Raw genomic sequence first — 62,856 nt, forward strand, 5'->3', positions numbered from 1 at the left:
AAGACCTCACCTCGGACCCCTTCATCTACCTCTCCGGCCCGAGGAGAGGCGTCTACTTGCAGTGCCGAGTGCTGATCGAGTACGACATCAGGATGAAGCAGAGCGGGGACACAATGCAAGACGACGATCTGCCGCTCATCGATGGGGCTGCCACATTCATCGATGGAGCAATCACCAACGGTACAAGTTTGGATGGAACAGATACATCCAGGGAGGCATCATCATCATCATCGTCCCAGCGGTCTGGACCTGTGGTTTCGTTGCTCGGATACCGCACGAAATCAAGATCTTCGATCCGTGGCGATATCGGGGACCTATGTGAGCTGAAGAGATTTGTGGTCGCGGTGAGATTGAATTCTCCCTTGTTTCTGTATTTCAAGGCTCCGGCTCTTGGAGCAGATCCTATCTGCAAGTTTGCCTTCAGGGCTGTTAGCCATGAACTCGATTCCTCTTCAACTATAGAGGTCAAAGTGACTTGTCAAATCTGTACTAGTAGCCGGCTGATGTGATGTCAACTCTGAATCCACAGTGCAAGCTAGTTTAACATCGGAAGAATATCCATGTAATCTTCTTTTTTGTTCATGATCTAGTACAAGTTTTCTTATCCAAAATGTATTGAAGTGCAATTTATCTTGTGCACATAGATGACTTGCCTGTGTTCCCAAACAACTATAATTATACCATGCACTGCACTGGGATCCCTCTCCAACAAGAAACAGTGTTATGCGCTTTGCATCAAATCCCCGCCCAAATGAGCTCAACAAGAAACACTGGGACGTCCTTAAATGAGAGGTTTGTCTTCGTTGAATGAGCTTGGAGAAGATGCTAAATGCTTGGACACCCAAATGAGCTCCCAAGTCCCAAGCTACGCAGTAGTAGAGCCCATCCATCAACTGTGCCACCAGTAATGCGTGTCCTTTTTGTCCTGGTTATCAATGTAAAATGGACGGAGGCGATGCCAGCTCTAAAAACAGATGTTCAACATGTCATGGCAAGATTTTGCCAATCATTGAAATAGGTGGAAACATGACTTCTGAACAAAAAATGTCTTTCATATGACAGAAAGAAGGATCTTTCTTTCCAGGACCTACATACCAAGCGCTGTTTGGTTGATAATTTAAACACTTCCATAAATTTTGAATTTCATGATCAAGCCGGAGCCTTTTATTTTCAAGAGAAAAGTCGCCACCAAAAGATAAGGCAAAAGCTTATGTGGGGTAGAATGGTAGATATACGATACGATTATAGAGAACGTCATTCAGGTCAGAATGGCCTACAAGGTCGCACCAAAATCATCATACAGTACAGTGCCACTACCAAAAACGATATAAGAAAATCATCCGCAGAGAACCCTCTGCATATTTTACAGGTATGATCTATTGCTAGAGCTTGAAGGATCAAAAGGCAAAGGAAAAAACAAAACAGTAATGAAAAATAGCACTCGTGATTATTTCCTGCTGCATTCTGATCAATCCCTCTCCAGACAAAAGGATAAGCGAGTGTTTTCCACAGCAGTGACTCCAGCCTTGTCACCAACAGAGCCTCAGAGGGATCAAACAACGGGTCAAGAATGGCCTATCTCTATTATGACCCTCAAATGTCCATACTAATCATCAGGATAACCATATTAAGGGTAGATGTTATTACTTTTGCCCAAGTCCATCTTCAGACTAAGACGAGTTGCCAAATCAACCCGACTTCCTGTCACCAAAGCCACCACCAAAACCACCTGAGCTACTACCAAAACCGCCACCAAACCGACCTGAGCCAGAATCCCCAAATCCACCGGAACGACCAAAACCAGATCCACCACCACTTGAGCGACCAAACCCTGAGTCACCGTATCCACCACTTGAGCGACCAAACCCAGAGTCACCAAAACCTCCTCCGCCACCTGAACGGCCAAATCCAGAGCCACCAAATCCACCGTCTGAGCGGCCAAATCCTGAATCTCCGAATCCACCACCACTACCTCCTGATCGGCCAAATCCACCACCCCTGCCTGATGAGTTGCCAAAACCACCACCACGTCCACCGGAGCCCCGTGAGCGCCCAAAGTTTGATCCACCATACCCTCCACCACCACCACCACCACCGAAGGAATCGAAGTCACCACCAAGCAAGACAGATCCCTCGACATTTACCTTTGGAAGCTGCAAGGCAATATAAAACTACATGAGCATAACGCAACCAAAAAAGCACGATAAAACAGCATTGCACAATGCCAACAAACCTCTTTGAACTTGGATCCAATATCACGTTCAATGGACTGGACGTCCCTATTTTGTCGATAGTTGTACATCGCAATTGCAGTACCCTTCTTTCCAGCACGGCCAGTTCGGCCAGATCTGTGGACGAATATCTCAGACGAGTTTGGCAGTTCAAAATGTATCACCTGAAGGAGAACCAGTCAATGGATGTTGAAATTAGTCGGTAGAGAAGGAAAGAACTCAATAGAAGGGGAGAAGCACGAACCAGATCAACATTTGGTATATCCAATCCACGGGCAGCAACATCAGTGGCAATCAAAATATTAAACCGTCCATCACGAAATCCTGCCAGTGTTCTCTCTCTTTGGGCTTGTGAGATATCCCCATGAAGAGCTTCACACTGGAAACTTCGACTCATGCTGCATGACAATCTATCAGCGTCCCTTTTTGTTTGCGTGAACACAATGCACTTTCCACCTTTAGCGTGCTCCTGCATGAATAAATAAATTACCAATGAATTCCAGCAATTAGAATTAGAAGTAAATTAATACCACTGGGAATGGATTTGAGTTGCAGTGGCACAAAGATAATACAAATCTGATTCATATTCACCTTAATAAGTTCTCCAAGGACAGCAGGTTTTTCGCGGTTCTCCGTAGCGATAGAAAACAGACTAATTCCTTCAGCCAGCTTTTGATCATCCTCACCAACCTACAAATGGGGAAAAAAAAGTGAAAATCAATTCCATGTATTAGCAAATGATTTCTTAAGAGGCATATAAGAACATTTTTGCTTATAATGGAATAGATCACACATAGGAAACCACATGCAGCAATCAACTCTATATTTGTTTTCTTTAGAAGTGTCCTCCATCACAGTTAGCAAACCAGATTGCCAGCAGCCATCACATTTTAGGGTAAGTTACAAAGAATTTAGACCAGATGTAGCAATAAACAAGATAGATTCAACATAAGTTGTGGCACTTCAAAACAATGGAATCCATCAAACAAAACATAGTCATTTTGACTGATTTAGTTCCCATTTCAACCAGAGCATGCAGATTAATGTCTTATTCAGTGAATCAACACCAAATACGGTTACATGGCTTATTCAGTGAATTTTAGTAACGAAGTCTAGCAATAAATGCACGTAAAATAAAAGTAGCGTTGGAAGTTGAACTCACTAGGTCAACTGTAACAGGATTGTTGAGGTACTTTTGTGTGAGCTTCCGTATCCAGGTTGGCATTGTTGCAGAGAACATCAATGTTTGACGCTGCTGAGGCACTTGCTGCAAAATTGTCTCAACATCTTGATCAAAACCCACCGACAACATCTGGTCTGCTTCATCAAGAACAACGAACCGAATCTCTGCCAAACTCAGAGAGCCTCTTTTTAGCAGATCAATCACTCGTCCAGGTGTCCCAATGACCACATCAACACCATAACCAAGCTTCCTTATTTGCTGGCTAATTGGAGTTCCTCCATAAACACATAGTGTTTCCAAGGGGGAAGACTCAATGAACTCCCTCTCAACCTGTTTTGCAAGTTCTCTTGTCGGTGCCAAAACAATAGCCAAGGGAAACTTTCCAGGCCTGTACCCAACAAAGAATAAATACAGGATTAGTGGGGACCAAAAGGAAGAAATGAAAAAAATAGTGGCAGATATATATTGTTAGCTTACTTGTACTTGTCATTGTGGCGGATAATAGCATCCATGATGGGGATTCCAAACGCCAAAGTTTTACCTGTCCCAGTTTTGGCACGACCAACCATGTCCTTTCCTTGCATTGCTGGCTCAAGAACAGCTCTCTAAACAAGTTGCAAAATTGAAGATAAGGTTTAGTATCAACTCAGTGCTGATTTAAAGCAAACATTTTTTCCTCATGTACAAGATCCACAAAACATGGAGCAATTAATTCATCTTTGGTAAATTAGCACCTAACCCCTAACAAACACAAGTAATTCTAAAGTTTCCTCCAATCACCATGCCAGGGTAGCCACCCAAACTGAAATATGAACAGAAGTATGTGATCTCTGGTCGTAACAAATTTGGGGCGTTACAACTAAAACAAAAGGAAGACTTAATTGAACAGTTTTGCAGTTGGTGATAGCTAATTAAGCATCGAATCATCTTAATGTATGTCTACAGAGAATAGGGCTAGTAGGTTGGTACCCGGTTGCTACGATCTGATCAAACCTCAAGCGTGAAAGAAAAAAAATCTACTTTGCACAGCAAATAGATGATAGTACTGGCATATTATTCGTCTTCGACCGAAATAGTGGTGAAGATCCACAGCTCCTCGTTACCTGGATGGGGAAGAGCTTGGTGATGCCCTTGGTAGCGAGCCTATCGACGATCTTGGACGAGATCCCCAGCTTGGCAATCTCCAGCCCCTCCTCCGCCGCGGCTCCACCGCCCGCCCTCTTCTCCTCCTCGTAGAACGACCCCTCCTCCGCGAACTGCGCCCGCGCCGACGCGCCGGCGGGCCCCGTCTCCCGGAACCCCAGCCACGCCGGCGACGAGTGGAACCACGCCGCCGTGGCCGCCGGGAGCTGCGCCGGCAGCCGCGGGGCCACCGCCCCCATCGCCGCCGCCGGCTGCTGCTGGAGCACCGCGGCCGCCAGCGCGGACACGGCGCGCCCCCGGAGTGGCGCCGCGCGGCGGAGGGCGGCGTACATGGCTGCTGCTGGGCTTGCTTCTGCTGCCGCGACGGCTGCGGCGGCGGCGGCGGCGGCTAGGGTTTAGGGTTTTGGAAGGAGGGGAGGAGACGGGAGGTGGGGGAGGCGGACGAAGCGAGAAGGCGAGAAGGGGAATGGGTTAAAAGGCGCAGGGCACAGAGATATTTCCCCCCCGCTCACGTGCACAGCACGTGCGGGAAATCTAGGCCCGTTGCTGGAGACGCTTACTGGTGGGCCCTGTGTGCACCGGAATTTGGGGCCCATATGTCAGTTAAAGAAGAGATGGTGAGTAGGATCACCGTCGGTGTGAACTGTGGCGAGCGGAGTGCCTAGTGATGTTGCGAAGGGCTGGGAGGAGATGAGGATGACAGGTGGGGAAGGGCAAAGTGGGGCCGGAGTGTCAGCTGGGTTAGGGTAGAGATGGTTTGGGGAGAGAGGGTATTGCTTGGAGCAAAAGTAAGGCGGTTCGGATTTGTGGCGGTGGGCTTTTATTGCTTGTTTTGGCAAGTTATAAATCAAAGGAGGGAGAGGTTGTGTGAGACGAATGGGCCTCCACAGGCCCGTTGGGTCTTATAGAGAGAGTGAGTGGCGTGTGTGGGGAGGAAATGGCCCGATCATTGGGCCATTTCATGTCGCCGGAGGAATTGCTTGCTGGACTCAAAGTCCACTTCACGTGGTTGTAGCCCAACTGAAAATCTTAGCAAGGGCTTAAAGCAGAGTCCGGACTCACAGAATGAAAAGCCGGTGATAAACCATTTTTCAATATAATAATTATTTTATCATGATTTCAGTGGAAAATATGCAAATTTTCTATCATATAATAACATCTACCTAAACATATCGTATAAGACATAATAGATGAGAAATATAGCAATACATTGATAGTCTTTTGTCCAAGGTACTGAAGTTTTTCCAATGGGCAAATGGTAATAGTACTGAATTGTTTTTCAAAGGTGGAGCTGCATGTAACCAACGGGGTCGATAGCCTGTTGCTAATTCCAGACAACTTTTCTTGAAATTAGCCATTTGCACCACGTAATAGTGAGATCGAACCCATTTGTTCTCCTCTACCATGATTGTTTTTACAAGCGTATAACATTTGCGAGTGAAGAAACACTTCACGTGCAACGGTGGACGCCATTGGCTTTGGTGGCACACCAGAGGTGGTAATGGATCATGACCCTCATGCCTTGTTCACAGTTCAATTCAGTTCTATCTATTTTTAAGTTCAAAATCATATAATATTATGGTCCGGTCCTTATTGAGCTCAATCTTTAAATTTGCTAGACCAAATTAGAGGACCCTTTACCACCCCTAGGCACACCCTTTTGCGGAAAAAAAAATGAACACACCCACTTGTTCATCTTGATCGAATACCTAGCAATGGTTCTACTATTTTCATTGGAAAAAAAAATCTCTTCTTGCATAAAGGTTGGACCTTTAGACTTCATTACCCTCGTAGAAAAATGAGCAGGAGCAACCTCATCGCTAGACGACGGAGCTGTCCAATCCCTAAAAAAAGCCAAGCCCTGCTTTGGACTTTACCCCCACCCATTGCCCTTTCTGAAATAGCGAAATGTCCAATCCTGCCAATCATTTGCGCCAGCCGTACGTAGGTCCCCCTGCCTGCATGGACGAGCTTTAATTCAAACGACAAGGAGCAAAAGCCAGGCAGACAGTCCCCAATCCAGACGCGTCGCTTTGGTCGCGGATGGTTCCAAAGAGCAAAAGGCGGCCATGGAAGGAAAGATCTTGCTCGACCGCCGCGCTGGCTCGCCTTTCCTTGCCACCCTGTCCTTCACCTCCACCAACTGCTGCTGCTAGCGTAGCGACGAGCAGCGCTCCGATTTCAGACATGGAGACTGGAATCGCTGAACTGAAGCGGAGAGCTCCATTTCCATTCCAGGAATCTCCCGAGTGCTCCGGTCTCGAATTCTTGCCGGCTGCATCGACTGCACCGGCGGCTTTCGACCTGAAAAGCAGGGCCTGATACTGGAGCTATCACGGCAGAGTTCGTTGAGAAGATCGAGCAGGGCTGCAGGAGCATTGGAGCCTGAAGAATTTACAGAACCACGGCAGAGTTCCAATGCATGATTGATGGCCCTCATCATCAATTCATCATCATCATCATCTCGAGGCTGACCTTTACGCTTTTTCTCCCTTTCATGGGGACAAGTGCAACTGCCCTTACTACCTTTGTTAGTTGCTTCGTTCATCGCTTTGTCCAGCTGAGCCAAGGGGGCAGACACAGGTTAGTGAAAGTTCTTGAGCATTTTGAACCGCCCAAGGCTCCATTCCTTTCCTCCGTTTCTGACATCTCCAAGAGTACGTACACTACACCAAGTGAGCGGTACGCGTCCGTACGTCCGTTCACGATCGGACGGCGGTGGGTGCAGTGGGTCGACGTCCGTAGCTGCTGGCTGCACCGGCCTCCGGCCGGGACCCGGACAAAGCAGTGGCATCACAAGTACTGTACAGTGTACACCTACCCTGCATGCTGGGTAGCACCTCCTTGCATACGACGTGGCGCTGCCACTGCACAAGCGGATCGATCGATCGCCATGTCCTAACGACCCCTCCTGCGTGCGTGCCCACTGCATGCCCCATGGATTCATACGTGTACGGTCGCCTAGGGCCATGCATGTCGTCGTCTTGGTGTCTCTGTGTTTTTTTTTTCCTTTGCATTTCGTCCTTTTCTGCATTACATTGCATGCGCTACGTTCTCGCGCGCTTTTCCCTTCCCGAGCCCACTCACTCAGCTTGCAACTTTAATTTCCCTTTCTCTCCCCCCCTTTTTTTTCCACGCATGGATCGGATTCGGAACAAGTGCAGCAAACCTAGATCACTTTGTTCAGCAGCATGGTAAAATTGTTCGGATTTAAACCGATCGAATTTAAACCAGTAGAACCTTTCGTAGCTTTCGTGCATGCGTGTTTGCACGTTTGACTTGGCATGGCGGGATTTCACTCAAACGTGAGGGTAGTAGGAGCGAGCCTAAAGTAGTTTGGTACTCTCTCTCCTGACGAGTATTCTTTGATAGAGAAGAGACTAGCTGACTGCCAATAGTGCCTACTTTTAATCTACGCTTTATTTAGTTTGGGAACAAAAAATCAATGTGTAGGTTTTTCATGAAAATTACTTTTTTATTTGGCATGACACCGCACATCGATGGATGCATGGGCAGCAGCATTGCTAGTGCCCATCAAATTAAGAACATGTATCTTGCTGCTAGTGCATTATTTGGCATTGTAGGTGCTTATAAATCTTTTGGTGAATTTGTCCAAAGTAAAAAAAAACTTTAGATAAAATTAAAACGATCTACTACCTCTTGTCCTAAAATATAGCAACGTTTATATTTGTCCTAAGTCAAATGTTTTAACTTTGTTCAATAATACCAGTAAAAATAATTTATTTCAAATAAAAAAAAGTTAGAGATCACGACAGTTGGCTTCGTTCGGAATGTACCATCATTTTTGTGTTGTCGATGTTTAGGATTTCTTTTTGTTGTCTATAGCTAGTCAAAGTTTAAAATATTTGACTCAGGATAAATTTAAACATAGCTATATTATGATACGGAGGGAATTTTTTTTTAACCGAGGGGAGTAACGTATCACTCTAACACATGTGTATGTAGAGTACTCCTACATGTACACTCTGGTCATACTATACACTAGCTAGTAGCTAGGTGGGTATCTTGTTGGCAATCAATCGGCATCTCGACCGTGCCGTCGTACGTCGACGTACGTGGCTAGCTACTGGTCCACAGTCCAGACCCGTGTAGTACCCATGGCGGCCGACGACGGCAGCTACCTGCATGCATGCTAGCTGCTGCGCCGTGGATACATCGTTTTCGTACATACATACACGGCCAGATCGGCCGCCGGTACGCCGTCGTTGGCAGTCGCCGGCAGCTGGTGCGACGACGACGACCGCGCTCTTGGCTGCTGGTCGTGTGTCGATCGCACCGCGACAACATAATGCTCACCGGCCGGCCGGACACACCTGCTGGTACGCGTATACGTACGTGTAGCGCCGGTCAATATCATCGACCGACCAGCAAGCAGCTAGCCAGTAGGACGTACGTACGGGTAGCAGCCAGTATGCATCTTATACGTCTTTTGTGTGTTTTGTTTCTTCTACAAAGTCGTTGCTATACGAACTGTGGAATGGAGGGAGTAGCTCATACACAGACACTCTACGAGATCGATCTCTGACGCACAAAAGTATACGTTTCCTTTGAGCGGTTGCTTCTGGCCTTATTCACTCGGCCAAACCAACGAGTAAGTTAACAAGCATATGCATCCATGATCCATGCATGCTACGCACAAAAGTCACAGGACGCGGCGGATTGTAGCTAGTACTCCTCCGTACCAAATTATAAATTATTTAAATTTACCAAATTATAAGTTATTTAATTTTTTTTAAGAAGTTGGACCAAATTTATACAATAAGTACTAATATTCACAATATCAAGTACTATTAGTTCCTTCATTAAATATATTTTCATAGTTTAACTATTCGGTGCCATAAATTTTCATGATCATCTCTGTAAATTTGATCAAACATAAAATAGTTCAACTTTCTAAAAAAAATTAGAATAATTTATAATTTGGAATGGAAGAAAGTAGCCAGTGCGTGGAGTGTGCACGGACGTTAACACGAGGCATGGCAGCTTCGTAGCTTCATTGATACCACGCGCGGCTCACGTAGTCACGTGCTCAGTCGCAGGTCTCCATGAACAGCGGTCACCTTCCGTCCCGCCAGATCTGGCGCGTGTGCGTGCAGGCGTTTACTCCTCCGCCTACGACGACGTGCGTGCATGCCGCCAATTAATGGACGGGCAAACGAGGCCGTAATTCAGTCAACGCGGGGGTAAATAAATTCAACCGAGCAATCCTATACCATTGGACCATTATCAATGCAAAGTTTCATATTTATGTTTCCAAGAATGCCATATACTCCCTCCGTCCAGGTTTGATCAGTGTATAAAAAAATAATAAGTGTTCAGAAATGATCTGTGTATTCCCGGTTGGAACCGATCGCGGGAGCTACGCGCACGCGCCGTCCGCCTCTTCAATGCAACGCCCAGCTCGGTTTGCTTCGCTTCTCATCCGCGCTCGCGTCGAGGCCATGTCACATCATAAAATTAGCTAGGTGGCAGCTCATTTATTGTCTATGAAACTCTCATTTAGGCCAATCTCAGTGTGAGTTTATCAACATTAATTTCTATGCTACATTAACAATTTTGCTGATTTGGCAAGGGTTTTACGAGGAAAGAGGGGACAAAGTTTCATGAAATGAGAAAGAAGTTTCATTCCTATAAAAAACCAACAATCATAATTACCAAGTCAGTGCAATGAAATTATATATTGAGACTGACCTTACTGACCTCGAGTGCTTTGCTGGTTTTACCACCACCACTATATGCCGCGCCACATGGAAGAAGATGTGGAATGATAATTAATTAGTTATTCCGAAATTTCCTGCACGGACCAGCTAGCGGAGGCAATTAAGGGTGTGTTTGGTTCCGAGACAAAGTGGGACGGGATGGTCTGACCTAATTTTGTGGGATGGAACGATCCTATCTAATGTTTGGTTGAGGTGGGATAGATCCGTCCCTATTTTTTGTTTGGTCGAGGGTTGGGATGGACGATACTTTAACACAGTTAGCAATAGGGTTTAGTAGACCCCATCTATCATTTTAGGATCCACACGTCATCCTCTTCTGTTTTCTTTCAGTATCTTTTTCTCCCCGCTTTCTCCTCAGGGGCCGCCTCCTTCCTATCGCCGCCTTCTCTCTCCCACCTGCCTCCTTCCCGTCGGGCTTCCTCCACCCCGTCGCCTTCTCTCCCCACCCGAGCATCTAAGCCGGCTGGTCGATGCCCCATTGGAGCTGGCCCGCCGACCCACTAGAGCTGGCCGCCGCCTCGGCACCAGGTCGCCTCGCCAAAGCTGGCTGCCGCCTCCCACCAGGCCACCCGGAGGACCTCGCGCCGCCTCACCGGAGCCTGCGCCATCGCCCATCGCTCCACTGCCTCCTGTGGCTCCTCTATCCGCACCGCCACCTGTGCCTCGCTGGAGCTCGCACCGTCGCCTGTCCGCTTGTTTCGGTGGGATGGAGTCATCCCGCATCTGGAGAAAATATTTTCCTTGAGGAATAGTTTCATCCCACCTATCCTCGAACCAAACATCGCGAAAAAAAGGAACAACCCATATGCAAACACACAGGAAGTAAGAGACTGCCTCTCGATCGCAGCAGCTTCGTTCCGTCGCGCGGTGACAGCTGCGTGCTCGGGGACGGTGAAAAAAACAAAAGAAAAAAACGCCAGTCGCAAGTACGATTGGTAATTAAGTTGGTTAATTAACCACAGGGGCAGGGGGGACATGCAAGATTCGGGCCTCGGTAAATCCAAGTGCTAGGCGCCGTGACATCTCTGGCGAGGCATACTAGTTTACTGGCTCCGTTAAATAATTAACCTTTCCTTCTTCTTCGATTCTCTGACCAAGTCGCCGCGGCCGTTGACTTGCCCAGGCGGCCAGCACGGCCAGCACGCCCCTCTCTGCTCTGCTGCTTCCTTCTCTGCAGAGGGTGCAGGTTCACCTGTACCGGGGCGGTAAAAAGCAAACACGTACGTGTGGAGCGGGAGCTCGCATCGGCAATGGAGCGCCGTGAGATCCATGGAGTCTCGTCTCTCGTCAGATCAGCGTTAGTTTAATCGCGAGCGGTCGTGGATCCAGGAGCATGATCCTTTCCTGCTAGGATCATGCAGAGTGGACAGTGTGTGCAAGAATAGCTGCCGCGCTATGCTCTCATTCCCGTACTTTCCTTTCTAGCTTTCTAGTAGCTATTATTCTGTTTCGGACAGCAAAAGTTTTGCACGACAACCTTTCACACAAGTTTTCAGGAAACTTAAGTTGAATGTAGGATGAATTTAGTATATAAAAAAGAATGAGGGTGTGCATTTTCTACCGCATTTTCTTTGCAAAAGTCACCCGCAGATTGTAACAGTTAATGATAGACGTTGTCACTGAAGCGTCCGAGTGTTCCCCTCTCCGCTCCTTCATTCTGTACCATCTGTACGGGTGACTGCAGCCAGGCACATTGACACGACACAGTTCGGTTGAGCACGAAACGGGAACGGCAGGTTCTGAGGGGAGAAGCGCAGACTTGTTCCCCTGACAAGACTGTTTGGAGTTCATCTCGGCGTCCGTGGATTTTGTGCTCTGCTAGTGCTGGCCAAAATTCAGCCGAAAAAATGACCAACGGCATTTGCCGGCAGCCCGGCACTCTGCACTCGTTTAGGATGTATTAGTTTGCTTGTATTATTTGATTCATGTATGGAATGGTTCAGAATAATAATGATTCTTCAGTTAGGTGAATTATATCACCTTATCCAGGATGATGTCATCCCACTTAATACATTATTCTACTAATAAGACTGAACCATCCATGCATACATCATGTGATTCATGCAACCAAATACACCTATAGATTCATGTGATTCATGCAATCAAATGCACCCGTCCTGTCTACCTCTCTCTGGTCCATTTTTCATGCCAGAATTTTTGACTTAAAATTCTGTCGGAGCTCCATCAGTCCAGCTTCAAGAACCTTTGAATTCTTTTTCAAACAAGAGTCATGATAGGATTAATGGTATTTAGTTGGCCTGTTTTGTTCTTGTGCAGGATTAAACAGAGGTGTAGAGTTGAAACCACTTCAATTCATCGTACAACATGACAACCTCCGAATTCAGCACACATATATCCTTGAGTTTGAGAGCTCTTCTGAATGTGTCCCAAATTAATCCCCAACCAAGATCAGATTAAGCACAGATATTTCAGTGACCACCATGAGGAGCTGGCTTGCGCTTGTAGGCACTTGGCACACACAAGTAAAGGTCGAAAGGAAGCTGCAGCCTGCAGGTATTTCGCGCCACCATGCTCGTATTCGAAGCTACTCGCAGCAGCTTTATGCAGCCTTCAAGTCTCATACTTGCCCTCTCTCTTTTCCGGCCCTCTCTTGAAAGCAAGCCACAGCAGCCCACGCAGACAAAATAAAGAGCATCCATGAATCCATCGGTCCCGTACCTGAGCCGAGAGAGAGAGAGAGAGTGCTGTAGGGAGAAAGAAAGGAGCGAGAGATCAAGTCCTACGGCCAGGTCCAGTAAATGAAAGCTTGCACATACCAATCGATCCCTGCAAGTACTCCATTAACATCCCATCTAATGCACCATTAAGCCTAGTATGATGAGTGACGTCTGTTTCAATCTACTTGGGGAAGATTAAGGTGTGCTGTTTGAAGAGCATTCTAATCTCCCTTTTTATGCTAACTTTAGTGCTACCTGGTTCAAATGTCGTGCTGGTTGATGCATGGAACTCAATAGGATTCGCTCGAGCCGATTCTTCGCCAATTTTCACATATATAAGTTACTTCCCCCGTGACATAACTTAGTTTAAGCTCAGTTGCCGGCCTAGCTCACGTGTCAGTGACCCGTGAACATGGAAGAGAGAAAAAAAAAAAGGAAGAAGAGAATAGCGCCCCTTTCCTCTGTGTCGTCCACGGCATGTACAAAACTTAGAACGGGCGGCGCGGCGGCGACCCGCTAGTGGCTGTACGAGCCCTGCGACGCCGGCGACGGCATGGTGGAGGCGGTTCGGCCGGTGGCGGTGGCCGAGGAGGCGGTGGTGGCCGACGACGGCCGCGGCGTCGCCGCCCCCGCCGCCGTGGGCGCCTGCTTGATCACCACGTTGGGCAGGCCGTGGCTGCGCGCCCGCCGCTCGTGCTCCTTCACCAGCTCCGCCGCGAACGCGTCCAGCTTCTCCCGGTTCGACTTCTCCGACAGCCGCCGCCCACGGAACAGCTCCGCCTCCACGTTCCGCTGCGTCAGCATGCCGTCGGCGACCGCCACCGCCTTCTTCGGGTCCACCGACTTCTTCCCGGAGCACGCCGGCGACGCCGCCTGGTTGAGTGAAGTTGTTAATAACACTTTGTTACGGTCTACGAAGATGAATGAATTCGACGCTTCGATGGATGCCAGTAAAAAAAGTGAAAAATCGTGAAGAGCAGTAATTCGGTAACTCTTTCTCGTGCGCTGACCCACCTGGATGCGAACGTAGTTGCGCCCGCACGTGTGCCCGAACGCCATGGCCACTGCTTGGTCGACCTGCGGAGAGAGAGGGCGCGGTAAATTAAGATTCTTTTTAAACCACGGTAAATGTTTGAAGGCAGCCGTCTGATGCAGGATGGAGGGATGAGATTGCTAACAAGTGGAGTAAGAAATCTTTTTTTTTTTGAAATAAAGTGGAGTAAGAAATCAGGGAGTTGGTTTGATTGCTAGGACTTACCATGTCGGCGACGCCCTCGGCGGTGAGGCGGACCATCTCGGCGGGCGACGGCGAGCGCGGGGGCATGGGCGTTCGCCAGCCGGCGGACGGGGTGGCGCTTGCGGCGGCGCCGGCGCCGGCAGAGGATCCGGAGCCGATGGACACGACGAGGAGGTCGTCGACGCCGGCAGCGAGCGGGAACTCCTGCTTGTTGTGGAGCACGTGCGTGATGGCGGCCGCGGCGGGGTTGCCCATGGCCGCCACTCCTCCCGACGCGGCGGCGATGGACGTGCGCCCGTCCACGGACCGGACGGCGGCGGCGGCGGCCCCGCCGGCGCAGGTGGCGGCGCAGACGTCGCGGAGGTGGAAGTCGAAGCTGTCGCTCTCGACGGCGTCGGCGCGGGAGAAGAGGAAGGGCGCCGCCGTGGCGAGGTCGTAGCAGGGCACCAGCAGCGGCGCGACGGTGTCCCGGAGCGTGGCGTCCCCGAACACCCGCCGCAGCGGGGACGACCGCTCCCCGCGCCGGAACAGCAGGGCCGCCCACCTGCTCCGCCGCCCGCCGCCGCCGTCGCCGCCCCACCCTCCCTGCTTCCTACCGAGGCTCGCCGCCACGAACGCCAATGCGTCCGCCGCCGTGTACCGCGCCCGCCCGTCCTCCCCCTTGAGGAACAGCATCGCCGCCAGCACGCCCCCGGCGCCGGCCCCCGCGGCCGCGTCGAAGAAGTCCGCGACGCGGGCGTCGGGGTCCCCCGCGCGCTCCCGGAGCGCGGCCTCCAGCCTCGCGAGCGCGACCGCCGCCAGCAGCGCGTCGCCGGGGCCCGGCCCGCACCCGTCGATCGCCAGCACGCGGACCCGGCCTCTGTCCTCCCCGGCGGCTGCGGCCGCCCGCGCCGGCGTGCCCGGCACGGAGCCGGCTCCGCCGAAGAGGAACTTGCTCTCGAGCAGGGAGAAGATCTCGTAGCTGAGCTTACCCAGGTCCACGTCGGCCGGAGGCGACGCCATAGCTGCTGCGGCAGCTGGGCTAGCTCGTGATGGATGGATGGAGGGGTGGGGGAGGGGGGAGTAGGAGAGTGGCGAGCTTTCGGTGGGGTGGAGGTGGTGATGTCTCGACTGCCCAGCGCGCTCGCGGCCCCGCCGGGAGGCCTTCCTTATAGCTGGCCGCGCTGCAGCCACGAGTGAGCAGGCGCCTCGGCTCAGCTGCGAGAGGGAGGAAGAGGAGGCGGGTTTCAGGAAATGCGTTTCCTGAGTAGGGTGGCGTAGAGACACGTGGAGGCGGCGGGGCGAAGAGACCGCGCGCCGACGGGCCGCACAGCGGCGTGTCGTGTTCGCCGCTAGCTGGCAGCCTGGCACGTGGGGCTGGGCGCTTGGTTCGCCGACTGACATGTGGGTCGTGTTTGTGGGCCCGTTATGTCAGTGAGGGTAGGGGTGGAGCGCACGTGCGGGCGGCGTGGGGCACGCGTGACCGACGGGATCGGGGCGTGTCGGGGCCGTTTGGGCGTTTGGCTGCCTCGCGGGATCGGTGGGGCCGGGCAGCTCTGCACGTGGGACCGGTGTGTCAGAGTCCCATTGGGTGGATGACGGGGATGGTTTCGTTGCTGGGCAGCACAGTGGTCAGCAAGTCAGCATGCCTTCGTACTGTCACTGTGCAGTACTCCATTCCCAGCACCGACAAAAATCAAAATATGACAAAAATGTGGGGTTTTCCCCGCCTTCAAAAGGAATTCGGCCAGTGAGAATCACCTACTCAGTAATACTGTTGCATAAAATTGACGCAGCATTCATCGCAGGACAATAATCCCACGAACGAGAGGTGTGATGTCACAAATTTGATATGCTTGCCTTCTAACTGCACCGATCAAGGGATGCAAATTCATAGTTGTTGTACGGACTAATTCTGAGTTGGGATGTTGGCGGCATTATGTTAGGATATTGGTACCTGTTCTTACAAACACAAACAGTTGAACAAGCATATTTCGTTTACGAGCCTACAGTAATCAAGATGTTGAAAATTTCATGTAAACTTTTATATAAGAAAGTTTTAGAAAATTTATCGTGCTCCAAACCAAGCAATAAGTACTCCACACAACCATCAAAGCCATTGTTGCACCCATCTTCGGCACTATCATAGCTGATGAAAATCTCGTTCTCTATCTCTCTCGAATTTTTTTTCGCGAGGACTATCTCACTCAAACTTAATCTAGTCGCTCAAATGTTATATAGAAAAATAATGAATTTACGTACTAAGCATTCATTGTCACAAAAATTGATAATTTGCGACATTTGTCGAAGGACAATAATCTCACATACAAGGTATAACGTCATGCATCCCACAACTAACCAAAATATGGACCACATGTGGATATATATTGCTGATAACATTAATTCATGCCTTACTATTTATGCATAAATATTTCATATAGAGACTTTCTTCGCAAAAAAATTACACATAAAGACTTTCTTCGCACTTGTGGTACAACACGAATGAGCTCCAAGTTGGGATGCTGGCACCACTATGTTAGACTTTTGGTAACTGTACTCGAACCGCAAAACAGTTGGAATGCACATCGCATGCCAGTATGCCACTATGGGCATTAAATATTTGGCAAATGGTTGGACTTTCACAAAGAGACAGTACACTAATCCAAAATTATAAGATTTTGACGTAAGCTTATATGATGCAAAATTTAGAGAAGATTCTCACACCTTAATCGGAGAAAATTACCTGAGCAAAATTAAGCCATATAAGCTGCTCTTTGAAATTAATTTATGGAGCAATTTTAACTTTTAATCGTGCTGATACAACCTGAATTGTATATAAAATCTGATGGAAAAAATCCATTTTACTCCCCCCACCTATCCACTTTATTCACTTAACCCCTAAATAAAATGTAGGCTCACTTTACTCCTCAGAACTATTTCATTTGGTCCAATCTATCTCTAATTATATTTTTTTTGTTTCTTAGCGTACAAGTTGAGTTTTAATTTCAGATTTTGCCAGTTGACTTATAACACGATACTCTATGTTAGAAAAATGCATTAGCAATTTTTCATGATTACTTTTCATACAGTTTTGTATATCTAAGATTAATTTCATATTAAATATTCCTAACCTATGAAAATAAACTTGAAAAAAATCTTAGTATAATTTTTTAACATAAAGCATCATGTTTTGTATCTAGTTATAAAATTTGAACTCAAAATTCAACTCGTACACGGAGAAAAAAAAAGAGAAATTTAATTAGGGGTAGATTAGACCAAATGAAATAGTCCAGGGAGTAGAGTGAGTCTATATTTTGTTTAGGGGGTTAAGTGGACGAAGTGGAAAGGTGAGGTGAGTAAAATTGACTTTTTCCAAATCTAATTAATGACATCAAGTTTACATAAAGAATAAAATAAAAATATTAGCGAAATAACTATCGGTCAAAGACTTATCCAACAAAACCAAATACTAGGTCATATGAATAAAAATGGAGGGAGTACCACACTTCTGATTGATGGATGTTGGGAGGACCGGAGCTCTACTGAATTAGCTGGTGAGCTTTCTGTTGATGCAAATTTAGGGTCAACACACGAAAGCACTCGAACGTGCAGCCCGTAAAGACGCTCCTTGCTGTGTTGATGTGGAGGCCAGTCAAACCGGTATGGCAGGCCGGTTAGACCGGTCTCGCTAGGGAACCCGGCGAGAGACCAACGAACGCCTGCCCGGGAGGGACCCCGTTAAGGCAGACGAACCTTGGGTTGCGCTAGGCTCCATAGGCCCCGTTAGGGCAGACGCACCTTGGGTTGCGCTAGGCTCCATAGGCCAGCTAGGACGCCTCCTCATGCCATGAAGACAGAAGAAGAATAGCACATGAGGTTGTAAAAGTAGGGTAACGAGGAAGAAAGGTAAAACGATAAAAGATAAATTAGTTTTTGATCGATTGGATGCCCTCAATCGGCCGTGGCTCTTTATATTTATATTTATAGGTGAGGAAGTCTTGCCCCATTAGGAGTCACAACCCTAAAAAATCCCGTGTCAAAATACAACTCCTAACTCAGACTAAACAGACCAAATCGGTCTGACTGGTTTTCCTTGGTGCATATCTTTCCTCTCATCCGAATTCCAAATCGGACGTTCTACATATGCATTTTGATCTACTCGACAAGAGCTACACAATGGTAAAGTGCAATTTGCATTTTGAGGATTTTGTCCAAACGATCTGAGACAGAGACCCTCCGCCAAATTTGACCTCGAACACTTTCCATGTACGTGCAGCATTTAAAATTAGCACGGCATTCAGCCATTTAAGCTGCTCTTTTGAATTCAATTTGCGGAACAGTTTTAACCGTGCAGTCCAACAGGTTGGGCCGTGTTAGTTGTGGGATTGGTGCGTGAAGACAAGCACGACCTTTCCGCCGCCGTCTGATGACTGCGGGCTTTTGCCTGCAGCCGATCGATCAAAGTCGTTGCAGAGGCAGTCAGGCAGGTGAATTCAAATCGAGCGCCTGCACGCTGATCACTGACGACGACCGTCGCCACTGGCCGGGATGCTTTGCTTCCGATGCTGCCGTGCCGGTGATCGAGGCAGCAGCAGCAGCATTGGAGCAGCAGTAATTACCGGCGTCTGGATCGGCTCGTACAGCAATAATTACTTGAGATTTTGGAACAGTGACTGTTAATAAATTTACAAAGTTTGATCGATTCCCAAACATAGAATTGGCATCTATACATTTTTTTTCTCAAAGATCAATTTTGCAAGTACTCCGTACAAATTATTTTTGAGTTTGACCAGGTGGCGGAGTAGTTAACTTATAAAAGCTCATGCCGAAATTGGTGAAAACAAGAGTTTGTTTGCAGTAAAGCTCTGTGGCGTCTCTACTATGTTTTGAGAAAAAAAAAATTCTTATCCCAAATTCTTACCATCATGATAATGCAATTAATGGGTGTGTTTTCCAGAGATCGAGTTGATCTTTCGACGAGAAAGGAAGAAACAGAAACACAACGTTAACAAATTGCCCGCGCACACGTGCACAGGAATGTAAGCCAAGCTAAGCAAGCGACCTCGCCGGCCACGGCCAGCTCGTCTCCACCCGGCCTTACCGTCGGCGTAAAGTGCCGGCGGCCGGCCACCGGCTCTACGAAAGCTCAAAAAGCACCTTCTTCATGCATCAATCGATCTTATATCCCCAACAAAATCCTGATCTGAATTAGTCTCACAAATCTCTCAATCAATCACTACACATAAACTAGCAAAGACCTTGCATATCTGAAAAGTGGTAACCACTCTTGCACATTCAGATAAGCCTTCCGGATGACGACGACTACACGGTGGTTGACGCGTACAACAAGAGCTTCGATCATGCCTCCTATTCCAAGCTACATTGCCCACCCATACCCATGATTGGCCCAACTAAGCTTGATAATTATACATGTATATATAACTAATCCCACATCTCGCAGGTAGCTTCCTCCACTCATACAATGCTGCCCTGCCTCCATACACGATTTCATTAGTCAATTCGTCCGTCGCATTCCCCGAAGATATGTGTAACACCAAGCTCGCATACAGATATGCACACTACTATCTACCACCTCGGGAAACCTCTCTCCAGGTATACATCTTTTGGTCGCGACTCGCGAGAACATTTCGACCAGTTTTATTACACGGTGGAAAAACGTGGCGTGCCAAATATAAAAGATCGTTCGCCACCAAGTGTGGCGGGAATTGGTGAGAAATTATGACCAACAAATTAAAATTAAACGCGTGGCTAACCAAGAAAAGTGTGAAGGAAAAATCAGACACGACGCAGCGTCATAAAAATCAGGGCACGTACATGTGCCGATGGACAAAACAGCATGCCAAACAAAGCCGTGACTGAGGAGAATGTCGTTTCAGGCGTGGACACGGCGGTTAACCCGGAGGGGTTTTGGACGCTAACCATGTGCGCTAAAGCCTAATCTACAGCGCGACGGCGGATTAGTTAGCGTGATTAATGAATTGATGAGCTGCATCATCAGCTGATCAGGTTTTGTTTTCACTCTTGGAGATGGACATGAGCCATGAGTGTGGGAGTAGGTTTCTTGGTGCGTACCGTGTACAGAAAAGGGGTGTGCTTGGTACAGGTCTGTCCTGCACTGCAAACACACATGTTGGCAGGCAACGCAACAACAACCACCTTTGATGGTGGACACCTTTAATTGTCGTGCAAATTGTATTGTTCTTCGCCGTGTCTAATCTCAGGTCATTAAAATCAATTTAATCTGCGTGTTCTGATGAACCTTGGCTTATGCCGAGCAGTTGGAGAGCGAAGGAACACGAGACAGCGACACTTGGCGGTGTTGTTATTATACAATAATTACAATAATGCACGCATTTTCCTCCTCGTCGCAGGAAAATGTGTTATGATTTCATTAATATTGTGCGGTTCATGAATTGATACCAGGTCTTATTCATACACACGCGCTTTATTTTATTTTTGAACTGACGTGTGATTAATTTGTAGTATCTGTACGCGTCCACGTCAGTAATTTTGAGTATTTTTTTTATCATTTGAGTTTATTATTGTTGCGTACAATTCGCCACGAGTTGTATAATGGCAGCCACAACTTGGGTACGATTTGATGCTACTACTTCCTAGACCATTCCCTCCTGGATGCGAACTCACAAGCTGCAAACGTGCAAGCATAAAAAGTGGTTGGGGTGGTGACACTTGGGATTATGTTATCTCCAAATAAACATTTGGAATTAATATACTAATGCTTTTGGTGATTATGTCCTCCAATGATTATTGAGAATTGAGATCTTTGCATATTGCTACTACACAACTTCACCATATCTTTTTAGGCAGTTGGTCCCTTTTCAAGAGATTTATTACATGTTGTCAGGAATTAATATTTAATTTTCCTGATGGAATACAGATTATTGAATGTTATAGAAACCGTCATAGTGGCAGACGAATCTGTTTGTTTATAAATGTATATGCCGCTCAATTATTTCGATGCTTTGGATCCAATCCTTGTACAGTAGAGAGTAGTATAATCTTGTCTACAATCCTATAAAGTACGACAAGCAGAGTTGCTTTCTGTGATTTTCTTAATGCAACATGCTGATATGGCATCATTTTATCATTTTTCTGTCCACACCATGCCTGTGCCATCCCCATCACACTATTCATTCTCTGACGGCATTTTTCTTCGCATTTTCAGTGGGGAGTGATCCTGACATGCATCTCCATGATGTGTGTATACACAAACACAGAGAAGACTCCAGTTCTCCTCATGACTAGTCATGGTTCACAAAACCTCCTCTAATTCCTGTCACCATCCTCATCATTTTGTCACCAATTCGTGTACTTTGTAAACAATTTTGGTGGTCTTTTAGTAGTGACATGATATTTTTGCTGATTTTACGTGTCACCATCTCTTTTTTCTTTTTGTGCAATTCGACGACGAGTGACGTTCTCCATATCCTTCCCGCCAATCGAGGAGGAAGAGGGTATCTGCATGCCCTTGTTTGGTAGGATGTCTCTAGGCTCCCAATCATCGTGAACCTCCAAGCCTGATACCAAGTTTCTTTTTATATATAAAAAAAAGAACAAAGAGCTAAAGATATGTGAATGGACACTGAGGTGCGAGGCACCACAAGTAGGACTCATGGAACCAATGGAGACACCATTTTAGAATCTAGCATCTGGTTGCTGCCTCTCCATCTGAAACGGTGGCCATGTTGTGCATAGTCCATATGATTAATTGCTACCTGAGTAGCTGATCCCCCCCTGTTGTGTTTTATGCTCTGACGACCTCGATCTTTTTCTGGTGGTTAGGGTGTCATGGAGCGAGAGAGAAAGGATGCCATGGATGCATGTCGATGCAAGCTCCTGTCTGGGAAATGAGGTGACAGGGACACCTGAGCAGACACAGGGGAGGATAAATACGTGTATCCACCTGGCTTGAATGGCATTGCCATGGGACTGGGAGCATGCTGAGCTGAACTACTGCATCTGCATATGCTGGTGGTTGTTGCTCACAGGTTTTCAACTATTTGATTTCACTGAATTTGAAGAAAGATCGTTTACTTGACTCATTCTTGCCCCATGTATTCATGCCTGCGACCATCTGATCCTGCCTGTGATTGCTGTTCATGAGGTTGGCTTGTATTTTTTTTAATTCAGTTAGACATAGCCGGTCACCGGTGCACTGATGGTCCAGGTCATCCTTCAGTGAGCGGCTAAGCACGGTGGTGCTGCAGGATGATGTCCCTGACAAGTAAACTGCAAAACGAAGGCCCAGTATTATTTTTAAGGGAAAACCAGGCCCAGTATATGCAGCGGTGAAGGCCCAGTATTGACCAAAGCCCATAAATGAGTCAAAACGGGCTGATAAGGCATAGTATCTACTGAGTGGGCTGGCTACGATTTTAATGTGTGTCTCTTTTTTTTTTCCTTCAAATTGTTAAAGAGCAAATTCTGCGTCCTGCCTAAGTTCATCGATAATCCTAAGTATCTTCCGCAAGTTTAAGAAAATGCTAAAGCATGTAAAAATTCACAAAATCGTAATAACCCGCCAAACATTGTTAGATATTGAATTTGGAATAAAAAAATAACATCAATAAAAACAAATAGAAAAAAAGCCAAACTATGCGTTATAGTCTATAATTGATGGGTGTAATAATTAGAGCCATGAGCTATTAGCTTCTGTGATATGTAAGAAAAAATATTTTCCACGAGATGGATTTGAGTCCCTTAATTCATTGAATAATCATTTGTAACTGCACAAGTAGTTTATTAGCTTTACTTGGTAATGATTTTTTTACCACACCTTTTCCATGAGGTAGATGTCCTAGTAGGGGTTTATATTTCCCCCCTCCTTAGCCCCCCTATATTCTTTCTTCCTATTCCTTCCCGCTCTCTAATCTCCATGGAGCTCTACATTGTAGCAAGGGGACTTGAGCCCCCACCACCACCTCCACGTTGAATTCGCCCCTTCTAAGAGGTGATGCGACATGATGCAACGCGAGACGGTGCTAGCAAGTGGTTTATCTCATATATATAGGAACTTCCAATATATAATCATCGAAGATTTGAGTTGAATTCTTATTCTAAGGTTAGCACTTAGCAGTTTAACATAGATATATCAACTTTAAATTTGGAATACGAAAGATGATTTTAGGTCTAGCTTGTGCATATGGGTTGTGGGTGTGCACGTGTGTTAGAATGAGTTTATGCAGGAAGTTCGTATGCTATACTCTAAGATTGAGGTCTTAAAGTAAATAGTCAAATACCTTGCTCAAATCCATGTTTAATATATTACTGGTTCCTTAATTTTGAAAAACTTCCTACACGTAAAGACGTTTATATGACCACCATTTTTTTTTTGGGTAAAACCATATTGTGTTCGCTTTAGCACGCATGACTCGCGTCCTCTCGGTCAAACTCCCTTCACGTGGAGCATCATTTCGTTGGTTGGTTCCACCACGGAGAACACGAGATCCTACACCCAACATCCACGCAGAGAATCCGAATCCGAGTGCCGCACACGCCCCAGAAAGCTCGCCTCCTCACGCACCACCGAGCAGTGCAGTGGAGTGGCAAAGCAAAGCAAAGCAAAACAAAGTACTCATGACTCATCGCATATCCCACGAGATCAGATCATCAAATCCCTGAGCTCTCTCTCCCGCAAAAGCGAAAGCCTCGATTTTTTTTTGACGAGCATCAATTAATGTCCAGGTGACTGACTTGCGCCTAATTTTAGCAGCGGCGCTCCGCCACCTCCACACGGAGGCGATCGGAGGGAGGGGAGGGGAGGGAGGAGCACGCGACAGAAATAGGCGGGCGGCTGCAGAGAGATTGGCGGAGGAGCCGAGGAGGGAAGGTTACATGAGACAAGGCCGGAGGCGGAGGAGGCGAGGAGCGGAGGAGGGGTTAAATGAGCCAGCGAGACGGGAGGCGGAGGAGCGGGCGGTGTAGAGGAAGCGGCAGGTCGTCCACGGATGGGAGCTTTCCGTCTTGGTCTTGGTCTTCTCCTTTCGCCTCTTCGTCTTCTTCCCTGAGGTGACTTCGCTGGGCTCACCGTGCGTGCTCCATTTTCTAGCTCCACCCCCCCCCGGTTTTTTTTTCCGGTGGGCATCTTGCTCTGCAAAACTTGGATCTTTAGGAGGAGGGGGCGATAATCAAGCTTGGTTTAGTTCAGATTTGACGCCAATCGATGGGGGCAGCGGCACAGAGCACGCCTTGTGGTTTTGTTAGTTTTTTCCCTTTTGCGTTGCTCGTTAGGCATGCTCCTGAATGCTTGGGTCCGTCGATCTTGTTTCTGGTTCAGGAGAAAAGTGAGGGATTGGATTACTGGGGAGAAATGAATGCCTGTGTAATCTTTAATCAGGGTATATCCCATACTGCAGATTAGTGGAGACTAGAGAGGAATGCCCTGTTTGTATTTGATTTGGGCAAAAGGTGGCAGCCTCTTGCTTGTGCAGCCAAATGGAAACCGCATGTTCTGTGGTGGCAGCTTGATCTTCCAGCAATGTACTGCATCATATCTTGCTAGTCCAAAATTGTTTGATTCCGTGTGGTTATTAGATGCAGATGTACTGTTGGAAGCAGTACAATTATTTGCATGATGTTTCTTGCCAGAGATTTTCTGGTTCCTCAGTAAGAACAGTGCGCTGATATATGCTGCTGGCTCTTGTGTGTGATGTTCCTTTAGATCATTTATTGTTGGAATGGTCCGATCCATGGCTCCATACTATTTAGCTTTCTTCGGATGTTTGAAGAACATTGCCAGTAGCATCACAATTTTAGAAGAGGATGCGTGTAGCTGTAAGCCTGTAACTTGTCTCGTCATTTTCCTTCCTGTTCTATCAATGTTACCAATATGTTAGTTTTATCTGATTTTGTGTTTTTTTTTGCATGCTTCATGTTTTGTATTGTTACCTGATTCCTTTGGCTTATTTTCTTCCTTGTCTTGTGAAATGCAGATTACATTCAGCTTCGGACATCTGCCACATCCCCCAGCAAGATAGTGTTTTTGGAGCACTCTCCTATGCTTCCAAGAGTTTCACTCATTTCTTTCTCTGTCATAGACGCAAGACCACCTCATGGCCAGAGACTTGCCCCATCCGTCTGTAACTAGACGAAAAGTTTTGCCTTTCAAGTTTCTGATACCGTTTGTTCTGGTTCTTTCTGTGTCTGTTATTGCTGTCACCCAGTATTTCCAAAGTATCTCCTACCTTCTGCGGCCACTGTGGGACACACCACCTACACCATTCACCCGCATCCCACACTATTATGCCCCCAATATCTCCATGCCCCAGCTGTGCCAGCTCCATGGCTGGGGCATCCTCCCCTCCCCTCGTCGTGTGTTTGATGCCGTTCTGTTCAGTAATGAACTTGATATTCTGGAAATCCGTTACCGTGAGCTCCTTCCATATGTTGATAGGTTTGTCATCCTTGAGTCCAATGCCACCTTCACCGGTATCCCCAAGTCACTCTCCTTTTATGAAAACCTGAATCGTTTTGCCTTTGCTGGATCAAAGCTTGTCTATGACATGCTTTCTGTTGGAGAACTGGATACTGGTCATCGTGAGCAGCCCTTCCATGTTGAGGCCTACCACCGTCGTTCGCTTAATAATCTGATACGAAGATCAGGTATTGCTGCGGGTGATGTCCTGATCATGGCTGATGCTGATGAGATCCCTAGCCCTGAGACTGTGCAGTTGCTCAAGTGGTGTGATGGAATACCACCAGTCATGCACCTTGAGATGAAGAACTATATGTACTCCTTTGAATTTCCTGTGGACGACAACAGCTGGAGAGCATCAGCACATGTGTTCACTGAGCGCACATTATATCGTCACTCCCGTCAGAGCAACCTAATTCTAGCTGATGCGGGCTGGCACTGCAGCTTCTGCTTCAGGGACATCAAGGAGTTTGTTTTCAAGATGAAGGCATACAGTCACGCAGACCGAGTGAAACAGAAAAGCTTCCTAAATCCAGACAGAATCCAGAAGATCATATGCAATGGGGAGGACCTGTTTGACATGCTACCTGAAGAGTACACATTCAGGGACCTCTTCAAAAAGATGGGGCCAATACCGAAGTCAGCATCTGCTGTGCATCTGCCTTCCTATTTGATCAAGAATGCAGACAAGTTCAAATTCTTACTTCCTGGTGGATGCTTGAGATCAAAGTAGATCAGAGATTAGCTTTGTTAGTCAACAGTATTTCTTTTAGCTGCAATACTGTTGTTCATGCTGAAACACATGTTTATGTTTGAAAAGAAATAGTATTACTCTAGATAGGGTGCTAGGAGCTATTTTGGTGTGTATTTGGAAGCACGGGAATTTTTACCTTGTATCTGTAGTGATGGGCTTTGCAACCCTGAATTTACAGCAAGTGACATACAAGTAAAGTGGCTATAGGAAATTGGTACCTTTTGGGTTAATCCCTGTTTTTCTTTTGCAAACAGCTGGAGATTATTTGTATGCTATGGTCACTACTTAAACTTCGTTTCTGGCATTCAACGATCAATAGCCAGGCAGGAGGAAATCCCCTAGATCATCTGCGTTCTGATAATCTGATTCAATTACAGCTGTGGTCACTGCATAAACTTCATCTCTGGCATTGAACTATCAATAGCTAGGCAGGAGGAAATGCCCTAGATCATCTGTGTTCCAATGATCTGATTCCATTGCATAGTGCAAGATCTCTAATATATAAGGTTGAAGGTAAATCAGTCTCAGCACAAACCTGTATTTCCTTACCTAGATTCAGACTGTCTTGCTGTCTTGCAGAACAGCACTAGTGCATTGCATGACCCTATCTGTCAGAAGACAGAGATGGCGTCTTGTCTGAAAAAATATCATCATCTTTCTGCAGCTAATTACTGATCAAACGCTATTAGTTTCTGTGAAATGATTGTTGCAGTTAGTAAATTGCGACTTTCTTTTAAGACTGACTCTCGCTGCCCTTTGCGATTGCACATGAATGGCAGCACAGCCACCAAGTTTAAGGTTTTCACAGTGTTCTTGCCAACTTTCTGACTTTCAGAATTCAGTGTGTCTCGAGCAATATGTTGAACAGCATCAAATCTGCCCTTGCCAATTTTTTCTATCCCTTCTTTCTGAGATCTCTTCGGCCATGGATGTAAGATTTTAAGAAGAGATTGATATATAGCTGTAAGTAGGAATCTGAATCTCCACCGCTCTTCGCTGGTGCTGTTCTTTTCCATGAATGCACACTCACCTGAAAAATCTTGCCTTTCTGCCGCGTTCCTATTGATCAAATGCCGTTCGGGTCGGTGAAAGAATCGTTGCATGTGGATGCTCTTTGCAGCTGTGCTGCATTGCGGCGCCGAGAGCTCCAGCGGCGGCGGCGGCGTCCGCCCACATCTCCATGCCGCCTTCTCGTTTGGGCAGCCGTGGCGAATTGAATTGGGGAGGCGACGCTGTCTGGAACGTGAACGCGTGCGGCCGGCGGCGTGGTGGGGCCCCTCAACTCCAGGGCGCCGGGTGGTGCTGCGTGGCCAAGCGCACGCGCGTGCACGACGCCGCGCCGGGCACGCTCACGGGCGCCGTGCACGCAGCCGAAGTCGACGCCATCGCGCGCTTCGCCGCCGGTGGCGAGGACGGCGACGGCGAGTGGGACGGCGAGGCCGTGGTGTACGCGCACGGGGCCGGGGAGCTGGTGCGGCTGCCCCGGGGCGCGGCGGTGCCGGTGACGCTGTGCCCGCTGGAGTACGAGCTTTTCCACTTGCGCCCGCCCCGCAGGGCCCCCGGCGGCGTCGCGTTCGCGCACGTTGCCATGCCTCCGCGGTAGGCACGCTTCGACAATCAAATCTCGGTGCTCGCGGTGCACGGACACGTGGCTCAACCCAACAACGAGAGTAGAGGTCAGAGGGTCTCACCTCCTCTGCACGCACAGTAAAGTAATGTAAATAAATACAGCACATCATGCATAACAAAATTGACTGCTCAGCTTCTACCCGCCCTTATGCATTAATCACATCACACCACCAATCGTAAGGGTGCCCCTGATGATGCTTCCCACCACAATCCCAGCTAACACCCCACCAGACAGTCTAGCAGGCCGCTGCGTCTCGAGCGGTGGAGGGCTAAGCGACGGCGGCTGGCGGGACGGAGGAGTTGGGGACGACGGTGGCGGAGGGGGAGGAGGGGCTGCAGCCGGCGGTTGGAACCGCCTCCTTGCGGCCCCCGCACGTGCCGTAAAGCATCCACATCGAGTCGATGCCGAGGTTGGCTTCAGCGAAGGTGCAGTACTCGTCGACGCTGCAGAGACAGCCGTGGTCCGGGTTGTCTACAGTGTCCAGCAACGCCGAGCAGTAGCCTGGAAGAGAAATGGCTGTCAAGATGTACACTGCTCCGCTAGCCTTGCCGCAAGAGTACAGCTGTTGCATTTCGACGCCATTCCTACCCATGCATGTCATTACCATTTACATTAATTAAATAGATGCGATGTGTTTGTGGGCAAAAGTTAACTCAAATGAAACCAATTAACTGCAGACCGACTACTCTAGCTACTTTCATTGATCCATGGCAAAAAGAATAAACTACTACTACTATAATGAACAATTGCATACCGATTCTACACACTCCATCTTGTTTATTGGCTAGGAATGGAAACAATTGCATACCTCCTTTTGGTGTACTGGCCACTGACGCCACAATGTCGCTAGGGCCGGCACAGAGTGTGGGTTGGGAGCTCGTAGCTGCTGCAGAGTCAAACACAGAATAAATATATGATCCAACAATTTTTTTCTGCATGCAGCTAGTTCAATGCAGTGCGTGCAGGGGATAAGTGTTGAAATATGCAATGCATACTTAGAACATTCTAAAAGATTGTGGAAATCTCAAGAGACTAACTTTACCATGTATAAGGATAAAATCATGGCAAGGTAAGAAAGTTATAAAAAATTGGAGAGAATGTATGAGCCATAATTGTCATGCTTCATGGTGAAGTGTAAAATACTCTAAATTTAGATATTTTAGTATGATAAAAATATAAGAAATTAAATAAGGATGAGAAGTATTTTAGAGTTAGGATATTTTGTATTAAAAAGTGTGAAAGTTGCCACATGGCAACACCACAATGATCATGAGCACCTATAAATAGAGGTGCTCCTCTCCCTCCTAGCCAATTTCTCAACAGTGAGCGAGGCCAATTATTAACATATACATGCAGAACGTAGTATAATCAAACAATCAGCTGAGCGATAAGACCTACCAAAAGCCTTTAGGCTTATGACTATACAAAGACTAAAGTTTAGCACTAACTCAACCAAATAAAAGAGTTAATCGGTGAGCTAAAATTTAATTAAACATAAAAAATTGTAAAAGCATAAGCTAGGATAAACTTTAGTTAAGCCAAAAAAATGTAAAAGTATTAGTTAAGATAAACTTTAGTCAAATATATATTGAGTCAGATACATCATTTTACTAAGTATTTTTACCGTTACTGTTTTGTTAATGTATAGTTTAGACATAGATTTTTATACATATACATATTGAAAATGCCACCCTGCCGGTAGAACTCGGCGCGGGTGCAGAACCATCCAATGCCATGACAAGGTGTGGGAGTTCTCTGTCGAGCTGTTGGGGGACGCGGGCCCTGCTCCGAATTTGCTACCATCGGGCTTCAACGATCTCCTCATCATGCGCCGCCGCCCCGCCTCCGTTCTTGAAACCAAGAAAAGAAGCCAATATCAAGAAAAGATCAAGAAATTAAGAACTTGATAACTCATTCCCCCGTTCTTGATCCAGCTCACCTGGGCACGGAAGAAGCAGTGGAGGTGTCTTCCCATCCTGGCTACTCGTCGTCACGTTGCAAGGAGATGACAGCTTACTTGAGCTCACTAGGATATGGCCCCGCCCATGCTTGCGGCGTGGTCAGCGAAAACTAAATCCATAAAAATCAAATCGACCCGAGTTCGTCCAGCCACACAATTTATTTGATTTATTTTCCATCTACAAAGAATGGGAAGCTTCGTAACTTTAAGCCTATTAGGCCCAATTAAAAGTATAAATCAACATTACAACAAACTAAGCTCACCATTTCATAAAAATTAGATCAACATAAAAAATACTAGATTCAACATTTTGTAAAATATAATTCAACATTTTATAAAAAAAAATACTTAATTCAACAATTTTTCTTCCGTACTTCAACATACAGATTAGATGGATTCAACATTTTTTAAAGAAGGATCAACATTTTGAAGCTGTCTTTTTCTTTGTTCTTCCTCAACCTGTGGGCAGCGTGCGGAGCCGGTTGGTGCATGCGGGCGACACGCTTGCCAGGGACAGCCGCGGGCTGGTGCACCTAGCGAGGATGTGCGGGTGCCGCGGACGGTGGCGGGGTCGAGCCGCACGGAGTAGAGGTCGTAGAGTAGCTCACAATAGCGGGACGGAAGCAGCGGGGAACCCGTGGTGGCGACGCTAGAGAGCCCCCGATTGGGGGGGGGGGAGGGGGCAGCCCGAGGCGGCGGGGCAACCGCGGGGGCAGGATGGTGTCGTGGCTTTGTGGGGCAGGTAGCGCACGGGATGGTGGCGGTGTTCGGTGGGGCAAGAGAACGGGAGTGCTAGGGTTGGAGAGATGGGAGTGATTCAATGGATGAGGATGCGTGCACGAATCTCAAACCGGAAGCTAGATTGGTTTTCGGGCCTGAGCCTGACCTGAAAAATCAGCTCGCCAGCAGCTAGGTATGGCAATGTGGAAATGGACATCCAAATTATCTGAATCCGTATCCACTAAATCGACAAATATGGATATCCACATTCGTATCCGAATTTAATGTGGTACTAAAATGGATACATTCGAATTCGTTTTTCTTAGATTTTCCCTATCCGATTCCACATTCATATTCGACAATATCCGACACTATCCGTATCCGAACATATGAAACTATTAGTTATCTTTATAACAAATAATAAATGATGTTATTTTAAATATTAATAATGATAGTATATCATTGAAACTATTCAAAATTTATTTTTATAACTAATATTGAATTATATTAATTTTTATTATTACTAATATTGTACCCATAAAACTATTTAAAATTTATCTCTAATTTTAGTGACCAATATCATTAAATTTAATAATAAATATATGTGAATATTAATTTTATTTTCAAATACTCTAGTTTATCTATTTATTAATAAAAGATTTTTGTACAATTTTTATTATTCATTGATAAATGTTTATATTTATTAAATATACATTTATCCATATATTATTGTTTCATAGATTGCACTATTTCAAATAATTATTAATTAATGTAATATTTTTATGAGCAATTTTTGTTTGCACTAGTTAGATACTCATACTTTAGTATCTACTTGCATAGAAGTTTTGTTATTAAAAACCATCAACAGGAAAAATAGGTAAATGTTATCTTCAAACCGAGTAAATATCCGATGGATATCCAAATTCAAGACATTCATTTTGTATTCATATTCGAAAATATCCGAATTCGTATTCGTATTCGACTTAAAATGTGGTAAAAAGTGTTATCCGAATTCCATCCCTACCAACAGCCATGGGACGGTTGTGGACATAATTTTTTGGTCCAAAATGAACTGAGATTTTTTTCCACACCGAGCCCGACCCGCCCTGACAACTGCTTAGCTCTAGCGTGGAGAACTCGAGTATTGTGAGTAGAAGTGCGGGATTTCTCCTCGAAGCATCTCGTTCCTCTGCTATAGGAAAGAAGAGCAGCGATTCCAGAGCGATTCTGGTCCGAGGTCGATTTCGTCGGTTTTCCTTCCTCTTTGGTGATCTTGTATCAGAGATGAAGGGAAGTTGGGGAATCGACCTCCGGTTGTACATACTACCTAGTAGAGTAGATCTAGGGGTAGTTTGGTTTCCCCATGGTGCTTTCCTCCATGGCGGCGTTCCGACAATCGGTGAAGCCCTGCCTGGTTCATGGCTAGTCTGGTGAGGCTACCGGCGCTTTGGATTGGAGGTTAGTTGCCTGATTTCTTCCTGGTGCGGACTACACCAGGAATCTTTGTTTCCTCGATGCCTTTTCTGGTGTCTACGTTGGTGGTGATCGGAGTTTGGCAGTGGATGATGGGTGGCTGGAGCACGATGGTGTTTTGTGTGGACGTTTCAACACCGACGATGTTTTCTTCGATGCTTTCTTCTGTGTCGGTGTTCGAATCCGCCATGAGCTTATCTGCGCCAGTTGTGTTCAAGACGCCTGCAGTATCGCAGATTCTGTAACCACATGCGCTGCGCCAGAAACGATATGGGCTGGCATAGGAAGATTAGCGTGCTGGCGGCGTGATTGGGATCCACCAGCGCAAAGAATCATTGGGCCGACAGGGGAGCACCCGCCAGGACGGTGGGCACCAAATCTAAGGGGAAGGTTTTGTTTTTGATTTTTTTGGAGGAGCTGGCTATATAAGGTGAGTTTGTGCCATTCCAACTTTCTTTTTAAATTTCTATCCATCATATCTAGCTTCATTAGCTTGTCATCTAGATCTAAGTGTCCTTCATATCTTTGTGACACTTAGTTTAAAAAAGTTCTTAACTTTTAAATTAAAGCACAACTCAATAATAAAATGTATGACAAGATAAGAAAAAGGTAAACAAGTATACAAGCAATAACATAAAGGTAACCACACACATGATAGACATGTCAACAATCCAACATGCACAAAAGCCAAATGACATGTCTATTACATGAAAATTCACAAAAGAACCAACAAACACCCCAAGCTCCCCCTATCTCTACAACCCCTTAGGTGGCAAAGCAGAAGTGGCGGCTCCGGAGGGCTGAACAATGTAATCCGAGACGTCGATGTCGGAGCTCGAGCCGGAAACGGTGGGAGAACTTTTGAGAAGAGCTGGATCAACATGAGAGGAAGCGGGCACACCCTCAGGCAAACGAGAGGAAACTGTCCTCTCAACCTCAGAAGCCATCTTTGTGTGAATCTATTAAGTGACAGAGTGAAGAGTGGTATCCGACTCGTCAATCCCCTAGGACTGAGGTATCACAACAGACGAAAGAGGAGAACTGAACCTCGGCGCTGGGAGAGAAGGCTGCGGTGTCTCCTCGAACACAAGTGGAGCTGTAGAGAACGGAGCAGACACCTGAGTCGACATCGGACTTGTGAACTGACCCTGCCGTAGCTGCTCAGGAAAAAAGGCTGTGACTATGTAAGCTGCGGCCTGGTGGTCTGTGGTAGTGAAAAAACATCCCTATCTTTAGAAAAAGTGAAACTGGGTAAGTGGCTAAAGGAGTCTGCACGAAAGCACCAATCGGAGAAGCAGGAGTTGTGGGATCGTGTTGGGTTGCTGAGTGGTAGGAAGTGGGGGCGGCTCCAGTCCGGTGTGACAATACAGCTGTCCTAGGCATCCAAAGAGAAAAGTGAACATTTGAGAGTTAACCATCTGCTGCTGTAGGATCTGCTGCCTCTGAGCCTCCTGCTGATGTCTTATACCCTAAAAAATAACTTGATGGGTCTCAATCTGAAGGGTAATCTGAGACTGTATCTGTATCATCCTCTCCTCACCCTGCACCTGTCGGGCTGTGAGAGACTGGAATATAGCACTGAGTGTGTTGGGATGAGTGACCTGAGCAGCTGTGAATGTGGAAACTGTCAGCTCTGGCTCTGGTTCTGCCTCATGTTGTCCTAGAAAAAAAGAACCACTTGCTTCGTCATCATGAGCAAGACAAACTCTAAAAGGGGGTTCTAAAGGAGTGTAGTCATTTTTCTCATCGGAGTTCTCAGAATCTGTGATAAAGTAGTGTGGCAGAGAAGCCTCGGTGGCTGCAAGTAACTCATCCTCTCGCTCGGTCTCATCCATGGCTGCCTGTGTAATAGCTCTCTCCTCAAGCTCAACATGTGCACGTATAACCCCTCTAGCTCCTCTCCTAGCATCATTAGTGTGGCGGAACCACCTCGGATTAGCTTGATTAAGCAAGGTTAGGTCGCCTAACATGCGACACTCCTGCTTAACTCGAGCTAACACGAAGCGCCGTCGGACTTCATCCGATTTAACCACTTGAACAGGATCAAGTTCAGCGAGACCCACACAAGGTGAGCGGTTACAGAGAATACAACAAGTCCACGGTTTTAAACAAGTTTTACCCATTTTGGTTCCACCATAAAATCCAACATTAGGGTTTACAAAACAAAGATCAACAGAGAAAGCTAGCGGAAGACTTCGTCGGGGTCGGATGTCCTGGGCGAGGCCAGCCAGAACATCATTGGGTCCTCTTCTCGCCGTCCGAGGAAGGGTCCCACTCGACCGTCCAGGCTGGCGGGGGCTGGGGCGGCCAAGCACCAACCAGAGAGGGGTCGGACGCGGCAACTTCACCTGAAAACAGAAGCCACAACAAGGCTGAGCTACTAAGCTCAACAAGGCTTAACCGATAGGAGTAAGGACTACTCCACCTTCTAGACATGCAAGCTTTTTGGCTGAGGGGTTTGTTTGCCAAAAGCGCTAGTAACCAGTTTTTTTTTTCAAGTTTTAGCTCCGGTTCTAGGTTGATTTACCAGTCTAGGTTGTGCACCCTATTCTAAGCAAACATAGAACCAAGCAAGATGTGTAGATATAACAACCAACACTGCCATCATCAGATTCCTCAATTACTCAGGGTGACATAGCGATCAAGAAATCTTAGACTGTGAGAGGCAGACGAATCGATTCGAGTTCTTTAACCATGCATGGTGAACCTAGCCCCACGACATCCGCGCACCCGGAGGTCGCTTCCTGTGTCGGCCTTCCCCATCATTCCCCTAACCCATGTCGGGCCCATTTCCTTTGGTGCAAGGTTCCACAGACCCGGCCTCTGCCGTCCTGTGACCACGCTTTGCCACCACGTGCGACAACCAGCAGGGGAAACTCCGTTCCAAGAACAATGGGGCGACCGCTCACGTCTAGGTTCACTCAGGTACTAGGCTTCCTCATCCCATACTAAGTATGAGGCTAGTACTTTCAAACACTTGATCACGAACACCACCACTGTCGGTCCTTAGCAAGTTTTCATAGACAGACGGGGCGACCATCCGACCACCAAAAAGTTACCAAGCCCTGCCCCGTCCATCGTCCTTATAGTTGTAATAGGAGAGTAAGACATGCAACTCCTACAACTCGCGAGTGACAGGGGATCACTCGGCTTTTACCGTCTCCTATTTAAGCAATGCCACTACTCGGCCCAACAACTAGTGCTCATATCAAGGGTTAACTAGGTCATGCATCTAGGGTTTCACACAACTCCTAAACGTAAATGCACAAACATGCTATACGGAAGGCATGCGCAAGTTTGGCGAAACACGTAGGATTCTCATGCAACCGGGGCTTGCCTGCAAGAAAAGGGGATGGAAGCGGCTCGACTTCTGGGGCGACTTCGGCTTCCGCGGGCAGGAACTCGGCTACCGCTTCTTCGTAGGGCGCCGGGTGCAACTCGTAGAAGCCGTCGGTGAGGTGCAGCTCTACACGAATGCAATGCAAGGGTTAGCTTAGACGGTTATTTCAACAGCAACACTGGCTCGCCTGAGCCCAGAAACTTGCGACAAAGAGCAGGAGGTTAGGGTGGTTCGAGAGAGCTGATGATGATCAACAGGTAAGGGTAGGAAGGGAAACTAGTGGTCTGATCCTTGTACTAGAGGATGTGATAACTGGGATCCTTAGACGCAAGCGCTTCAGGGTTCCCAAGTTTTACATTTACACCCTCGAGTCGAAGGAAAGGATCACGGCCAAGCCCTCGGGCGAGGCGGATAAGGGTCGGCAGGACAGACAGGGTCGGACGAGACGGAACCGGGGTCGGGCGGATAGGAGGGGTCGGGCGAGGCGGACTTAGGGTCGGCAACTCACCTTCTTCCTGAAAGGAAAGCTTGGGGTCGGGGAGAGGCAGACTTGGGCTGAGGGACTAAAGCTTTGAGCAAGGGCGAAGACCGGCAATGCTCCGGCGGCGGCGCTGCTTCTTGCGGATCACAAGAGAGCTCTACGCAGCACAAAGGAGCACGTTGCTGGTGACTGGGAGGAACTGAGAAGGAACTGGGAGATGAACTCCTCAAGACTGGGCGGATGGCGCTAGGAGCTTGAGCAGGTAGCGAGAAAGCTAAGGGCAACAAGAGCGGAGGGAACTCCGGTGACGGGGGCATTCCTTTTATAGCTGCTGGAGCAGAGGAACGGAAACGTCGCGGAGAGAGAGAAAAGGGAGCGGCGCGAAGGCCGGGAAGAAGCAATGGAGTGCTCTGCCGTGGCGGCGATTGAGCAAGCAGGGCGGTGCTGCAGAACTCCGGGGGTGACGCCAGCGATCATTGCGCTATACCGTCAGGGCGGCGTAGGCGCGGGTAGACCGGTGGTTGGGATTTGGCGGAGAGCGGGCATCGTCGTGCGGAAGAGGTGATAGAAGCGACCGGTTAAACGGCGCTAGAATCGAGGGCGCACAGGTGGGAAGACAGGCGGACGCGGCGCGGGGGAGAGTGCGGAACAACAGATTGCCGGGCGGCTTCTGACAGAGCGGGGGAAAGGAACTGTCGCGGCCGCGGTCGGGGTTGGCGGTGGGGGAATCGTCGTGTAGCGACGACCGGGTGGCGCAACTGTTGCTGAAGTGACGGAAAAGACGGGCGACATCGGGCTCTGGGGCCGGGATCTGGCGGCGTGATGATGGGTGCGGGAGGCGAGGAACTGCAGAAAGGGTGCAGAGGGGCTTCCGCCGCCATTGGGGAAGGGGGCGCGAGAATCCACTTGGTCGCTTGCCAGAGACAAAACTGAGCGGCGGGCGTCGGAGAAGGCGAGCCACGCGGCAGGAAGACTCTGAGGCGGCCATGCAACTCGAGTGCGGCCGTCGCGGAGGATCTGGAAAAGATCTCGCAGGTCCACCGGGGGTAGATCGGACGGGCGAGGAAGATCAACAGGATCTGACGGAGGGCTAAGCTCGCCGGGGTCGGGAGAGAAGCGAAGCAGGAAGGGGTCGGATCCAGGGGTCGGATCTGGCGGAAGACTGAGCACTTAGGTGCGGTCAACCAAACAGCTGACTAAGGTTAGGGGCTGAGATCAAACCTAACTGGGAAAGGTTAGGGGTCGGTCGTTACAATTAGGCATTGAGGGCCTATAAAACTTGAAGCACATCTTGGAGCTCTCCAAAATGGACATATGTTGTCGAGCTCCCAAGCAAGCCAACAACCAACTAATCCAATAAGCATATGGCTGGTGATGGTTTATGCCCATCCCATCCATAATAGCATCCTCCATCTCACTCAAAAATAGATCAACGATGTCAAACGGTGTGTGTGTCATGATGTGATAGAGAAGCCACTGCTGCAGTCTGATGATCGACTCGGCATTCCCAACTCTGAAGAGTAAAGATCTTTTGAGAGCATTGTGAACCACATACGCCTCATGAGTCAAGCGGTCAGGAGTCCTGGGAGTGCTCGGAAGAAACGGCTGAACGAACAACGGACTAATATGCTCATCTGTCGGAAAAATGGGGTCTTGAGCATGAGGAGGATCAATACCCGGATAGCATATCTCGTGAAGTGACACGTCAGCCACTGAAATACCAAGATAACAAGCAATTCGGCCCTTGACAACTGGCACTGCTCTCCCATGAACATGAACCAGATCGAGAGCCTCTTAGTGTCAATGTGAACTGTAGCATAAAAGACTTGGACCTAATCTGGAACATATTGGGACCTCTCACTGAGTAGAGCTTGCAAACCGGGGATGTAATCAAAGTGTGGAAGTATGGGAGTACCACCTGCGACTGTCTTGAGAGCTGTCCACTGTAGCATTCTATGTATGCTAAGCTGGGAACCACCTCGAGTGTAAGAGGTGTGGAAGCTCTTTTGTAACAGAGTCCAAAAGCGAGGATCCACATTGTGGTCACGGCTAGGTGTGAACCACTCCTCCATAGTCACACTTCTCAACTTTTTCACCTTAGGCCCTGGTAAGGTCCTCAAATCATGAAGATGAATTCCAAAACCCCAGCCCGGGTGCCGCTGATCCTACCTCCCTCCTGATCTGTATCACTATCGTGTTCTCTCTGAAGAATGGGAGAAGCACGCTGCTATGCTGGCCACTGAACGCTTCCTCCGCGGGTCTGAGGACGGAAACGCTACAAGGAAGAAGGTGTAACTGTCTCTGTCTGACGAGTACGGCCTGACCTTCTCAAAGGCTGCTTTGTCAGCTGCTCCCCTTGAGCCTGTGCACTGCCTTGAACTAGCTCTCCAATACAAAGACCCCTCTGTGGCTGCCCCTCATTATCCGGCACGCTCAATGCACGCTCTCAATCCTTGTCGGCCTTACTCTTTTTCTTTTGAGGCACAACCTTTTCCTTACCCTTCCTCTTTTCGCCTACCATCTGCAAGAGATATGGTGGAAGATTATAGAATGGTGAGAGAGATATATATATAAGAGTAAAATCTAACTAAGGGTAAGAGGTTCTTAAGCATAGAAAAAAAATGATTGAGCCTAATTATGATTTTCTAGAAGATAAACCTTCTCAACACATGACAAAAAGGGTCAAAAACTAAGATAAAGTCTTTAGGCATACAAGATGTGCAAGTGTGAACTAGTGAGTTGTTGGACATGAAACATATTATTGTGATCAAAAGGATTTGATGCTAAAAGTTGTGGCAGTGGGAGAAAGCATCAATTTTCACGTCAGCTTCTTCCACGCGCAAACCATGCAATGACTATGCCGCAACAACATTCGCGCGTTGGGCGTCGACGGGGTAGTGGTGTCTTCACACCGAGACAAGACGGTGGCGCTCACCGCGCACTTACAAGATCTCTTGCGGGTGCGACCTGTGGATGTGGCCATCGTCGATCTGCACGCGCTCTACACCGACAAGGAGAAGGTCGACACGGCCACGCTAGTATCACGGTTCACGGAGGCTGAAGCTCACGCCGCCGTGTGGGCCATGAACCCATCCAGCTCTCCTAGGCCTGATGGTTTTGGTCCAGCATTCTACACGGCGGCATGGCCAACTGTCTCACCAGCGGTCATGCAGCTGGCGTAGGAGTTCCAGTCCGGTGAAGCCGAGTTCGAACGCTTGAACAGATCACACGTTGTTATGATCCCTAAGTCTGCCACCGCCCTGGAACCAAGTGACTACAGACCCATTTGCCTCCAAAACTAGTCGCTCAAGATTGTCTCCAAAATGCTAACAACAAGGCTTCAGTACCAAATGCCACGCCTCGTTGACCCAGACCAAACAGGGTTCATCAGAGGGCGGTCCATTTCTAAAATTTTGTCTATGCCATGGAATTGGTACAATGCTGCCACCGCCGCAAGCTCCCAACTCTGGTGCTCAAATTAGATTTTGCTAAAGCTTTCAATCCAGTGCATTGGGCAAGCCAGGCTGCAGTCATGGAGGTTAGAGGTTTTCCCCCAATATGGATCAATTGGATTGCCAATTTATTGGAGACATCAAAGCTATCTGTTCTGGTAAATAGCGTTCCAGGGCCCTAGTTCGCCTACGGGAGAGGTCTACGGCAAGGTGATCCTTTATCCCCATACCTCTTGCTGCTGGTGGCCGACGTCTTGCAGCAGATGGTTCAGGCTGACACAAGGATCTTGCACCCCGCTGCAGCAGGACAAGCATGCCCAGTACTACAATATGCAGATGACACCTTGCTGCTACTCAAGGCCGATCAGAATGGACTGACCGTGCTCAAACAAGTTCTAGATCAGTTCTCAGCTGCATTTGGCTTACAAATAAACTACCACAAGAACACTATGGTTCCCATGCATGTGTCCAGCTCCTCAGCAACAGTTTTTCAGGGGATACTTGGATGCAAGCTTGGGAACTTCCCCCAAACTTACTTGGGGTTACCAATGTCACACGAAAAGCTCAGGCTCTCGGCTTTTAGCCCGCTGATCACGAGGGTGGACAGGCAGCTCAGTGGCTGGAGAGCTTCACTACTTAAGCGATAGGGAGAGCCGTGCTAATGAACAGTGTGGTGGATAGCAGCTTCACATACGCTATGTCGGTACTTCCTCTTCCTCCTGACACCATTGAAGCACTAGATAGCCGACGCCGACGGTTCTTGTGGTCTGGAGAGGACAAGGTCAGTGGCGCCCAATGCTTGGTTGCGTGGGAAAAGGCCTGCCAATCGAAGGAACATGGTGGCCTTGGCCTTAAAGATCTTGCTATACAGAACAAAAGTCTGCTCCTCAAGCTGTTACACCGGCTCCACCACCCCGATGGCTCCTCCTAGGCATGCTGGGTACGCAGCCTTGTTCATCTGTCTGACCTCCATGGGGATATCAGTGGCCCTCACTGGAAGGACATGCAAGATCTGCTCCCGGTATACTAGGCACTCACCTGCTCTGCAGTGTCAAACGGAATTGATACCAGCTTCTGGCGCGATCGCTGGCTAAGTGCAGGACGACTCAGCGATATGTTCCCACGGCTTCTAACCCACACAGTCAATGAGAATGTGACCGTGGCACAAGTAGTGACCGATGGATTGGAATCCCACCTTACCGCACGATTGTCAGTCCAAGCCGCTTCAGAACTTGTGAAGATAAATGACCTGCTTGCCCATGTGTCCCTCCGTGGAGAAGAGGATCAGAGACTTTACCCCAACAGCCGAGACAACTTTCACCTGTCTTCTGCAGACGCCTATGCCAAGCTCAAGATTGCAGCAGGCTCAGCCCGCTCCAACTTCGCTAACTTCGTCTGGCGCAATCGTGCCCCTCCCCGCGTGCAGTTCTTCGGGTGGCTATTAGTGCAGGAGCGGATTCAGAGCCGCGCAAACCTTGTCAGGAAACACATCGTGGAGAGCTCCTTGTGCGAGCTGTGTGGGCAGGTCGAGGACTGCGATCACATCATCTTCCAATGCCGTTTTGCATCACACGTCTGGAGATCGTTGGGTTTTCAGATTTCAGGCGCCTCTGTGAAATCCCTTTGGACTGTAGCTCGTTCGGCAACAGTCCCGAACCGCTAGTTCTCCGCTTTTCTGCTACTCGTAAGTTGGATGCTGTGGAAGCAACGCAATGATCTGGTGTTCCAACATATCCAACTGTGCCACTCGAGGTTCTGGCTCTGCTGCAGGGACGAAGCCCGTCTTTGGAGCCTGCGTTTCAAACAGAAAGACTGGTTTGTAGCTGATGCATGGTGTTCTTTGTTTAATTCCATGTAAGCACACATGTAAAATTGTAAAACCTCCCCCCCAGTCCCCCCCCCCTTGACCCAAAAAAAACAGTATTTCTTTTAGCTGCAATACTGTTGTTCATGCTGAAACAGATGTTTTTGTTTGAAAAGAAATAGTATTACTCAAGATAGGGTGCTAGGAGACAGCAAGTGACATACAAGTAAAGCGGCTACAGGCAATTGACACCTTTCCTGATCTTTCTTTTGCAAACAGATGGAGATTTTTGGTGGCTGTGGTCACTGCTTGAACTTCATTTCTGGTATTTGAACAATCAATGGCCAGGCAGGAGGAAATGCCCTAGATCATATGTGTTCTGATGATCTGAATCTGATTCAATTACATAGTGCATCATCTCTAATTTGTAAGGTCCAAGTGAAATCAATGTGAGCACAATCCTGTCTCTCCTTGACCTGAGTTCCAGACTCTCCCTTAGCTAAGTTTTCAGACTCTTGCAGAACAGAACTATCGCATTGCATGACCCTACCTTTCATAAAAAAGATCTCATCTTTGCTGTTAGTTTCAGTGAAATGATCGTTGCAGTTAATGAGACTGGCATTCTATTGCTGCGGCGGTGGCGGCGGCTGCTGCTGCTGCTGATACGATACGATGAAGTTTCGCGCGGCCCTGTACACGCCCAGTTTTCCTCTTCCGAAGTTAGTGTCGGGCGGCAGAACTTGTCTCAGAGCGGCTTCTCCAGTGCCCGGTCTTCAAAGACACTTTGCCGGAGTGTGCCAACCCAACTCCACTTGCTCGCTCGGTTCTCCACGGCGGGTTGGGGCAGGTGGCGGCATCACAAGTGGCGATCGAACCAAACCATACATATGTACAAGTCAAAGCTCAACAAGGTGTTTTGGCTTCCTCCAATGCTTCAGAGTTCTATCTACAACACAAGTGCCTCAGCTCATCATACAACATTTCGGATTGCATGGGACTAAACATATAGAAAATGTTGGTAGGTAACCCCTTTGTTCGTTCAGTTCATCATCCTGGCTATATATAGCTTGGGAAAGCATGAACCCATTGCTACAAGTCATCCGGGAAGTGTCTACATATCATTCATTAATCGTGTGAGGATTTGCATATGCATCAGTGTTGTGTTTCCCTGGTGCCACAACCGTACCTCCGACTTGATGCTTGCCTCTGCGCCACCTCCTCATGCTTTCAGTGTGGTGTCGCCGGTGTAATTCAGTGCATCTCCATCGCCTCTCTCACTTACTAACAAAATGACTATCTCGCTTTGCATTCTGTATAACTTTTGCACATTTTCATGGGACCACGACCTACTACAATGACATTTTTCAGCCACAGCTGAACCACAGTGTCATTGCGGTTATGGTATTGCACCTAAGCACTGTCACTGATAATGTGTTTTCACACAGCAACAGACTCGTCAACACTCCAACTCAATTGACTCAACAGCTACATCTATTGTTCAAGAATCAGCATCAGAGACTGGCATTCTATTGCTGCGGCGGTGGCGGTGGCGGCGGCTGCTGCTGCTGCTGATACGATACGATGAAGTTTCGCACGGCCCTGTACACGCCCAGATTGTCTCTTCCAAAGTTAGTGTCGGGCGGCAGAACTTGTTTCAGGGCGGCAGCTCCGATGAGATTGGTGAAGTCCATGTCGGTTCAGTTCATGTTTTGTATCGCAACCGCAATTTGCATAAATGTGCAATCATCACCGATCATTAGCGGATCTTGCGGCAGGAGATCGTGGATTTCTTGGCGTACCTGGGTACGCTGCTGCCTGGAGCTTGGCGTCCTGGCACGAGGGAGCTGTGCCGGTGCCGCAGGAGCGGTCGGCGCCGCCGCCGCGGTCCCGTGCCCTGCCTCCGCGGTAGGCACGCTTCCACAATCAAATCTCGGTGCTGGCGGTGCACGGACACGTGGCTCAACCCCACCCTCGTGGCGAACGTCCGCGGCTAGTAAGAGTCCGGCGAACGAGAAAAGACCGCTGGGCTTCCGCACCCGGTTCGTCGCCGCCGTCGCGCTGGGCGCCACAAGCTGATCAGGCCACCGCCCGAGGACGATGCCACTGCCACCCGTCGTCTCCATCCGCCGCCGCTGTGTTGGGCTCCGCCGGGGAACGAAGCATCGAAGAAGCAGCTCAGCAGAGCAGTTTGTTTTGCTCCAATATTTCAAAATTCCCATGGTTGGATGACTTGTAACATAGTGAATATGGTATCCAAAGGCATGGGAGCATATATATGCGCCACTCATCCAACAAGTGCTCACGCATCATTCATCTATCATGAACATTTTACACGATCCATCAATTTTTTCATTTGCCAGAGTTGCCATGCCGTACGTGTGTCCTCAAGGAAACGAAGGGGATGAACTTGTGGAACTATATATACATGCTTAAGTGAATCTCATCAGTTTTTGACCTCCGCCGGGGTGCTCTCATGGCGGGCGCGGCGGGCGAAGGCGCAGCGGGTCAGTGGGGAGGACCTGTTTGACATGCTGGCTCAAGAGGACCCGTTTGACATGCTGGCTCAAGAGTAAACTTTCAGGGACCTCTTCAATACTATGGGACCCATACCAAAATCAGCATCTGCCTTCCAATTTGATCAAGAATGCAGACAAGTTTAAATTCTTAGTTCCTGGTGGATGCTTGAGTGAAATTAGCTTTGTTAATCAACACTATTTCTTTTAGCTGCAATACTGTTGTTCATGTGCGGAAACAGGTGTTTTTATTTGATATGAAATAGTATTACTTTTAGATAGGGTGCTAGGAGCTATTTTTGTGTGTATTTGAGGAATTATGGCAATTTCACCATGTATCTGTAGTCATGGGCTTTTCAACCCTGAATTTACAGCAAATGACATACGATTAAAATGGCTACAGGAAATTGGCACATCTTGTGTTCATCCTGATCTTTCTTTTTTTTTAAAAAAGAAAACAGGAGGGGGAGATGGAATATGGCTTAGAGATCCAGCACTCTTGCGCAAACGAGCATTCTAGCAAGAGATGGAATAAAGTTTCCTCCTTATCATGAAGGCATAACACGCATGAATATGAAGGAAGAATCATGTGCTTTCGTTTGAGGACATTTCTTATCCTGATCTTTCTTTTGCAAACTGCTGGAGATTTTTGTTGGCTGTGGTCACTGCTTAAATTTCATTTCTGGTATTTGAACAATCAATGGCCAGGCAGGAGGAAATGCCCTAAATCATTTGTGTTCTAATGACCTAAATCTGATTCAATTACATAGCGCATGATCTCTAATTTGTAAGGTCGAAGGTAAATCAATGTGAGCACAATCCTGTCTCTCCTTGAGCTTAGTTTCATACTGTCTTGCAGAACAGCACTAGTGCATTGCATGACCCTCTCTGTCATAACAAGACATAGATGTGACCCTCTCTGTCATAACAAGACATAGATGGTCGTCTTGTCTGGAAAAAAAGATCTCATCTTTCTGCAGCTAGCTTGCTGATCAAATGCTGTTAGTGTCAGTGAACTGGTTGTCATGACCCTGAAGGTTCTGAGCTACTACTCTCTTTGATTAATATACAGATTAAAGATCACCTCACTTGTCTGTAAATCGTAGCGTAATCCTCATTCATGTACTATCTAGTTCAGAAACTGCTTTAAAATAACAGTAGTCTGAACATTTTCTTGTTTGGTGCGATGCTGTCTTTGGTTCTTCAGATGGTCCAGTGCGACATGGGGCGATGCGGGATGAACAGCGCGGACCCTCGCGAGGCTGACGAGAAGCTGATCACCGAGGACGAACGAAATAGTATCCGTTCCCAAGGTGTGCCATCAGTTAGCCATACGCAAGTTTACTGCGAGTTCTGAGTAATGCTTCAGGATTGGTCATCGATACCACCGCTCCCTCTCATGCGCCTCCATTTGCAGAAGCAAGAATCCATGCGCCGGAGCTCCGGTGAGTCTCCCAAGATCGCGCGCGAGAAGATTGAGCAGTTGGGCTGCACTGCGGCGCCGATAGCTCCATGGCCGCCGCCGCCGCCGCGACGGCGTCCTCCCCTGACTTCTCGTTTGGGGGCGGGCATTCCCTGACTGGGAAAGGAGTGCTCTGGCAGGCTTGCGGGGCGTGGAGTGGAGCCGGGCGCGAGCAATATTACCCCTTACCATTTTCACATGACCCCTGATGTGGACCGCGATCCGATTATTTACATAAAACTCCCTAATTCGGATCGCGATTAATAATCACGATCCAGTTATTTTCATAAAACCCCCTATCGGGACCCCGATTTTTTTGCTAAAAAATCCTTCTCGTGCACCTGCTCCGTTTCTTCCCCGTTGCTCCGCTCCGGCGGCCGCCGCCTCGTCGCGGGCGGATTCCATCCAGGCTCTCCCCTCTCCCTTCGCCGCCAGATCTCCCATCCCCGCCACAACCCCTCCTACTCCTTCGCCGAGGGCTTGGAGAGCCGAGTCGCAGTCATCGCCTCCGGCCGGTGAGCTGTGAACTGCTGCGACTGCGAGGAGCTCTTCTTCGTCTTAGGCGAGGTCTCGCGCTCCCGTCTTCCTCGTCGTCGCTGAGGTGATTCCACTTCCCTTGTGCATGCGCATTCACTGCTTTGAGTCATCTTGCTCTGAAAAGTTGGGATCCATGGGAGGAGCGGCAAGACAGGAGTGAGGAATCGGATTAGGGGACACAAGTGAAAGGCAATTGTGCAACCATTCACCTACTTATGTCCCAGAATGCAGATTAGCGTAGAGAAATGCCATGTTGTTCTTTGCATTGGGACACGAGAGATTGCAGATTCAGTGCTTTTGATTTTTATGTTTCTCTTTCTCTGTTAGAAGATTATTATGCAGATTCAGTGCTTTTATAGGATTCAGTCGGTAATGTTCCTGATTGCTTGCGTTTGGGTTTGGCATCTGCACTGCTTATCAGCTCTTCGACCACCTGTGGCTGGTGGCTGCCTCCACCACGGGAATCTCGAGTTCTCCTCGTCTGTGCCACACCGTCTCACCTGCTTACGGATCGTTTCTTGCTTGCAGGCAGTAAGCACCGATTGTGTTCTCAACACAACCCCAGAGATCGAATTCTGCACGTTTCTCTAGCTGGTGAGTAAATTTGTAGACGTTTTTCTACAGCACCTGCAGCATCAATATTGCTTTTTAGTGGCATTTGCTAATGATGGTTTTCTCTCTTGGTCCGTGCATGCAGACGCATCAAACTCCGAGATCTTCCACGCACAAACTCATCAACGCGAGGATGGCGGGTGCCCTGGTCAGTGCAGCGTTCTCGGTGGTGGGCAAGGCGCTGGCTCCCTTCACGGACGATTTGCTCAAGGATTGGGCAGCCAGCGCTAAGCTCGGCAAGAATGTCGAGGACCTCGAGCTAGAGCTGCTGTCCGTAAAGGCGCTACTTGAGCCTGCCCTGGGCAGGGAAATAGACAACTCAGCGCTCAAGGAGCTTCTGGTGCGGCTGCAGGATCATGGGTACGATGCTGAGGACGTGCTGGACGAGCTGGAGTACTTCCGCATCCAGGACGAGCTGAATGACACCTCTGATGCTGCTGACAAGCATGCCAAGGGCTGCGCCTATAATCTGGCTCTTAATGCAAAAGCTGTTGGCAAACATATTTGTTTGCCAGCATGCTTGTCTGCTGCTACTACTAAACGAGAGGTCAACGGATGCAAGGCAAAGCTCACTTTCAGAGCTTGCAACCCGATCCATGCTGTCGGTAAACGCTTCCCTTGCTCATCTCTGCCATCTGTTCGTGATGATGACGACAAAGATGGCAATAGCACCCACAGTTCGCCACAAAGGAACCATACACAGGAACCACCAAAGTTGAGATTTAATAGGGTGGATGCCTCCAAAAGAATGCAGCATATCGTAAAGCAATTACAGCTCGTGCATCAAAGGGTTTCTGGCATTATTACAGCATTAGGTTCAGACTGGAGCACAGTCCCAAATATTGCACAGAGTCGTCCCATCACCACATCTGAAAGTACAGAGCCGAAGTTGTATGGGCGGGACAACATTATGAATAAAATCATACGTAATATCACACAGGATAAACATTGTGGTGAGGTCCTCACAGTCATTCCAATTGTTGGTCCTGGGGGCATAGGAAAGACAACTCTTGCACAACATGTATATCACAGTGGAGAAGTGCAAGAACATTTTGATGTCAAGGCTTGGAAATGTGTATCACTCAACTTTGATGCGAATAAGCTGATAGAAGACATTGAAAAAGATATCCCTGGTATTGATGGTGAAAGCAAAGGTACTGCAGGACAGTTGATTCAGCAAAGGTTAAAAAAGAAAAGTTTTTTGCTTATACTGGATGATATATGGGACTGTAGCAATGAGGATGAATGGGAACAGCTACTGGTGCCATTCAAAAAATCACAAGTACAGGGCAATATAATTATAGTCACAACTCGATTTCCAGCACAAGCACAATTAATGGTTCGAAAAATTGATCATTCAGTATATTTGCAAGGTTTAGACTATAAAGAATTCAAGGATTTATTCCTAGATTTTGTCTTTGGTGATGATCAATCTAGAAAGGACCACACATTCTTACTTGCAACTGGGGATAAGATAGTTAGGAGACTAAAGGGCTCCCCTCTTGCAGCAAAAACTGTCGGCAGATTATTGAAAAATCAGCTTGACTTGGTTCATTGGACTAGAGTGCTAGAAAGTAAGGAATGGGAGAAAAGTGATGGCAAGAATGACATTATGCCCGCACTGAAGTTGAGCTATGATTACCTACCTTCTCAGCTCCAACGATGTTTTTCCTACTGTGCTTTGTTTCCTCAAGATTACAAATTTGGAAGAGAAGAGCTAATTAACTTTTGGATAGGATTAGATGTTTTGCATTCATCATGCGGTGAAAATAAAAGGATTGAAGATATAGGGCTAAGCCATTTGAAGCAATTGGTTAATCATGGATTTTTTGAAAAGGGTGCAAAAAAAGATGGAAGCACTTGTTACATTATTCATGATCTCTTGCATGAATTAGCGCGGAATGTTTCATCACATGAATGCCTTAGCATAGACGGTTCTCAATCTCAAGTGTGCACCTTACAAATCCGGCCATCAATCCGCCACTTGTCTATCAACATAGATGGTACAAGAGTCGAGGATAGATTGATTCTCAAAAATTCTGTGGAGGATTTTAATACATTGGATAAACGATTGAAAGTTGAAAAACTACGGTCTTTGATGTTATTTGGGGAACACCATGGTTGCTTTGTGAAGGCTTTTGGTGATTTATTTAAGGAAGCAAAAGCCCTTCGTCTTGTCTTTTTATCTGAAGCATCCTATGAAGTGGAAGATTTGTTGCACAACTTTTATTATCTTGTCCATCTTCGCTACCTTCGGATTCAAAGTTCTTCTCCAGATGAAACAAGATTTCCCAACAAACTTTCCAGATTTTATCACATGACGGTCCTAGATGCTAAACATTATGAAGATATCATTGAGTTACCAAGAGATATGAGCAACCTTGTAAAATTACGCCATTTTCTTGTTTGTGAGGATGAAACACATGCTAGCATTGTTGAGGTTGGAAAATTAAAATCATTACAGGAGTTAAGAAGATTTGTGGTCAGACAAGGTTTTGAATTGAAGCAATTAGGACATTTGGTAGAGCTTTGTGGATCACTGCGTATTGATAATCTTGAAAATGTTCAATTGAAGGAAGAAGCAGATGAAGCAAAATTGATGCAAAAAAGCCGCCTACAGGAGTTGAAATTATGTTGGAATATTGTCCGATCCACCACTGAAACTACACTAGAAGAACATGTTCTTGAAAGGCTTAAGCCCAGTCAAAACCTTCTAAAGTTATCTATTATAGGGCACAGAGGAGCTTCTTGCCCTTCATGGCTTGGTATTAACCTCTCCGTCACAATGTTGGAATCTCTTTGTCTAGATGGTGTAGAGTGGCAAACATTTCCACCAATAGGGGAGTTATGGTTAGTTAATGTGCCCCATGAGGAAATTTCAGGCAATTTCCGCAATAAAAGGTTTGAAAATTTGCGAAGGTTAGAACTTGTGAACCTACCAAAGTTGAAAATGTGGGCCGTACATGCCCCTTGCCAATTGTTTCCTTATTTGGAAGTGATTGTCATTAGGGGTTGCTCCAACCTTGTGGAGTTGTCATTTCCACATTCTGCTTGCTGTCAACAGGAGAAAGAAGCACTGCCATTTCCTAAACTCTCGGAGCTCAAGATTGGAAATTGTCCGCAGCTATTGTCATTTCCTCCTGTTCCTTGGACTGAAGCTCCCTGCTCCATTAAGATAGAAGGCACTGGCAATTCAGGTCTTCAAAAACTGGTTTGTACAAAAAGTTTGAATTCTAGATATTGTTTGACAATTGAGGAAAAGGATATTCCAGGTAGCACGTTTTGGAATGTGCTGGATTTTCATAATCTAACTAGACTCACAGAATTGGACATGCTCAAATGCAAACCTCTACCACTGCGTCACTTGCAAATGCTACCATCCCTGAGGACCCTAAAGATGTCCTGTTCAAGTAACTCCTTTCCATTTGATGAAGGAGATAATCATGTCCAGTACCAATTTCCAGTTGAATCCTTGCTTATCCACCGGTGGGGTGCTAGTGGGAAGGAGTTGACACAGCTACTCACCTACTTCCCGAAGCTCTCAGATCTGCGGATGTGGTATTCTGAGAAGATAACAGGGCTTGGTGTGATGGGGCACCAGGCAATGGCAACTCCTGGACCATCATCTCCAGGTCACAAAGTGGGCCAGCAGCAGGACCCAAGAGCGGAGGAGGAAATAGTCGCATTGGCAGCAGAAGGGCTGTTGCTTTTGCCTCGCCAACTGCAGGAGTTGTTGATATGCGACTACCTGGAGCTGAGCCTCCACTCCAATCCACTTAATGACAACAAAGAAGATGGACGGACCGGGGGAGGAGGTGGGCTCCAAGATCTGAGCTCCCTCCGACGGTTGGACATATCAACTTGCCCCAAGCTCCTCTCTTCCTACCACTCGTCTTGTTTCCCCTTACCGACCTCCCTGGAATACCTTGAACTTGAAGGCGTGGTGGGCTTGGAGACAATAGTGCCTCTATCAAACCTCAGCTCTCTCACACATTTATCAATATGCGAATGTGACGGTCTGAGAGTCAAGGGATTATTATCTCTCCTAGCCCAGGGCCATCTCACCACATTACGTGTCACAGAAACACCCAATTTCTTTGTTGATTCTGAGCCCTCACGCGTGCATGAACAAGTGCTTCCATCTCGTTCCTCCACACTGCAGGAGCTCAGCATGGATGATGTGGCTGGAGTCACTGCTGCACCCATCTGTAGCTCTCTCTTTTCCTCGCTCACCACATTGGTATTTTTTAGGGATGCAAAGGTGGAACACTTCACAGAGGAGCAAGAGGCCCTCCTGTTCATCAACTCCCTTGAGGTAATCAGGTTTGAGTTCTGCAGCAGCCTGCAGTACCTCCCTGCACGGCTGCATAGCCTTCCCAGCCTCAAGAGATTAAGTATCTGGAAGTGTACAGCCATCCAGATGCTGCCCAAGGATGGCCTCCCAAGTTCACTGCAAGAGTTGGTCATTGACCGTTGTCCAGAAATCCAATCCTTGCCCAAGAACTGCCTCCCAAGTTCATTGCAAAAATTAGTGATAGGTGGCTGCCCAGCCATCCAGTCGCTGCCCAAGGTGGATGACCTTCCAAGTTCACTGCGAGAACTACATGTCATGTATGACAGCAGCAAGGAGCTAAGAAGGCATTGCCGCAAGTTAATAGGAATCATTCCAATAGTCGAAATCCGTGACTAACCCAAGGTAACAAAGAGGTGGAACTTTTCAACCACCAAAATTTTGCTTGCTTCCCCTAACCCCATAAACAACACTCATTCTCGTTTTGTTTATTTGAACTCTGTTACTGTTTTCTGATGGATAATAAGCCACTTGTTTTCAACTACCGTGCAGGGCTATTCTTTGAATAGTAGATTCTTCCATCAATCCATCCTCCAGATTCTCTCCTATCTATGCACAGTTCTGAGTTGTCAAGCATGAAAATCTCAGCATGTGACTTCCACCCTGTACATCAAAACGGTTAGTATATGTAAAATCACCCCCACAGTCTCATAAATTATCTGCAAAGTTCCACCTGTTGATTCGATGCTTGTTTGTTTTGTATGCACTTTTTCCTTCATTAATGCCTTTTATTTTGCGTGTAACAATAAACCTATATGGTTCTCGATCAGGTGGTCTTTGACATACTCCTGCATTGTTGTTTTCTGTCTCGGATGAGTACTGAAGTATGGATGCCACTGTATGAATTATGTTCTAGTCAAAGGTTTGCTCTCCTAGGAAATCCAGTTAAGCCATAAGTGATTTCAGTCTTCCCTAGGATCCGGTAAAATATGATTGGCTCTACCTCTATACAAGGCAACGACCAATGTTTAAAAAGTAAGCTCTGTTTATTTTTTTAATCTGAACATGTTAACTGTGTCGCACTTTGTGCATTATTGTATACCTATTTAAATTTTTGAAGAATATATTATGTATGAGACTTCATTTAGTTCACTTTTCTCATATGATGCATGATTGTCTTCTTGCATATTAACTCATATAACCACAGTGCAAGCAGAGGTTTGTTTTAATTCTCAAGTGAATCAGCTGTTTAGTAACGCCCCCAGCTTCTTAAGCTTAAGGTTATTCCTAAGCTTTGCAGTCCGGATATTGAACTGTCAGTAAGGTTATTCCTAAGCAAGTCTTTTAACCGATTGGAACATTGTGTGGCACATGCCACCAATTCACACTAGTATATTGTATACTTTTGTTTCCCTTTGTGATTGTACATGGAAATTTTCTTTATCAAGCTTATTATTTTCTTGCTTCAATGCAGGCTGCAGCCTGCAGTGAACATGCAGGCTTCAACACGAGGAGGGAGAAGTTAGTTTGGAAGGTTGTGTGGAAACTAGACACCTTTTGTTAGTTGGGAGCGATGCTACGTAAAGATGGGAATATTGATAAAGATGTTAGCCCCAGGGTTAAGCGGGATTGCCTGCTTAAAGATAACTCTGCCAGTTTTTCAGCTTGCATCTGCAATTATGCGCTGTTGAACCCCAAAATATGTATGTCTAGATACCTAGCTTTTGCAATTATGTATGTTTAGATGCATAGCTTTTGTTACGTATCTAGAAAAATCAAAACGAATAGTAATTTGAGATGGAGGGAGTATAATGTTAAAAATAAATATTATGTGGGTTTAAAATAAAATTAATATTTTCAGTATTTCACCACGGTAACGCACATGCATCGTGCTAGTAAAGTTTTAAAAGGACATACAACGTCAAGAACAAGTCACCAAGATGGGGTATAAAAGCCTTCGGGTACAGATCCGGTTATACAGGAACGCACGTACTCGGCGGAGCGGACTCTGCTCCGATACGGCGTACGCGTGAACGCAGCCGACTCCGATCAGATATTAGATACCATGGCTGCGATCCCGGCGGCGCAGTGCCTCTACGACGACGAGGAGGAGATGCTCGCGGCGCTGAGGGAGCTGGTGGAGGACGACGACGACCAAGGCCTGGCGGAGGATTTCAGGGCCCTATGCTCGCCGGCGCCCTCTCCCCCGAGTTCTGGGACTGGGTCGACAGCGTCGAGCTCATCGCCCTGGAGGACGACGACGACCAAGGCCTGGCGGAGGATTTCAGGGCCCTACGGTCCGTGGCGGTGCCGCTGGAGAACGCCGGCGCCCTCTCCCCCGAGTTCTGGGACTGGGTCGACAGCGTCGAGCTCATCGCCCTGCGGGCGGCGGAGATACTGGCGAGGGAAGCGGCGGACATCCAGCGAGCCCTGTCGCTGCTGTCGCGGCGTCCGGGGCCGGAGGACGAGGCCTTCGTCGCGGCGCTGCGGCGGCAGGCCGTGTCCACGGCCGCGCGGCGCGCCGACGCCGAGGGGTTCGCCGCCACCACGCGCCGGATAAGGGAGAAGGAGCTGCGGAGGATGGCGGCGGCGGAGCACCTCGTGCACCCCGCCACGACGGGGTTCCTGGGCTACATCGCCGGCGAGACGGACGCGTCGCTGGCGCGGGGCGAGGCCCCGGATGCCGACGAGCTGGCCCTGGCACCCCAGGTGGAGGACGCCGCCGTGTGGATGGAGGAGAGCATGGCCGCGCTCGCCGGCAGGCTCCGGCGCAGCGCGGCGGAGTTCGCGGCGAGGCCGCGAGGCCCGGCGAGGAGAACCTCGTCGCCGCGCTGGAGAGGCAGGCCGCCACCGCCGACGCGGCGCGCGCCACGGTCGCGGCGTTCACCGCGTCCGTGCGCCGGTACCGGGCCGCCGGCAGCTCGCTGCCTCCTGCTGCTCAGCCTGGCCATGCATGGAGGATAACCATCTATGTCGTCATCCAGTTTTTGCATCATTAACCATCAGTTAGTTTCCCATACCCATTGGGTTAACTAGTCATCATCAGGTATGGTCACCCTTCACCTCAATCCGAATAAAATCAAGCCAGCCGGTTCCCTTGGAGACATCAAAGTTATTTGTGCTCGGAAAAAATTCCAAATTACTACCTCAAGTACAGTCAGTCCAAATAAACTCCTAAACTATGTTTTGGTCCAACTTACCTCGTAAACTATGTCATTTGGTTCAATTTACCCTTAACGCAATTTATCTCTTTTTTTCTCCATACACGAGTTGAATTTAAATTTAAATTTTGCAGGATTGTGGTGGACATCATAATATATGTCCAAAAAAATATAATATAAAATTGTCATAATTATTTTTCTTATAATTTTGTATTCCAGGAATCAATTTATTATTAAATGTCATATCCTATCGAAATAGTGATAAAAAAATTCATGATATAGTTTTCTAACATGTGTTATGATGTCTACTATCATCTTGCAAAAATTTAATTTAAAACTCCACTTGTGCATGGAGAAACAAAAAAGCTAAATTATTTAAGAGGTAAATTGAACCAAATTTGCATAGTTCAGAAGTAAACTAGACTAAGACATAGTTTAGTGGATTATCTAGACTTTGTCTATATTTAAGAAAAGTAGTTTGAACTTTTTTTTCTTTGTGCTCTTCATCCTGGATGGTAGGTATCTCATTCCTGTGAGGGCGCACCACTTCTTCCAAGTGGGTCACCAAATAAAGTCTCTATATTAGAGGCTGAAGCATGGATAAATATGAATACTCTTATCCTTTCTTGTCAAGAGTTAAGCTTAAGAGTTTGTTTAGTTTAAAGGGGATCGAAAATGATGGGAGGAGGTTGTTAAGGATTAAATCCTCTGCAAGTGAAAAATTCCTCCAATTCTCTCTCAATTTTATTGGGGAGAGGATTAACCGAACAAGTCTGCTAAAATTTTACTTATAGATGTGTGATATTGATGTACTCGTGCACATGTTAAACGTGTGTTTCTAAGACCAACTTGCTAATAAGATGACTGTCCATGTTCATTTTTAGAAAACGAGCTCCCAGGGCTTTGCCATGGCAATCTCTGGCAATGTGTGGGTTGTCATCTCCTTGCAACATGATGATGAGCAGCTGCACTACCGATTTGCCACGATGCAGCCACTTTTGTGCATCCGCACAAGTGGGTCCGATGATAAGGACCCCATTTGGTTGGCCCACACACACATGCATAACCACACGGAGGAAGCGCACGACTTCCTCGAGAGCAGTGAAAACCCAACCACCTCAGCTCCCACTCGCTCAGCCATCATCATCTTCCTCCTGGCATTGCTACTATAAAACCCCCTTTTCCGATCAAGGGCACCCCTTCCACACAGCCAAGTCAGGGAGGTGGAGCACCAGGACGGGACGACACCTCCACCGCTTCTTCCGTGACCAGGTGACCCGGATCAAGAATCGAGGAAAGAGTTCATTGTCTGCTGGTGAGGAAAGAGTTCATTGTCTGCTGGTGATAGATCGAGTTCTTGGTTTCTTGCTCTGTTTCTTGCAACTGAGTTCTTCCCCAGTCTTGCTCTTTTTCTTGCAAGGAGTTCTTCCCCAATCTTGCTCTTTTTCTTGCAACTGAGTTCTTCCCCAATCTTGCTCTTTTTCTTGCAATGAATTCTTCCCCAATCTTGCTCTTTTTCTTGCAACTGAGTTCTTCCCCAATCTTGCTCTTTTTCTTGCAACTGAGTTCTTCCCCAATCTTGCTCTTTTTCTTGCAACTGAGTTCTTCTCCAATCTTGTTGCTACGGAACAAATTAGGTATGAGATGGAGACAGGGTAGGAGGAGGCTCCGCGAGCAATGCAAGTGGCGGACAAATGATTTTAGAATTGAGTGTACATAATATTCATGTTTTTTCCTAAATATATCTCACTACACTATTTTATTTTCAATCAAACTTATATTTTTCAAATGAAACAAAGTTTTATTAACCATCCATAGATAAACTAACAATCCTAAAGACATAGAAGCATGCAGTGTCTTTATACTTTGCAAGTTACGAGAGTTTATGTACTTGCTCTAACTTCACTTATGTTGCAACATATGTCATGAGCTTACTCCTAGACTTTAGTGGTGAGGAACTCGCTGTCCCTTAGCTTTTATAGTATATAACAGTCATATTGTAGTTGTTCTCACAAAAATATCAACACTCACTAATGCCCTCATATAACCATATTTAAACATACACACTACCATTTTATGTAGTAACAAAAATATCTTTTGTATATTAAATCTTTTATCTATAGATATTTTCAAAAGAGACGAGCTTTATAAGATTTTTATATTATCTCGTAAAGATTATATATCTGTTTGATTCAAATTATATTCTAGCTAGAAATTTTCTTAGTAGAGTAAAAAAAATAGAAGTGTCAATTGGCATGCTATTTTAAGATATCATAATTGTAATTTGGTTTCAACGTTGCACAATCTTAAAATGATAGAGTGCAAGTAATTGCACTTGCTCTTCTCTTTTGTACGTTTTCAAAAGTCATGATATTTATGCATTGTTCTATACAATATAAGTCATTTAAGTTTCAGAGATATATGTGTTCCTGAATGCCCCCACTTCCCACTTCATGTATATGAATTTACGGATTAAAAAGATATATGTGCAAGCATGTCGAATCCTAGCAGAATGAATCATAGAGCGAATGAGAGAGAGGAGGAAAAGGCGAATGGCAAACGGAAGGGGAATTTGGTCCGGACGTTCGGCATGTTTATTGTTCCTGCCACCTTGGACAAGTGTCATAACGCTAAGCAACCACCTAATATAACATGTCAATGAGGTTAGGTCCAATGAGACAATTTATTTTATTTCGGTTCAATAATTTACACAATCTTGTAAGCACACATATTTTTATGCATGCTAACTAATATTATTTTATTAAAAGTATTGGGTGTACAAGTGTACACCTATGGACCTATATCGTGTCCGCCCCTAGTCGCGGCGTCGCATGGTTCCGCGCCGGCGTCGGGTTCTACTGGCGGGGCGGCGTCTTCGTCAAACGGAGCCTCTTACTTCACGCGCGGGGCGGTGGCGGCTGCTTCTTTAGCCCACACTACGGCCTCGGCTCCGGGCGCTAGTTCAACTCCGGCGGCACCGGCACCTCTCCGTCGTGCCAAGCCGCCAAACACAGGCAGCAGCGTACCCAGGTACGGCAAGAAATCCACGATCGCCAATTACAAAACATGAGAGGAACCGCCATGGACTTCACCAACCTCACCGGAGAAGCCACCCTGAGACAATGCAAGTTCTCCGTTGCGGGTTGGGGCAGGTGGTAGGGTCAGGCCATCGAACCAAGCGATACAGTTGTATACAAGTCAAAGCTCAACATTTCAAGAGTTCCTCCAATGCTTCAAGAGTTATATCAGCAACTCATCGTACAACATTTCAGATTGCATGGGACTAGCATATATATGTATAATAACACAGTTGGTAGGTAATCCTTGTTTGTTGAGTTCATCCTGGCTACATATACATAGTTTGTGAAAGCATGCATCCGTTGGTACAAGTCATCCAACAAGTGTTCATACATCATTCATCCATCATGAGCTCTTTTCAGGATGCATCAGTTTCTTACTCGCGAGTTGTCATGTCATGTGACCTCAAGGAAATGAAGGGGATGAACTGGTGGTACTATACATGCATGATTAAGTGAATCTCCTCAATTTTTGCCGCCCTGGGATGAAAAGATGTTGCGCCGGCGGCAAACCCTTCACCTTGATGGCTATGGATCGGAGGACGAACTGAAGTGGACTAACAATTGGCCACGAATGGGCCACATCTCAAAATGCAAAATAATATCATTTCTTCTTCAGATGGGTTGCTGACAACATGAACTCTGAAATCAGAAGAAAGATGATGCTTGGTGTTCGGGAGTAGAGCCTGTGTCGCCCGGCACCGCAAGCCGCGGCCTTTTTGCTGCCCGCTGATCATCTTACGGCGCCCAGCTCGTGGTAGGCCGCCGGACGACGTCGTCGCCGGGGCAGACCGCCTGAGCTAGGTGGCCGTGCTCCCTCGATCCGGCTCATGCTTTTGCTCTTAAACATCTCGCGTGCCAGCACAGGTCATGTACAGACAGCAAGGCTGCAGCTTGTTTCTTTGTGGAGACGAGACCGTTTTGACGAACTCCATCCGAACAGAGGTAGCACAACTAACCAATCCATGAACGCGCAGTGCCTGCCGTGCCGTGCGTTGCATATTGTTGATTTCTTCTTCCTCGCGCCATGCATGGAAGAAGTTTGCAGCCGCTGCAGCAACTAACGGCTTCAAATAACATGTTTTTTGTTGAAATTGGCAATGCAGCGGTCATCGTCGATGCCTCCATGACGATCGTACTGGAAATGGATGCTCAACAACCACAGTAGGAAGAGATCGACTAGCATGATGGACACTCACGCATGCGCACACATTTTTTTTTCGTGACTTCCTTCAGGCGTTCCAACAGCTTTGACAATACTTGCTGAGACCAACTCGATGTTGTGATCTACTTGTAGAGTTGTGTGATCGCTGTATGCACAAATTGGATGCCATGACCCATATATGTCAGTGTCAGTGTGTTAGCACCTCTGTGAAATCAAAAGAAACTTGAGTGGAGAGCTGGCGGATCGATGGCGCACGCTCAAGGGAGCCCATTCTTTGTTACGCTCCTCATCCTGTTTGCTCGCGCAGCAGTTAGCCAATGCTGTCCGTCGCCTCTACCTGCCACAGGCGCGTTGCGCTCCCGCCACTCAGGAACGAAGCATGGAAGAAGCAGCTAGCTCACCAGAGTAGTTTGGTTTGCTCCAATACTTCAAAGTTCCCTTAGATGGATGACTACTAATACATGTATAGCTGCTTGAAAGAGAAGCACATGGTACTTACTCATTGTAACACTCTGAATGGGCATCGAATTGCCTTTAGTTTATATTTCCCTGAAGCCTACTTACGTATTTTCTCTTCTGTTTTTGGAGAGTATATATGTGGCTTTTGTTTTAATATAGAACCCCATCCTATTTCAGATGCATCTATCTCTATAATAAAATAATAGTCATCTAAAGGTAAATCTAGGGGTTTTAATTCTTTTACCTTATCTTTTATGATTCTTACTAGCTTTATATCTTCAGAATTGAAATACTTTTGCCCATTTTTTCTTAACTTTGCATATAATGGCCCAGCCAATTTTGCTAAGTTTTCTATATAATTTCTAGCATAATTTACTATTCCTAAAAGTTGCTGCAAGGTTTTCTTATCATTCATAGTATCAGGAAATTGCAAAATTTTCTTTGCTATATGATCTTGTAAATAAATTTTTTCCCTCACCTATTTCATGGCCTAGAAAATTTATGTTTTTTTGCATTTTTCTTTGAAGTAAAGCAGGGGCATTTTTTAAACCTAATGGCATCACCAACTATTCAAAATGACCTTGAGGACATGTGAATACAAACCAGCCTATTGATTCTTTTTACTTACCAGAACCCAACTTTTAAATCAAATTTTGAGAAATATTTGGTTCCTTGTATTCTATTATCCATTCTTGCTTATTTGGGATGTTATATCCACCGTCTATAGTATTATCATTTTGTCTTTTATAATTAATAACCATCCTTAACTTTTCTCTAATTATTTCAGCATGATTTCTAACTATAAAGACAGCTGATCTATGAGGACTCCTACTTTCTCTTATAGCTCCTAGCTTTAATAATTATTCAATATGCATCTTGAATTCTTCTATATCCTTAGATGTTGCTTCTATAAGACTTGTCTTAATTATGTAATCAGGATTTATTATATTAAGTTTACATACTATACCGTTCTTATCCCAATATTTCATTAGTATTTCTCCAATTATTTCGATTTCTTCTAACCTTTGTACTATTTTATCTGTATCTTTCTTAGATTTATATCTCTATACCAGTTTGGTGATAGTGATTGCAGACTGATACATTCTATGCATGAATTTGCTACGTTGAATTCTTCTATGCTTTCACCTAATTCTTCGCCTATAAAGTTATCAGTGGTCTTATTATCATCAGTTTCTTGAAGTTCTAGTTTAGATTTTCTTACATTAGAACTTATAGCTTTTTGCACTTCTGTTATGTATGGAATATTATCTTGAGAAGGAATGAAGGTAATTCCTTGCTCATGTATAATCGTTGTTTGTAAGGAAAACTTCAAAAATCTCAATCCTAATATCACATCATCATTTATCATGGATAGGTCTCTTATTGTGATTTTGTCCATTATATATTTTGTATTATTTATCTGTACTTCAATATTATAGGCTAACTGATTATGAAGCTTCTTTGTTCCTGACATATCAGTAGATATTTCTGCTTTATCTTGATCTATCGTATGCACTATTTCTAGACATCTTGCATAATATTCATCATGTATAATATTCTTTGTACAACCAATATCTACTAATGCTAATATTTTGTAAGTGATGGTAGGTGTTAATTTTACCTTTACAGGTATTCTTATTCCTATAATTTCTTTAAATGGTAACCTAACTATATATTTGTTGCCGAAATTAATTATGGCATCTTTTAATTGCAGTGCCTTATCCTTATTTCTATCAATTATAGCTTGATTGTTTAACTCAGTGTTGCCACTACCATTTCCTTCAATCTTATCATTGAATTCAATTCTACTTCTTAGATCTTCTAACTCAGTTTCTAAAATATTTATCCTATTTTCTAAATTTATAACTCTACTTACTAATATTTTATCTTCTGCTACTATTTCTATTTCTTGTCTCCATTTCTGATTAGTATTCTTTAAACATGAAGCACATGCTTGCTTTAAACATATACTACATGTAAATCTATTATCTTGACTAGGGTAATATATGCAGAAAGCACATTTTATATTATAGTCTCCTCTTCCTTTTATCCAATCATGTTCACAATCTCCTCCTTGATCTATTAATTTTATTCTAGCATCTTTTGAATTACTTGTTTTTTTATTTTTTATTTCTAATGCATCCGTAGCATTTTCTAAATTATGTATTTCATCATTACCTAGAGAGTTTATAAAATCTTTGTAACTCTGCGCATTATTTTTCTCTTTTTCTTCATAACTTTCCAAAAGATACATATCATTAGGTTTCTTTTGGATTTCTTTATTTATAGTATATTCTTTCTTGATATTACTTTGTGGAACTTCTTTTACTTTATATATATAATATTATTGTTCCTTCTAATAAAAGCATATGCATTTGTTGGTATAGTTAGCCATGTGGCCCGTGGCCCGTGGGCCACCCATGGCATGGGGTTTTGGTCCGATCCAGGCATGGCCCGGCACGGCGGTCGTCGTACCCGTGACGGCCCAGCCCACACCATGGGCCATGTCTGGGCCGCTACCTCAGCCCACGTGCTGGCCCGGCACAGCCTAACCCATTTGGCCCGTCGGTATTAAGTGGGTGGCCCAGCCTGTTAAGGCCCACTCGGCCCGCATATAAAAACCGCCTCCCCCGCGCCTTCCGCTGCTGCCCCCGCCGCCTCCCCCACGCCCTCCACCGCCCCCGCTGGCCCCTCGCGCCCTCCGCAGCCCCTGCTCTGCGCCCTCCCTTGCTCTGCGCCCGCCAGCCCCTGCTCCACCGCACCCTCCTTGATGCGGTCGATCTGGTGGCGCGGCAGCTAGAATGACACCATCACCATCGGCATTTGCTCCTCCTGCTGCTGCTAAGGCGGAGGCGGAGGAGGAGGGGTGAGGTGGTTGAATGCCGTGCCCGCAGGCCGGCACGAGCACGGTGAGGCCGTTAAGGCCCGCCGGGCCAGCATGCTGGCATGGCCCACCTAAGAAGGCGGTGGGCGGTGCCTGAGCCACTCCTTCGGCACGTGGGCCGGCACGACCCAGCACGATTACTGTGCGGGCCTACCCGTGCCGGGCCAAATTATGCTTGTGCCAGGCCGTGCCGGGCCGCCCATTTGACCATCTGTATCTGTCGGTGCAAGTCATCTAACAAGTGTTCACACGTGTCATTCATCAACCATGACCTCTTTTTCACGATGCATCAGTTTCGCATTTGCTGAGAGCTGCCATATCGATCGTGTGACCTCAAGGAAATAAAGGGATGAACAGCTGGTGGTGGTACTATACACGCTTAAGTGATTCTCGTCGATTTTTGCTGCCCTGAACGAAAAGATGTATCGTGCTGCGTCGTCATCGCTTGCACAGCAGCAAACTCTTGCACTGCAAGCAAAGATTTGTAATAAACATTTTTATTTGTCCAGGAATTAGCGACATCTATCAAAATGCCAAATAATATAATTTCTTATTTCACAAGATGGTTAAGCCATGCATGTATCTTGTAGCTCACATCTAGCCATGAATAATGGCAAAGCCCTCTTGGACGACCACGTCCCGGTGCTCGCGGGAACCGATCGATCAAGAACCGCGTATCGTACATCTGCATGCAGTACTAGTGCACTGCTACACGCGTCGTTGCATCTATCTGCAGTTCTTCACCAATCTTTGCTGCTGCCGAACCAATTAGGTACGAGATGGAGAGAGGGCAGGAGGAGGCTCCGGCGATCAATGCAAGAGGAGCAAGGCGGAGGCGGAGGGGCAAGACGGCTAGTCACGGCGACCACAACCTCCATGACCAGGTGAGGGGATCAAGATGACAAGAAGTCAAAGCTCAACAAGGTATTTTGGTTTCCTCCAATACTTCAAGAGTTCTATCAGCAACTCATCGTACAACATTTCAGATTGCATGGGACTAGCATATATATGTATAATAACACAGTTGGTAGGTAATCCTTGTTTGTTGAGTTCATCCTGGCTACATATATATAGTTTGTGAAAGCATGAATCCATTGCTATAAGTCATCCAGGAAGTGTCCATGTATCATTCATTTATCGTGTGAGGACACTCCAGGTCATCAGCGTTGTGTTTACCCCTGGTGCCAGCGTCGTATACTGGTATTCTGTGACCTACATGGCTGCATGCCACGGGTGGAAAACTCATCTTTAGTCTCAATTGGTAGGGGTCAAATCCATCTAAAAATCATCCGGGATAAATTTTTCGAGACAAAAGGCACCCGTGACTAAAGGCCCCATTTAGTCCCGATTGGTGTTACCAACCGGGATTAAAAAAATTTCAACAAAAAATAAAAAAAAGCGATGCACGGCCGCCGGCCACGCTCGCCGCCCCGG

General features: G+C 46.9%; 4 protein-coding genes across 6 annotated transcripts; 2 read left to right on the forward strand and 2 right to left on the reverse strand.

The window, feature by feature from the left end:
- Nucleotides 1–1,298: 1,298 nt before the first annotated feature.
- Nucleotides 1,299–4,986, reverse strand: LOC117848731 (DEAD-box ATP-dependent RNA helicase 9). Its single transcript, XM_034730252.2, has 7 exons — nucleotides 4,518–4,986; nucleotides 3,892–4,019; nucleotides 3,394–3,802; nucleotides 2,823–2,921; nucleotides 2,476–2,700; nucleotides 2,234–2,395; nucleotides 1,299–2,153 (listed from the first exon to the last, which is right to left on the reverse strand). The coding sequence occupies exons 1-7, from the start codon at nucleotides 4,887–4,889 to the stop codon at nucleotides 1,689–1,691; spliced, it is 1,860 nt and encodes a 619-aa protein (XP_034586143.1). The 5' UTR covers nucleotides 4,890–4,986; the 3' UTR covers nucleotides 1,299–1,688.
- An 8,303-nt stretch (nucleotides 4,987–13,289) lies between these two features.
- On the reverse strand, nucleotides 13,290–15,381 carry LOC117848732 (patatin-like protein 3). Its single transcript, XM_034730253.2, has 3 exons — nucleotides 14,235–15,381; nucleotides 13,991–14,053; nucleotides 13,290–13,849 (listed from the first exon to the last, which is right to left on the reverse strand). Exons 1-3 carry the CDS (start codon nucleotides 15,213–15,215, stop codon nucleotides 13,493–13,495), a joined length of 1,401 nt encoding a protein of 466 aa, XP_034586144.1. The 5' UTR covers nucleotides 15,216–15,381; the 3' UTR covers nucleotides 13,290–13,492.
- Nucleotides 15,382–23,635: 8,254 nt separating this feature from the next.
- LOC117850847 (uncharacterized) lies at nucleotides 23,636–26,631 on the forward strand. 2 transcript variants are annotated; one of them, XM_034732727.2, is made up of 2 exons: nucleotides 23,636–24,262; nucleotides 25,166–26,631. In XM_034732727.2, exon 2 carries the CDS (start codon nucleotides 25,286–25,288, stop codon nucleotides 26,378–26,380), a length of 1,095 nt encoding a protein of 364 aa, XP_034588618.1. In that variant the 5' UTR covers nucleotides 23,636–24,262; nucleotides 25,166–25,285; the 3' UTR covers nucleotides 26,381–26,631. The 2 variants fall into 2 exon arrangements, with proteins under 2 accessions (XP_034588618.1, XP_034588617.1); XM_034732726.2 differs by having other exon boundaries at nucleotides 23,637–24,242.
- Nucleotides 26,632–45,551: 18,920 nt separating this feature from the next.
- Nucleotides 45,552–52,542, forward strand: LOC117849494 (uncharacterized). Of its 2 annotated transcripts, XM_034731063.2 has the most exons (6): nucleotides 45,552–45,837; nucleotides 46,302–46,367; nucleotides 46,471–51,081; nucleotides 51,229–51,354; nucleotides 51,507–51,711; nucleotides 52,151–52,542. In XM_034731063.2, exon 3 carries the CDS (start codon nucleotides 46,519–46,521, stop codon nucleotides 51,073–51,075), a length of 4,557 nt encoding a protein of 1,518 aa, XP_034586954.1. In that variant the 5' UTR covers nucleotides 45,552–45,837; nucleotides 46,302–46,367; nucleotides 46,471–46,518; the 3' UTR covers nucleotides 51,076–51,081; nucleotides 51,229–51,354; nucleotides 51,507–51,711; nucleotides 52,151–52,542. The 2 variants fall into 2 exon arrangements, with proteins under 2 accessions (XP_034586954.1, XP_034586955.1); XM_034731064.2 differs by lacking the exon at nucleotides 51,507–51,711.
- Nucleotides 52,543–62,856: the final 10,314 nt, after the last annotated feature.

The sequence above is a fragment of the Setaria viridis genome, chromosome 3 (assembly GCF_005286985.2).
Source record: "Setaria viridis chromosome 3, Setaria_viridis_v4.0, whole genome shotgun sequence".
NCBI lineage: Eukaryota > Viridiplantae > Streptophyta > Magnoliopsida > Poales > Poaceae > Setaria > Setaria viridis.

Bases quoted from the DNA above. Each gene is read 5' to 3' on its own strand.
- LOC117848731 (XM_034730252.2), bottom strand. From the start codon at position 4,889: ATGTACGCCGCCCTCCGCCGCGCGGCGCCACTCCGGGGGCGCGCCGTG. The intron at 3,803-3,891 runs GTAAGCTAACAA...TGTTGGGTACAG, and splicing joins CGCCACAATGACAAGTACAA to GCCTGGAAAGTTTCCCTTGG. The intron at 2,922-3,393 runs GTGAGTTCAACT...CCCCATTTGTAG, and splicing joins ATCCTGTTACAGTTGACCTA to GTTGGTGAGGATGATCAAAA.
- LOC117848732 (XM_034730253.2), bottom strand. From the start codon at position 15,215: ATGGCGTCGCCTCCGGCCGACGTGGACCTGGGTAAGCTCAGCTACGAG. The intron at 14,054-14,234 runs GTAAGTCCTAGC...CTCTCTCCGCAG, and splicing joins CCGAGGGCGTCGCCGACATG to GTCGACCAAGCAGTGGCCAT. The intron at 13,850-13,990 runs GTGGGTCAGCGC...TCACTCAACCAG, and splicing joins GCAACTACGTTCGCATCCAG to GCGGCGTCGCCGGCGTGCTC.
- LOC117850847 (XM_034732727.2), top strand. From the start codon at position 25,286: ATGGCCAGAGACTTGCCCCATCCGTCTGTAACTAGACGAAAAGTTTTG.
- LOC117849494 (XM_034731063.2), top strand. From the start codon at position 46,519: ATGGCGGGTGCCCTGGTCAGTGCAGCGTTCTCGGTGGTGGGCAAGGCG.